The 72,089-nt window shown below is 37.5% G+C and overlaps 1 protein-coding gene across 2 annotated transcripts; it reads left to right on the top strand.

The window, feature by feature from the left end:
• The first annotated feature begins 30,916 nt into the window (after positions 1-30,916).
• On the top strand, positions 30,917-42,533 carry LOC113772322. 2 transcript variants are annotated; one of them, XM_027316915.1, is made up of 8 exons: positions 30,917-31,483; positions 34,603-34,806; positions 35,012-35,497; positions 36,488-36,598; positions 37,737-37,922; positions 40,611-40,841; positions 41,963-42,083; positions 42,170-42,533. In XM_027316915.1, exons 1-8 carry the CDS (start codon positions 31,061-31,063, stop codon positions 42,283-42,285), a joined length of 1,878 nt encoding a protein of 625 aa, XP_027172716.1. In that variant the 5' UTR covers positions 30,917-31,060; the 3' UTR covers positions 42,286-42,533. The 2 variants fall into 2 exon arrangements, with proteins under 2 accessions (XP_027172716.1, XP_027172715.1); XM_027316914.1 differs by having other exon boundaries at positions 35,009-35,497.
• Positions 42,534-72,089: the final 29,556 nt, after the last annotated feature.

Genomic DNA, 72,089 nt, shown 5'->3' with positions numbered 1-72,089 from the left:
TCCGATAATCGTAGTGCCATTGGTACCAAAACCGCAAAATAATGTCAAAAACTATTTTTTTCGGGTTAACGCTTAACTCCATTTCCGGATTTTTCTGGTTTCCTCTAATGCTTATGTATGCTTATGGAACCCTGTTTTGGTGGTATTTGGAATTGGTTTATGACTTGTAACCGAGTCTTATCGTGCTTATTTGAATATCTTAGGGCTTGACTTTCATTTCCGGACTTTTCCCTAGCTTGCATTGTACTTGTACTACTTGGAGCTTACTGAACGGCTATTGAATGAACTTATTTTATGTGTGACTTTGGGACTGGTTGTGGAAAATAATGAAGCCATGACGGCTGGAAAAGTAAGCAAATTTAGGGGAAGTGCTGTCCAATTTTGTAGGCCGTTTGGTTCCTTTAAGTTTGAATTGCCTTTTGGTAGAAATGAAGGGCTTTTGGGTTGTTTGAGCCTAGGTCTTCATGTTACCTTTCGTTCCCAAAAATCATGTTTTGTACCCTTGCATTAATAATTATTTGGCGAGGCATACGACGTGTAGTCGAGTCTCACTTGTGCATTCCGTTTACTCGATTTTGGATATGAAACCGTCAATTGGTTTACTTTGATTATTTTAGGGTTTCTTGGTGATTAAAACTCTCTTTTGGGCAAAAACTTTTGAGGTATCTGTACTGACACCGGTGAGTGTACCACTCCCCCTCACTTGTTGTTTAACTCGGTTTCTGTACATGCAATCTGTGGTATGAATTACTGAACTATCTGGTTATTTTGATTGAGACGAGGGTGTACTTTATCACACTCGATCTCTTGTCTGTTCATATGCCAAATTTTGGTGCGGATCTGAATCTGTTATCTGTTATCTGTATCTGTATCTGTATCTGTTCTGATGTCGTTTGGAAGCTGCTGTCCAACGACCTTTCTGTGACCTCTGAGCTCAACACCTGTGGCCAGTTACTCGAGTCGGGCCGGCAAGGGCCTGGTCGATTAGATAACGAACCACGGCAGTCTGTTTTGGGATCTTTGGGTATTGAGACCCTTGATTCCAGTATACTCGAGTATTACCATTTCTGATCTGATTGGATTTCGGGCCCGGTGGGGGTATGTGAGGTGGAAGGAGTTGAAGAAAGTGGAGTCTACGGTATTGGTTACTTCTGGAACGTTGACGGAGTGTCAACTGTTATTTCGATCAAGTTTCGGTGAAGCAAATGGGAATTTGGCTCCTGAGAGCCACCCGTATCCTTTCTGTCCATGGTGTTTGTTCACTTCTTTATTTGATGCACATATGTGATTAATTGAATATGAAGTTCTATGTTTCTTATTTGCTATTATTTTTGGTACCTCACTGAGCGTAAGCTCACCCCTTTCCCGTTATCTTTGTTTTCCTTACAGGGAACCACTTTTGGGGCTAAGATGTTTTGACGCACGAGTCGAGCTAGTTATATTATATTTTTGTAAAGCTCCTCGATAGTAGAAAACCCTAAATGTATTTTAATCTAATTATCTTCTTTTGTTCCGTAAATTACAAACGTATGTGGATAAAACTATTTACTCTGTTAATGTATCCTATTTGGATTGAAAATGTTTTCCCGAGTCATATGGCCATATCTGTATTCGTTGGGCTCCTGGCTGGGTGGTGATGTGGCAACCACTATTCATTTTGGTGTTGATTTTCGTTTTGCCATTTGGCGCCTTTGAATCGTTTGAGCGCGCTATTACCTCCCTGAACGTTTTCGATTTCTTGTATCGGCTCGACTGAGTCCTGGCGAGAGTTGGGCAGGCGGCCCGCCGAACCCTTTGATTCGCCTTAGGGGGAGGTGGGGCTGTCACAGTTAGACAATCGGTTTGATACTCTATCTTATTCCTTTTGTTTAATAAAATTCTCATTACTTATATATACTTTTATTTCTGATTAACATTGCTCTCTTCTTTAAATTTACTTGGCTGATCACTACTAGAAAAGAAGGTAAATTTTTATTAAAGAAAAAGTGCATAAACTCAATAAAGTATTTTTAATCAACCTAATTCACCCCCCTCTTAGGTTGTCTTTGGGCCTTACAATTGTTATCAGGGCTTGGTCTCCTAGAGATTAAGCTCAAACGGCTTGGAGTAAAGATGAAAACCAATCATGCCATGTTTGTTGAGGGCAATCTGTCACTAGGCTTCCCATGTTTACTGGTTCCAATTATGTTAGTTGGAAAGAAAGAATGATTATCTTTTTGCAATCCATTGATATTGAGCTATAGTTTATTGTGAATGAAGGACCGTATGATGCTAACGTTCTTGATGCAGATACAGGTTTGTTTCGGTCAAAAACAAGAGCTGAGTTGAATGCTCAAGATAGAACCAATCTCGCATTGAATGCCAAAGCCATGAATGTTCTTTATAGTGCCTTAGACTCAAATGAATCAATTAGAGTAAAAGGATGTAAATCTGCCAAAGAAATGTGGGATAAGTTAAGAGAAATTCATGAGGGTAGTGACAACGTGAGAGAACAGAAAAAGTCTTTCTTGGTCACAAAGTATGAATCATTTAAAATAGAACTTCTTGAGGATATTGACAAAATGTATTGCAGGTTCAATGACTTGATCAAAGATCTCGAGGTGTTGGGCAAAGAGTACACCTTGGGAGAGAAAAACAGAAAAATTCTCAATGTATTGGGCAAAGAATGGGAAAGTAAAATGACTGCAATAGAGGAGGCTAAGGATTTGAATTCTGTGCCTATTGAATCTCTCATTAACTCACTAACCTCCTATGAGTTGAAGTTGAAAACTAAAGTGCAGGAGGAAGAGGACGCGAGAGCAAAGAGAAACATAGCTCTAAAGGCAGCTCAAGGTGAAGATGATCCAGCTCTGTTGGATGATGAAGACTCGGATGGTGATGACAATGATCTTACTCTCATCACAAAAAGTTTCAAGAGAATCTTGAATAAAAGGAAGTTTAGAAGGGGAGGACCTAGCAATCAATTCCAGAATCAGTCTCCAATCGCAAGAAACAAAGGAAAACAAGAATTTAACAAGAAATAATTGGACAAATGCTACGAATGTGGACAGCCTGGACACTACGCAAACGAATGCTCCCTGAAGAAAAAGAAAGATGGAAAAGCTGATCGAAAGCCAAGGTTCAACAACTTCCAGATTACATGGAATGAATGTAACTCCGAAGGCGAAGTTGAAGAAGAAGAAGAATCAGTTCAAATGGCCTTCATGGCTATTGGAGATAATGAGGTAACTTCCATACACTCTCAATCTGAAAGTGATGATGAAGATGATGATGATCTTGATTTCTTTGTTGAAAAATTGCATAATGCCTTGAAGGAATCTTATGATAAAAACAAGCAGCTAAAACAGAAAATTATCTTTCTCATTCAAAATAATGCAAGTCTTTTTCAACAAAATAAACAACTAAAGGCTGACAATGAGTGCCTTGTAAGAGCCGGATTTGATGTTCAAAATGAACTTGATAGAAAGACAAGTGTTTGTGAAATGCTGAAGAAAAGACATTATGATCTGAATAAAAGGATGGACAATTTGGATGAGACTTTAAAAGCTAGAAAATAAGATTATCTCAAAAAGAACATGTCAATCACCTTTCTTACTGCTCATGAAAGAACATTAGCACACAACAGAAATGCACATGGTTTTACAACATATAGAAGGAGTGGATTGAGATTTATCAAATCATTACATGTTAAAGACTCTTCCATTATGTGTAGTTTTTGTTGTCAAAGAGGGCATTTGAAAGGAGATTGTTATGTGAAAAGAAATCTGAACAGAGAAATGAGATGCATGTGGTTAGTTAGACACAATTCTAACTATTGTGGACCCAAAAGTTAAAGGGTACCAAACACTCTCTCTTTTCAGGGAAAAGGCTCAAACAAGTCCAAATGGTTCATTGACAGTGGCTGTTCAAGGCATATGACCGGTGATCCTTCTTTGTTCATAAAGCTAAAATCAAAATCAAGTGGAAAGGTGACATTTGGTGATGACGTGAAAGCTAAGACAATTGGAATAGGTGATGTTGGTAAGGATGGTGAAACTTTTGTTCATAATGTACTCTTAGTTGATAACTTAGGTTATAACTTGCTTAGTGTTAGTCAATTATGTGATAAAGATTTGAATGTGTTGTTCAAAAAGCATGAATGCATTGTTCTTGACTCTAAATATAATGTTGTGTTCAAAGGTAAGAGGTTTAACGATATTTATATTGTTGTTCTTGATAAACTTGATTCATCTAGCTTCCAATGTCTTAAAGCCTCAAATGAAGATCCTTGGTTGTGCCATAGGAGACTTTGTCATTTTAAAATGGAATTACTAAAGGAAATCTCGAAAAAGGATCTGGTTAGGGGCTTGCCAAAAATTAGTTTTGAAAAGGACAAAATTTGTGATGCATGTCAATTTGGGAAGCAAACAAAGATTTCTTTTAAACCAAAGAAGTGTGTATCTACTTCTAAACCTTTGGAACTCTTGCATCTTGATTTATTTGGTCCTACTCAAATTACTATCTTGGGAGGTAAGAGATATTGTTTTGTGATTGTTGATGATTATTCTAAATATACTTGGGTGATATTCCTTGCTCATAAAGATGATGCTTTCAAGAATTTCACTTCATTATTTGCTAAAGTGCAAAATCTGCTTGGTTTAAAAATTGTTAGGATTAGAAGTGATAATGGGACGGAATTCAAATTTTGTGGTTTTCCAGAATTTTGTGATCATAATGGCATAACACATGAGTTTTCTATTGCAAGGACTCCACAGCAAAATGGTGTTGTAGAAAGGAAAAATAGGACACCCCAAGAGGCTGCTAGAACTATGTTGAGTGAATGTAATTTGCCAAAATATCTTTGGGCTGAAGCGGTAAACACCGCATGTTATGTGATGAATAGAATCCTATTGAGACCTATTTTGAATAAAACATCTTATGAACTGATTTTTGATAAGAAACCTACGGTTGGATACTTCAAAGTTTTTGGTTGTAAATGTTTTATTTTGAATTTAAAGGAACATCTTGGTAAGTTTGACAAAAAATATGATGAAGGAATATTTTTGGGGTATTGTGTGAACAAAAGAGGATATAGAATCTTTAATAGAAGAACTCTTGTGATAGAAGAAACTATACACATAACATTTGATGAAACTAATGATGATAATTCCAAAAGTTCGAGTGAGGATGATGATGTAGGTGTTCGTGAAGGAATGAAAAAGCTAACAATTGGAGATGAACGAACCTCTAAACCGGAAGCAAAGGAAATGGAGGATGAAGCTCATGAAGATCAAGAAAAGGAAGATGAAGACAAGAATGATGATTCATTCAATGACCTTCCCAAAGCTTGGAAATTTAGCCAAAATCATCCAAGAGAGCTTATAATTGGTGATCCATCCGAGAAGGTAAAGACTCGTTCCTCATCTAAGAAATTGATAGACAATTTTGCTTTAGTCTCTCTTTTTTAACCTAAAAATATCAATGATGCCTTAAAGGATGAAAACTGGATTTTGGCAATGCAAGAGGAACTTAATCAATTTGAGAGAAATAAGGTTTGGACACTTGTTGATAGACCTCAAAATCAACCTATCATTGGCACGAAGTGGATATTTAGAAATAAGTTGGATGATAAAGGTGTAGTTGTAAGAAATAAAACTAGATTAGTTGCTAAAGGATATGCACAAGAAGAGGGAATTGATTTTGATGAAACATTTGCTCCCGTAGCTAGATTAGAATCAATTAGAATGCTTCTTGCTTTTGCTTGCTTCAAAGGTTTCAAATTGTTTCAAATGAATGTTAAAAGTGCCTTCTTAAATGGTTTTATTGATCAAGATGTATATGTGGATCAACCCCCCGATTTTGAAAATACAAAATTTTCAAGTCATGTGTTTAAACTCTCAAAAGCATTATATGGACTAAAACAAGCTCCAAGAGCTTGGTATGAAAGATTGAGTGGTTTCTTGATTGAAAATGGTTTCAAAAGAGATATTGTGGACACCACACTTTTTACTAATCAAGTGTTAAATGATCTTCTTATTGTGTAAATATATGTAGATGATATTATTTTTGGTGCTACTAATGAGTATCTATGCAAGGATTTTTTCACCATTATGCAAAGTGAATTTGAAATGAGTATGATGGGAGAATTAAATTTCTTCCTTGGACTTCAAATACATCAAGCCCTAGAGGGAATTTTTATAAATCAAGCAAAATACACCAAGGAATTGCTGAAAAGATTTGGCATGGAGGACTCAAAGCAAGTTGGAACTCCAATGTGCACTTCTACAAAACTTGACAAAGATGAAGAAGGTAAACATGTGGATGAAAAGCACTATAGAGGTATGATTGGAAGCCTACTCTATTTAATCGCAAGTAGACCCGATATTATGTTTGTTGTTTGCTTGTGTGCTAGATTTCAATTTTGTCCAAAAGAATCACATTTGAACGCTGTTAAAAGGATTTTTAGGTATTTGAAAGGTACATTAGATTATGGTCTTTGGTATGCTAGATCTTGTGAATTTGCTCTATATGGATATTCGGATGCGGATTTTGGTGGTTGTCGTGTGGACAGAAAAAGTACTAGTGGAACTTGTCATTTTCTTGGTAATTGCTTAGTTTCTTGGTTTAGCAAAAAACAAAATGCAATCTCTTTGTCTACAACCGAAGCGGAATATATTGCCGCTAGTGCATGTTGTGCTCAACTTTTATGGATGAAGCATACCTTGAATGATTTTGGATTGTTATATGACTGCATGCCTATATTCTGTGATAATACTAGTGCAATCAATTTGACCAAAAATCCAATTCAGCATTCTAGGACAAAACATATAGATATAAAGCACCACTTTATTCGCGATCTTGTTCAAAAAGGTGAAGTTTGTGTGAATTATGTTTGTTCCAAAGATCAAATTGCTGATATTTTTACAAAAGTTTTGCCATTGGATCAATTCATTCATCTAAGATCAAAATTAGGGATTATCGAAAAATCATCTTAAATTTTTCTTTCAAAGCTTTCGGACGTCCAATAGAAGATGAACGGACGTCCGATAATGTTCTTCAACTGTTTTCCCAGAAAGCACCTGTTCGGACGAAACTGTCGGACGCAAGACTTCGTTCGGCCGTCCGACAGTGCAACGGTACACTTTTTAAAGTAACTTCCCTCCTCATTTGCTTCAGACTCTTCTTCTTCTCTTCTCACTCGGACGAAAACTGTCTTCCCTTGCACTCTCAATTCCTGCTATTCTGAAGCACTTATTCCAAAATTGATTCAACCAAAAACCTTTCCGGATCATTGCGAGTTCATTTTTCTGATTCTTTCACCAAATCTCATCACATTTCGATAGTTCCCAAATTTCCCTCAAAACCCTATTTTCTCCTAGCCATTCTGTTCAATCATTTTCAAGGCTCGTTTATTCCAAAATTCTTGTGTGATTCACTCCCATACTACTGTGTGCATCATTAGCATCATACATCTCACGCATTTCACACAATGGTGAAACTAAGAGGAGGAAAGGTGACTGCCGGACGCAAACACACACTCAGGGATGAAGATGCTGATTCTCCTAGGGCCAAAAGATCATCCAAACGTGTCAAAAAGGGGGCAGTAAAGGCTCAAATTTCACAGCCTTCCGCTCAGCCAGAATCCGGACAAGGAACTTCTTCTCAACCGCCCTCCAAATCAACCACTGTCTCCCCATTCTTTGATGATGCTGCCAAAGAAAAATACTCCTGGATATCCCAAAAAGGTTTCATTCCTCAACGTACCATAAATCCCTCTGAGTTTCGCAAAATAGGTTTAGAGTCCATTCTGCGTCTCTTCGAATTTCAGAAATGGTCACATATCATTTCCATGCCTAACGTTTTTTACCCTGAAATGCTATATCAATTCTTTGCCAATCTTAGGAAAGGCACTGATCACACTGAAATTATGTCCAGGGTAAATGGGGTAGATTTAGTGTTTGATCCTGAGATTGTGAATGCTGTTTTAAATACTGTTATAGAACCAGGATGCAAAAGTAAAATTGCCAATTTCTTTTCTTATGAAGAGCATCCCACTGCTGATAATCACTTTGATAGTGCTAAGATGTTGTCTTATTTTCAAAAGAAGTTTTCTGCCCCTGCTGATGTAAAACTAAATGACCTTGCTCCTATGAATCTCATTGCTTTCTCAATCATTTCAAATTTGCTTGTGTCTACCAATGGTCATAGGACAGATGCCAATAAAATGGAGCTGTATCTGTTTTATTGTTTTCGAGAAAAAATTCGCATTGACTTTGGCTTTGTCATGTGCAAGTTTTTACTTCGCTTTACCACTGATTCTCGTAGAAAACTGTCTTATGGAAAATTTTTCAGAAAATTTTTGAGTTTTACAAAGTACCCATCCTTGGTGTTTGTCCCAAAGAAACGTTTTCTTCTGCCTTTATTAAGGCTTATTTTGAGCGCAAGAATCTTGTCTTTAGGGATAATATGTGGGCTTATAAGGGAGCCATGTCTAATGAACCTAGATCTAAGGCTGCACATGATCCCCTTCACACTTCATCCTCTGTTGCACTGACTTCTATTCATCCGAGGAAGACTGCCACTAAGGCATCTTCTTCTTCAAATTCTGAAGTGGTTGAGCTCCTTCGAGATCTTAAACAACATGTTCTACTTCTTGAACATGGTCTCATGCTTACCATGTCATCTGAGCAACAAGCAGACTTCCTGGATAAAAAGAATCTTCTCTTTCCCCCACCTGTGGTTGAGGAAGTTCCTCATGGCAAAAAGCCACGCTCTAATGATCCAAGTTCATCAGCTCCTACTCGCTCTATGAGTCCTACTCCCATCGACCTCACCTCTACTCCCGTGGCACCTCATGATCCTTCCACATCTGACAAAGGCAAGAAACCAGTTAGTAAAGATGCTGAAGATGATGAAGACACTGAGGAAGAGGATCTCTCTCAGTATCTGCTTACTCGAAGGACGCCTGGATCCACTTAGTTTACCATTTAGGATTACTAGCCATATTAGGATCATTTGCATTCTGTTTGCCTGATTTCTATTTGCTGGATGTTAGATGGTTGCATCGGATTTTTTTTTGTTTTTGTTAGATGGATGTTAGATGGTTGCATCGGATTTTTTTTTGTTTTGTTTCTTTGATTCTGGTGCTTGTAATGTTCAAAACTGGATATGTGGATGTAATGGTTGTGATATTTTGTTAAGAATGTTTAGTTCTTTTTCATACCCTTTGACTTTTGTGATGACAAAAAAGGGGAGAGATACGGAGAGATATGTTGGTAAAATTGGCTGGACAGTTGGTAAAATGTTGGTTGCTGGATGATTGAATAAATTTGTGTAGTAGCCAAGTGAGAGGGAGTTTTTCAATTTTTGTTCTACGATTGACTAAGTAAGGGGGAGCCTATTTGTAATCATGTTCTACGATTGACTAAGTAAGGGGGAGCTTTTGTCAAATGAGAAAGGGGGAGCCTATTTGTAATCATCAAATTTCATTTCAAACCATTGTTTTGTCATCATCAAAAAGGGGGAGAATGTTATTCTTGATTTTGATGATCACAAAGCACTTTGAAATGTTTATCTAATTCTCTTCAAATATAAGTGTTTTGCTTTTTAGAGAATCAGGTACAAAGGTGTCAAGGAAAGAAAATCAATCAAAAGAAGAAGGAAAAACAGGGCACTCATGTCGGACGTTCGAAAGGAAACTGTCGGACGTCCGAAAGAATGAAGAACATCAAGGAGGAAACTCCTTCGGACGCTCGTGAGGAAGCATCGGACGTCCGGGAGGATCGGACGCACTCTTCGGACGCATATCGATCGTGTTGGACGTCCGAAAAATTTCGCAAAGTTTTGATGACTCTCTGGACGACGTTCGGACGCAGATGCTTTCGGACAATAAAATCCCATCGGACGTCCGAACGACAACTTGGTGATTTTCGGACGATGGGATCGGAAGATAATTAAGCTGTCGGACGTCCGACAGCCCCAACGGCTAGCTGACTCTTCATCTGCCTTCTATCCGTTGGAAGCATTAATGAAGCCCATTTTTGGTCCCCTTCAAATACAAATGATTCTGAACGAGAAAGTGACTTTTGCACACTTTGTTTACAAGATCTCAAGAGATATTTTAGCTAGAAAATAGTCTCCTAAGCAAGATTTGTTCTCCAAGTAGTGTGAAGTTCGTGTATGCACTTCTCTTGTGTTTGAAATTTTCAATAGTGTAGCTTTTTTGAGGGTTATCTGAGTGATAGTAAAACTTCCTAATTTGACTAAGTGAGGCTTGGGGCAAGGAGGAAGTGATCCCTCCATTGTACATTGAGTTGATTATTTTTCATCAAAGAGAAGGTGCTCATCTTTGTGATTGGTCTTCAAGTTTAAGGAAAGCTTGGTAGACAATCGGTTTGATACTCTATCTTATTCCTTTTGTTTAATAAAATTCTCATTACTTATATATACTCTTATTTCTGATCAACATTGCTCTCTTCTTTAAATTTACTTGGCTGATCACTACTAGAAAAGAAGGTAAATTTTTATTAAAGAAAAAGTGTATAAACTCAATAAAGTATTTTTAATCAACCTAATTCACCCCCCTCTTAAGTTGTCTTTGGGCCTTACAATATATATATATAAATTTTAAAAAATATAAAATATAAATATAATTATATTAGTAATGCTTGGATAGGTGTGAAGGCAAGTATCTTCCACATTTTCTTTTCTTTCATTCTTTTTTCTTCTAATACCACAACATATTCTAAATAATACTAACGTTTTATGGTGTAAATGATATAATCCTCCTAAGATGTATATCGATTCACTCATTTATTAAAGGGACAATTTAGACCTATAAATCATTCAATAACAAAAAGAAAATAAAGTGGGACATGCATTAAATTTTAAATAACACATGAAAATTTTCTTAAGTTTGTCTAGTAGATTCTCACACATTTAAGTTTAAGAAAAACTTATTAGACATGTACTTATTAAGCTATATAGTATATGTTACGTGTCTAGTAATATTTGCAAATGACATAAATTACGATATGCATGCCATATATTTATTTAATTCATAAACTTTTTCTACACTATTCTAGGAAATTTTCTAAATTCTCAATTTTATAGAGATTCAATTAGGCATTTAATTTAATCATTTATTCGTTATATATAATAAATATCAAAGTAAATAAAACGAAATAAATTTAGGGCATACACATAATTTTCTCGGCTTCTCAAAATTGACACCAAGAGTTTCTAAATAACAAGTCCCAATTCGAAATAAACCATTGGCTAGCCCAAAATTAGGATTTTCTTTCTCTGATGCAGTTCTGTAATTCGGAAATAATTCAGTCAATTCAACTTAGAATTAAGCATGGTTGGTGGCGTTGGAAACTACATGCATAGGGCTACAGTTTCTTAGAAGGAATTATTTTAAAATTCTGCCCACAGCTAGCTCAAATTTAAGCAACAAGTCCCAGCACCTCATTGACTCTCTAGCAGAGTAACAAAACAGAACAGATAACTTTGAAAAACTAGTATGGTTCACTCGAGTTGAATCAGGGGATGCATTTTATACCGTTAGAAAACTGGAAGTGTCTAGTTTCAAATACAGCAAACAGCACTCAATTTCAATATCGGAGCAAAGAGTTATGATTATTCAAAGTTCGCTGCCAGAGCATCTCCGTACACGTTTTCCAGCTTTGAAACCATTTCGAAATTCAACTTTTAACCAACCAAATCAAGTGATTTTTGGTGGAAACTTTCCAAACAACCTATACAACATATCTACGTCAAAATTAAGGTAATTTGACCACCAAAAATCGCACCAAAGGGTGCGGCAAGAACAGGGCAGAACCGGCCCTTCTAGTTTTCAACTTTCCTTTGATCTTCTTTTCACTTTTTCCACTTATATCTACTAGATTAGCACTTAATCAAGACAAATAACATCCAACTCATCAAATCAGATCATCAAGTCCATTATGGGATTTCATAGAGCCCACTCACATGATTTTCAACAATCCAAAGCTACCCACATGAAGTTACAAGCTTCTAAGTGTAATCTAACTTACAAAAGCTAAGATTCAAAAGTTGGATGATTTGCTACCTTCTTGGATGTTGAAGACCAGAATTTCAGCCACTAAAAAGCTCCAAGAAATCGTGGATAAGTTGCTCCTCTCCTAGTCCAAGATGATCTCCAAGTTGTTAGAAGTTGGATGGTGTTTTTGTGAAGAAATTTGGGCAAGAAATGGAGTGAGATGATTAAGAGCTTTGGTCTTCTTCCTCCTATGGAGTTTCGGCCAGCAAGAGAGAGTGAGAGAGAGAGTGAAATTTGATGGTGAAGCTTCTTGAAGAAGCTTGGTGGTTGGTGGCCTTTTTGGCACAAAAGTCAACTCTTACTAGTGCGCGTACGCTCACGTTTCGTGCCCGTTTCCTCTCAGGTTTGTTTCACTTGTGTACTAAATCTCTAATGCACTTCCTTTAACACTATTATTATTCACTCTTAATAGTCTAAAAATAAAGGTCTAAAGTTCCTCGATTAGTCACGCGTGCGAGAACGCGAACTTCCGACTTGTGCGCGATAAATTGCAATTTCTAAGAAATTCTTGTAACGATGATATAACTAACTAATACTAGGGTAAATAATCATAAAAATAACTTTTTTAGAAATAAAACATGAGTCCTCACATGAGTCTAGCATTAATTCGTCAAATCTCTAATTAATTTGTATTAGCGCGTCTTTCGGAAAACTTTCGACGCGCGCACGGTATAAGTTTAAACGTTAACTCACTCACATCTATTCTCTCAATTAACTTTTCTTAATCTACTATTGATCATTCTTAATTCGCCAAGACTAGTGTACTCTCGGATCGAACATAGCCTCGAAAACGTGTACTCCTTATTTCTCGCTAAACGAACCCTAGAAAATTAATTTTACTAACGAGACGTGTTAAAAATATAATTGAGACATTATTCCATGTAAATAAGTTTAAAATGATTGAAATAAATTATTTAGAGAAAACAAGTGAGTAAATAATTAATTAAGCCAGAAAAATAAAATAAAGTATGAAAATTTCGGGTCCTCACAACCTTCCCTCCTTAAAAAGAATTTCGTTCTCGAAATTCATACCTTCCGTAACCTCAGATAATCCTGAACCTTGTTGTGTGATCATTTCATATGTTCTTGCAGATGCCACTGGTCGGTTTCCTCCTCCATTGATTCGTTGAGGGATAGTTCTATTTCCTTGTGATCTAGTTGTTTCTCGTGGATACCGCTTTGGACAGTCGTGAACTTTATGGCTGGTGCTCCCACATCCCATACACTTTCGCTTCTTTAGCCAGCAGTTTTCTTCGGTATGATTTGTCCATCCACAATATCCACAGGTCGGACGAGGCGTTGTGACTTGACTTGCTTGCGAGGTTTTCTTTGATTGTATCTTTCTTACTGAAGCTCTTCGTGACGTAGTCCCTTCTGGCTCCTTTATCATGAGGGGTAAAGGAAGTGACAGTTTTACTCCATCCACTCCTTTTCTAACTTTGGATGGTGGTCCAATTTTTCTTAATCTACTATCGGATGCATCTCTTTTCCTCGCTTGAAAGGCTCTCAGTTGGGATTTTGTGCTTTCCATCCTTTGCACTTTCTCTAGAGCGTCACTAAATGTTTCAATCTGTGCTGCGGCAAGGGCATCTTGGATTTCTAAATTTAATCCTTAGATAAACAGTCTTATTCTCTTCCGTTCCGTAGCCACCAATTCTGGAGCATATGTAGATAATTTCGTGAATCGTGTTTCGTACTCAGCCACACTCAAAGTTGCTTGACGAAGTTTTATAAAATCGTCTTCTCTCTTTTCTTGGACTAGTGGAGGAAGAAATTTCTCATTAAACTCTTGTACAAAGTTTATCCAAGTCCTTGGAGTTTGATCTCTTTTCCACTTGTTTCTTATAACATTCCACCAGGCTCGGGCTGCTCCTTCAAGTTGAAATACAGTAAAAGTGACTTGTCTTTCCTCTGTGTAGTCCAAGGCATCGAATATATTCCTTATATTCTCTAACCAATTCTCAGCCACTTCTGGGTCAGGCCCTTCAAAAAATTTGGGCAGGAAGAATTTCTGAAACCGTTCCAAAACTCGATCCTCCCCTATCTCTCGATTTCCACGTTGGTTTCCTTGTCCAACCCCCTGACCTTGTTGAGCTACTAAGAGCTCTAATACATCCGTCATGCGAGTTAGAACTAATTCCATTTGGTCATCTCCTCCCCCACCTCTTGGCTCATCGTTTTGATCAATATCAGATCCATTACCTTCTCGTTGAGTTCGGGGTTGTCTAGGTTGACGTCCCTTTCGTTATCCTCTAGTTTCCATGTTCACAACTAATCTAGATGCACATACATAACCTTACACTAAGCCATAATTGAACAACACACACATACCGGCAACAACTTTAAAGAAAAATGAAATCACTTGCACAAATAACATTATTACCATACAAGTAAACACAAACTAGAGTTCATTAAATCATAATACAAGTTATAGTCAAGTAAAGTTCATACCAAGTCAAAATCAGTAAACAAAAGTAAACAGGTGATTATCAAAAGTACATTCAGTTCCAAGACACAAACTCTTAAGTTCTACTCCCATCGTCCCACTATAAAAGATCACAAGTAGTGCTTCACTAGATTAAATGGAACTAAGTGATTCCCGGTCCCTAACACGTTTAACTTCATTCCCAACACTCGGATCTTCTGAACTACAATATTTTGCACCTCTTGCTCTTAATTATTGTGCCATCTTGGCCAAACGATTATTGGTTTCCTGTAACTATTCACGTGAAATATCGATTCGTTCTTATTCCCCACAAATGGAGATCTCAAATCCTTAGCATTGCCCTCAACTCTTAAATACTCGGGTACAAGAATCCGAAACAAGGTAATTCACAACTCGAGCCGGCCGGTCCCAAGAATAAATCACCACATTTGAGATTCCTACCCAACATACATATCTAATTTCCCCAAGTATCAAGATATACCTATCACATTCATGATCCATAGTTTCACTCTAGAAGAGCACTTAAGTTTTTACTCATCCACATAGTAAAAACCATAACACTACTTGGCCCAATCTCACCTCACGCAGAGACCACGCGAAGCGGCTCTGATTTTCATCCCTACAAATAGTCACTGAACTTTCAAACCAGTCCCACAGTCCGACATCCTAAACTTATAAGCCTAGGATATACTACAAAGATCTGAAATCTAAACTCTGATACCAACTGTGACGCCCCCACTTCACCCTAAGACGAACCAAAGGGTATCCGCGGGACGCCTGCCCAACTCTCGCCAGGACTCACTACAATCCACTGTTCAAAAGTTTGAAATATTTCAAATAACTTCAACATATAATTAAAGTACTCCAAAATATTGCATGCTTACAATTAGTTAGCTTTCAAGCTTAATACAATCCAAAATCATCATATCAGTCCAGCAACCATCCGCTATAATACAACTTAAGGTTTTCAAAAGAAAACAGTCTAGTACCATTTACGAGCACTCTTGGTCTCGAACCCTGTTAAGGAAAAGAAAAACGTGGAATGAGTTACACAACCCAATGAGGTTCCAAGATACTCTAGCAGTTCTAATAAATTAAGTAATTTGAGCATACTACATGTATGGTTGAAGGTTGCATATTTGGTACATTAACATGAGATAGTTATCATTGTACGAGTAATTTGAGCATAACACAAGTATGGTTCAAGGTTTCACATTGACACATTTACAAGAAAACAGTTTTCATGATACAGAAATAAACACATATTGAAGGATACGGTGTTCCAGTGGAACCATTTCGGTCAACTTCACCTTTTAACTCCTTGTCCCCTCGGTTTGTCTGGCCATCACCTTATCCCTCTAGTGGTAGTACTCGAGTATACCGAAACGGTGGCCCAGGGTTCCAACCTACCCGACCAAACCCAGTTCTGGCTCGAGCAGGTTAGTAATCAAGGGCGGGGCCCAGTTCAGTTTAGAACTTACAACATGCACAAGTAATCAAGTAAATTGGTGTACGGTAAAAATTTATCATTTTGGAAGGTCGAGTGAGATAAAGTATATACTCGCCTTAAAACGGTGGCCAATTTCATATGAGCAATTATCAGTAACACTTAACACTTAAATACGTAAGCAATATGCAGTAATTTCATATGAACATGTAATTTACGATAATCAAGTAATCAAATAGTCAAGTAATCAAATACATTTCACTTAAATGAGAACGAGTGCGGTAAAGTACACACTCGAGTCAAAATGATGGAAAAATCCATAGGAGAAATTATGGATAGCACTTAACAGTTAAACACATAATGACCATGGAGTAAACATGTCATAAAACTATTCAAATCACGTACTCCTATATGGAACACTCACCTATTCAAAACAAGTGAGTAAGTGCTCAAACAAGTGTTTAGGCGTCCGCTTCGAATTCCTCTTGAAGGTCCCCTTGAGCGCCTGAGCAAATAATAATTAAGTTTATTTACAATCATGCATTTACCAAGAAAGGATGCACACTCAATTAGACTAAATCAAAGTCTTAAAAGAGAGTTTCAATTCTCTCAACTCGAGGTTCAAGAGTGAAATTTTAAAGTTCGAAGAGAGTCTAGCATCTTCCATGAAATCGAATTCAAAACGTTCAATCGATATCGAGAAAAGAAGTCAAGTTCCCGAAATTGCATTTTCTAAGTAATCGGCAAATTTCAGCTTTGCACAACAATCTTTGGAAAATCAAATCTGGAGTTTGACACGTCAAAAAATGGAAAACTTTATACCGTTGGAATCTTGGTTCGAAGTACTAAAAGTTCCTAGAAAACACTTTTCCATGATTCAAAATGGAAACACTCAAATTTTGGCTTAAACTTGCTGTTTTGGACTCCCAAGACAGATTCGGGGTTGGTTTTTAGTGAACTTTGGAAATTTTGCAAAATTCACAGAATGTGAACTAGCCTCTAAAATTTGAAACTCAATTAGAGTTACAATCAAGGTTTAAAACACAATAACCAGAACTAAAATTGAAGTTTTGAGCGCCAAGATATAGCAGCTCAAAGTTGGCTAAAAATTCTTCATTGATCAAGAATTTTCAGATTTGAAACATGAACTTTGGGACTTCAGTTGGGCATTGAAATAGACTTGGAATGGTACCAAATTTGGTATGATTATACTACCATATAAGGGATACTCCTCTGTCAAATTTCACTTGAAAATTCACAAGGGAAGGTAGTTAGCTAAACTACTAAAGTTCAAGGGAATCCGAAGACAAATCTGTCTTCAAGCTTCCGTTTTCCGTTTTCAAACATTTGGTCAATGAAATCATCTCAAACATGGTTCATTTATGAAGAAAAGGTCTAAGAAACATCCAACATACATTTTGTAGGTGATTGACACCAAGAGTTTCAAAATAACAAGTCCCAATTCGAAATAAGCCATTGGCTAGCCCAAAATTAGGGTTTTCTTTCTCTGATGCAGTTCTGTAATTCGGCAATAACTCAGTCAATTCAACTTGGAATTAAGCATGGTTGGTGCCCAACACCTCATTGACTCTCTAGCAGAGTAACAAAACAGAACAGGTAACTTTGAAAATCTAGTACGGCTCACTCGAGTCGAATCAGGGGATGCATTTTATACCGTTAGAAAACTGAAAGTATCTAGTTTCAAATGCCACAAACGGCACTCGATTTTGACATCAGAGCAAAGAGTTATGATTATTCAAATTCGCTGCCAGAGCACCTCCGTACAAGTTTTCCAGCTTTGAAACCATTTCGAAAATTCAACTTTTTGCCAACCAAATCAAGTAATTTTTGGTGGAAATTTTCCACACAACCTATACAACATATATATATCAAAATCAAGGCAATTTGACCACAAAAAAATCGCACCAAGGGGTGCGCCAAGAACAGGGCAGAACCGGCCCTTCTAGTTTTCAACTTTCCTTTGATCTTCTTTTCACTTTTTCCACTTATCTCTACTAGATTAACACTTAATCAACACAAATAACATCCAAATCATCAAATCAGATCATCAAGTCCATTGTGGGATTTCATAGAGCCCACTCACATGATTTTCAACAATCCAAAGCTACCCACATGAAGTTACAAACTTCTAAATGTAATCTAACTTACAAAAGCTAAGATTCAAAGGTTGGATGATTTGCTACCTTCTTGGATGTTGAAGACCAGAATTTCAGCCACTAAAAAGCTCCAAGAAACTGTGGATAAGTTGCTCCGCTCCGAGTCTAAGATGATCTCCAAGTTGTTAGAAGTTGGATTGTGTTTTTGTGAAGAAATTTGGGCAAGAAATGGAGTGAGATGATGAAGAGCTTTGGTCTTCTTCCTCCTATAGAGTTTCGGCCAGCAAGAGAGAGTGAGAGAGAGAGAGAGTGAAATCTGATGGTGAAGCTTCTTGAAGAAGCTTGATGGTTGGTGGCCTTTTTGGCACAAAAGTCAACTCTTACTAGTGCGCGTACGCGCGCGTTTCGTTCCCGTTTCCTCTCGGGTTTGTTTCACTTGTGTACTAAACCTCTAATGCACTTCCTTTAACACTATTATTATTCACTCTTAATAGTCTAAAAATAAAGGTATAAAGTTCCTCGATTAGTCACGCGTGCGAGAACGCGAACTTCCGACTTGTGCGCGATAAAGTGCAATTTCTAAGAAATTCTTGTAACGATAATATAACTAACTAATACTAGGGTAAATAATCATGAAAATAAATTTTTTAGAAATAAAACATGAGTCCTCACATGAGTCTAACATTAATTCCTTAAATCTCCAATTAATTTGTACTAGTGCGTCTTTCGAAAAACTTTCGACGCACGCACGGTATAGGCTTAAACTTTAATTCACTCACATCTAATCTCTCAATTAACTTTTTTTAATCTACTATTGATCATTCTTAATTCTCCAAGACTAGTGTACTCTTGGATCGAACATATCCTCAAAAATGTGTACTCCTTATTTCTCGCTAAACGAGCCCTAGAAAATTAATTTTACTAACGAGACATGTTAAAAATATAATTGAGACATTATTCCATGTAAATAAGTTTAAAATGATTGAAATAAATTATTTAGAGAAAACAAATGAGTAAATAATTAATTAAGCCAGAAAAATAAAATAAAGTATGAAAATTTCGGGTCCTCACATGAATGATAAACTAAATTTCAGAAAACACCTTGTGTTTTTTGTGAGTCTCTTGTCCAAGAGCTCTAAACTTGAATACTTGAGAGGATTCGTGAGTTTTCTATTGATTAATCAATTCAAGATCACGTTGAATTGTGGCATTATATTACCCTTCTAATCAATCTCGAGCGGTCCTTAATTGGATTAGAGTCCATCCAATTTTGTCCATAACCTGATTAAGAAAGATCCTTCCGCTGCCTGTGCAATTTGTTTTTTCAAGAGTGGGAGCTTAGAGATTTGGGTATGTATAACTTGTAGAAGGGCATAGTCACGTTTCAAAGGGAGTCATTCCACTTATATCTTGTTCTATGCCTTCCACCCAATTATCCCTCGTTGTTCCATTGTTTATACCCCAATTTCCTAGTTCCCTATACGCTAATTTTCATTTCTTATTTACACATATTGAAGTTGTCCAAAATTTTCCAACTTTGCCTAGCAGAATCCAACCAGATTTCATGCTCATTTTTTGAGTTTGTTGCTATCGAGTTTGAAGATCCAATCCCAGTTGTGGTCCATGAAATCTCATTCTTCCATCCACTTATGAAATCTATTACCAATAGCTTGATGAATCATGTTTCTACATGTGTGCAATGAGTTTTGTTCGTTGGTTCAGTCATGTTCCTAAACATCTTTCGATTGAGCAAGCGACATGCAATGTGGTATATTCTCCTGAAAGTGTTTCCTAGGCTGTTGCATTCTTTCCAATCCGTCGATTTGAGGACAACTCTCTTTCAAAAGGAGGGAAAACCTCATCAGAGATGAAATTCGTATTTCACAAGCCCCAGACCTAGACGAACAATATGTAAGATTGGGCAGCAGAAAACTTAGACCCAATTAATTCTAGTAGTTATGAACTTGTTAATAAAATCTCAACCCATAACTAATCGAATTAAAGATCCAAAGTTGACGGATAAAAGGCACCACAATTCAATATGTTCTTGAATTGATAAGCCCAATTTCTTGAACACTCAAGATAACCTTAAGGTATTCAAAGGAATCACTTCTAAGAAATCAAGAGAAAATTCTCTCACACACAAGTGTTTTTGCTGAAAATTCTTGACTAATTTTATTAATGAACGAGATAAGCCTTTTATAGGCCTTACAAGATTTAAAACCTAATCATACTAGGATAACTAATAAACAACTCAACGTCCTAACTAGACCAGGAATGACATTCGGCCTTACAAATTCACCAAATTTGGCCGTACACTTTGCTAATAAATAACAATCGAAATTAACAACAAAACACTCAAAAACATTATCCACAACCAACGATTAAACACTAGGAATGAGACGGACCAAATTGAAATTGCTCTTCCTTCACCTTCAATCTCCACTTGAACTCGAGTCAATCCTGGGATTGCATCAGAATGACTTAATTCGCCCTTACAATTTCACCAAATCTGCCCGTACACTTTGCTAATAAATAACAATTGAAATTAACAACAAAACACTCAAAAACATTAACCACAACCAATGATTAAACACTTAGAATGAGACGGACCAACTTGAAATTGCTCTTCCTTCAGCTTCGATCTCTACTTGAACTCGAGTTAATGCTAGGATTCCATCAAAATAAATCATAATCCACCTTATCACAATCACAAAAGGTAAAAGATAAACAAAATTCAATTTATTATAATTTAAAATAAAATATTGTATAATCACCCAAAAAATGAGTAAAAGAGAATGTTGGAAAAAAAATTGAAAGAGGAGGAAGTGACTTTCGTTTCTTTTTTCTTTTTTAATTTTTGAGCTCCATTTACTTGATATGTTAATTATATATCAAGTGAGGATTAATATAGATCTTTTACAATTATTAAGGGAGGTAAATGATATTTCTACAACTTCAGATGTACCAAATGATATTAGGAGAAATCTCAAGGGAGGTTTCTGATATTTTATCCCTGTGCTAAACCATAGAAGGGTTATTTTTCATATTAGTGGTATAACAGGCAAATCAAATAATACATTGGTGTTAAATTAGGTGATATTTTTCCCAAATATATTGCTCGCTTCACAATTACTATTCCCAATCAACTTTCTATTTTTCCAACAATTTTTTTATTACACATGTATCGTATTATAAAAAATGCTACAGTAATTATTTCAAATAATAATAATCTCCTATCCAAACATACTCCATAACATGTAGTACTAAAGGCACGCCACTCATTCTTTTGTTTTTTTTTTCTACTCAGGGGGTATTCGGGGTTCGGGTATGTCGTACCTGACTAATTCCTCTGTGGCCTGAGAGGAGAGGCCCCATCCCCTCGAACCGGTAACCACTGAGACTCAATCCCTGGTGTGAGAGAATGGACAACGGGACCTTAGGAGGTTTCCCGTGACCAACCGAGCTACCCAAGAGGGGCTGGCACGCCACTCATTCACATGGCTGATTTTTTATGTTTCCGTCTAAATTTCATGACATTTCAAAGCACAAGGGGTAAATTTACATGTTTTCAAACCATAGCGTGGTAATGTCAGGCTCTCAGCAATAGGATGAAGAAAAAGTTAAGATCAGTAGGCGTGGGAAGGGTTTGAATAAACAAAAGAAGAAATGAGATGGAAAGGCAGAGCAGAGAGGGAGAGAGAGAGAGAGAGAGAGAGAGAGGGAAAGAGGAAGAATTGAGAAAGAATCAATGGTAATATTTGTCTTGTGTCCAAATTCTTTACACTGGCTTCGATTTATACCCCCCCCCAAATGATGAATCAGAATCTTGCTGGTACAGAAATGGAAACGACTAACTAACTAATTCAGCAGACGGTTATAACTAACTTTTAACAATTTTGGCTCCAACGCCAATTTACACTAATGCCCCTCCAACTTCTAGTCCAATTGCAATTGAGTCTCTATTCCTGACAATACCCTCTCCTTAAAGGCAGCCTTGTCCTCAAGGCTGGAAATCTGGAAATTGGCTATTGATAAAGGATTGATCTTCCCATGATGCTTCTTCTTCTCCTAGCTGATGCCACTTGATGAGGTATTGGATGACAGAAGCACCATTCTGCATGATGACCCTCCTTTGTAGAATGGCAGCAAGCTGCAATAAGCATTGATCTTGGTGGTCAAGTTCTGGAAGCGTAGGATTAGTAGCTTGATGTGGCCCCAATTTTGGTTTAAGAAGGGAGACATGGAACACTGGGTGGATTTTGGCTCCTGCTGGTAGTTGGAGCTTGTAAGCCACAGCACTGATCTTCTCTATGATTTGAAAAGGTCCATAAAATTTTGTAGCCAACTTCAAACTCTTCCTAATTGCTATAGATTGTTGGCGATATGGCTGCAGCTTTAGAAAAACCCAATCCCCCACCACAAACTGCCTTTCTGTCCTGTGTTTGTCAGCAAACACCTTCATCCTATTTTGTGCTTGGTGCAGATGCTCCTTAATCCTTTGCAGCATTTGAGCTCTAGTTTGCAGCATATTGGTGGTTGCTGGTATCACAGTGTCATAGTAAGGTCCCATAGGTAGGGACAGTGGCTTATAGCCATAGAGAGCCTCAAATGGGGTAACTCCTAGGCTAGTGTGGTAGGAAGTATTATACCAAAGTTCTGCCAGGCTTAACCAGTGACTCCATTGAGTTGGATTTTCCCCTGTCATACACCTCAAGTAAGCCTCCAGGCACTGATTAAGCCTCTCATTCTAGCCATCTGTCTCAGGATGGTAAGAAGAGCTATAATGTAGCTCAGTTCCAGCCAACTTGAACAGCTCCTGCCAGAATTTACTGGTAAAAATTCTGTCTCTATCTATCACAATAGATTCAGGCAGACCGTGTAGTTATAGATATGGTCCAGGAAAACTTGAGCCACTTGTGCTGCTGAGAAGGGATGTGAAAGGGCTACAAAGTGACCAAATTTTGTCAGTCTGTCTATGACCACCAAAATGGTATCAAGGCCTTTGGAACTAGGTAACTTTTCTATGAAATCCATGGTGATGTGTGACCAAGCCTGAGTTGGTGTAGGAAGAGGCTGCAACAGCCCAGGATAAGGCACATGCTCACTCTTGTTCCTTTGGCACACCTCACATACCTGCACAAACTAAATAATGTCCCTCTTCATCCCAGGCCAATAAAACATGCTTTGCACTCTCTGAGCACAGGCTCTTTGGCCAGAATAACCTCCAATAAGGGACTCATGCATGGTTTTGATTATCTTTTGTTTAATCTCCTGACTATCTCCCACATACAACCTTCCTTTATACCTGAGTACCCCCTGGTTTAGTCTGAAATCATAATTCAGTGGTTCAGGGTCCAGTAGTAGCTGACTCAGTAGGTTTTGGCACTGTTGGTCTGCAAAGTAACTGTCCTGCAGTTCTTGCATCCATACAGGCTGAGCTGTGGTTATTGCCATGAGTTGTTGCTACTCAGATAGGGAGTCAGGGGCAGCTCTTCTAGACAATACATCAGTAATTGTGTTCTCAGAGCCCTTCTTATATTGAATCTCATAATCCAAACCCAGCAACTTGGTTAGCCATTTGTATTGTGCAGTGGTTGTTAATCTCTGTTCTAACAAAAACTTAAGTGACTTATGATCTGTCCTGATAATAAAGTGGTTCCCTACCAGATAGTGTTTCCACTTGGTGACTGCAAAAACCAATGCCATCAGTTCTTTCTCATAAACAGACAATCCCATATTCTTAAGAGAAAATGCTTTACTGACAAAAGTTATGGAATGTCTTTCCTGCAGTAGTACAGCTCCCATGCCCTGACCACTGGCATCAGTTTCCACTACAAAAGGAATGTCAAAGTTAGGGAGCCTTAGCACTGATGCACTACTGATGGCTTTCTTAAGCTGGTCAAAGGCCTTTTGTGCCTCTGTGCTCCAATTGTAGGCATCCTTCTTGAGTACATTGGTTAGTGGTTTGCTGATTGCTCCATATCCCTTAATAAAACGTCTGTAGTACCCTGTGAGTCCCAAAAATCCTCTAAGTTCTTTCACAGACTTAGGGGAAGGCCAGGACAAAATACACTCCACCTTGCTCATGTCCATACGTACCCCTCTATTGGAGACCACATGTCCCAGATACTCCACCTCCTGCTGAGCAAAGGAACACTTAGAGAGCTTGGCATATAGTTGGTGATTCCTGAGCACTTCCAACACCTGTTGCAGGTGTTCCTGATGGAGTTCCAAACTAGTGTTGTAGATCAGTATGTCATTAAAGAACACCAAAACAAACTTCCTCAGAAAAGGCTCAAACACCTGGTTCATCAAGGCTTGAAATGTTGTAGGTGCATTTGTACTGGGGAGGCATAAGGGCTGTTACTTGGCTTAATGATTCCAGAACTCAACATATCAGCTATCTGCCTCTCAATTTCTATTTTCTGCGAGTGGGGGTACCTGTAAGGTTTCATTTTGAATGCCTGTGCTCCAAGTTTGAGAGGAATCTGGTGATCCAAACTCCTATTTGGTGGCAGTTGAGTAGGCTCTTGGAAGACCTCTGGAAACTGGTCCAATAGTGTTGTGATTGATCCTGGTATTCCTTCTGCAGTTACCTTGCCTATCTGTGCAGAGGTAGCACAACACCTCCTCTTGGCTTGCAAAAACCCTCTGATGTTCTTCCTCCTAACCAATTCCATTGTTGCATCACTCACTGCCCCATGCAAGGTGACAACCTCTCCCTGGTGGAACATGGATATTTTAAGCTGGTGAAAGTCAAAAGTGATAGGACTATAGTTACACATCCAGTCTACCCCTAGGATGAGGTCCCAGTCCCCCAATTCCATAATTCTGAGGTCAAAACTGTGAGGACTCGTAAAAACTATTATTTTTTTTAGCCTAATTTGTGGCTTAATAAATTATTTAATTGGATATTTGCCTCGAGGAATATTTTCTAGTCTTATTAGACCTAAATACATGGTAATATAACTTCGTTATATTTTTAAAGTAACTCATTTCATGAATTAATTTCCTGGAGCGCGTTTAGTAAAAACAGTGAATAGTGCTTGAAGATTTTATCCGCTTGAGAGTACAATAAGTTTGGAATATTGGAGACATGTATAATGGACCTAAATTCGGTATTTTAATGTTTAAATACTCAAGTGATAGTTATTAGTACTATCGTTATAAGAATTTCCCGGAGGTTTCGCGTTATAGCGTAAAAAATTGACGGTACGCGTTTTCACACGCGCGACTTTATTTGAGGGACTTTAGACCTTTATTTCGGGACAATTAAGAGTGAATATTATCTACATGAATATAAATACATTGGAGGTTTAGTGCACTAGTGAACCAAACGCGCGAGAAAATCGAGCCCTAATCGCGCCAAACGCACCCTAATGTGAGTTGACTAATGGGTGACTTGAGGCCACAAGTTAATGTCTTCTCTTGGAAGCTAAAATCTGATCACTCTCTCTCTCTCTTGAGCTTCAAACAGCCGGCCAGCTCCCTCCTCTCTCTAACTCATTTGCAACAAAATTTCTGCTCACTAATCTCACTCAAAACCACTCCAAATCATCTCCAAAATTAACCAAACTTGCACCACACCTAGCTTGACACTTGAGGATCATTTTGAGCTGCAAACAAGGGCTGGAAATCACGGTTTTTCTGGGGTAATAGAGGGCCGAAAATTCTGCTGAACATCAACCCAAAGTAAGTGATGATCCACTCTTGAAAACTTGAAGTTTGGAAGCTATCTTACCTTGTTAAGTTCATGCATGCATTTGGTTAGCTTGTGTATGGTGTAAAAATGTGATAGTGGGCTCTTGGAATTCCCACACTTGGGTTATTGTTGCTGATGTGATGATTGATGGTGATTATATTGTTGGTTTAGTGGTTATAATGATGCATTAGTGGTGGGTAATTAGTAGAAACTTCATTGGGTGTAAGAAGCAAAAACTTCCGATTTTGCCCCTGCCATGTTCGGCCATTTCCAGGCCAATTTTTAATGGTTTAATGGCTTGAATTAGATGTTTATAGGATGTATTAGATGTGTGAAAAATTTCATTGGAAAATATTGAGGTTTGATTGAGCAAATGAATTTTTCTTTAGAAACTAGCAATCTGGAAAACTGTTCGCGTATGATTCTGACCAGTGGTAGTATTTTGGCTATAACTCTGTCCTCGGATGTCGAAATCATGTGCCGTTGGTGGCGTTGGAAACTATACATTCCTGGCTTTAATTTGGTATATAATGCACGTTCTGATTCTTTGTGAGCAAGCCGAACCAAATGTTTTAAGTTCGCTGTCCTGTTGCTCTGTTCATCTGGAATGAAGTGTTCAGGCAGCAACTTGATGCCCGATTTTGAACCAGATTGGTGCCGAATTTGGAAATGATTTCTTCTGTGATATTTTACCCCTATGAACGTATTTTCCAACGGCGTAAGCCATGCTCTATTTCGAGTTAAATTGACTGAGTTGTGACTGAAACAAGTGGACTGCTCTGTTTTGGAAAAACCCTAATGTTGGACTGGTTTGGAACAAGATATTGGAGTGAACTTGTTAATTGATGTTCTTGATACTAAACACTTACCAAAGGCATTATGGATGTTTCTTAGGCCTTTATTTCACAAATGAACCATGATTGTATAGTTTGCTTGATTAGACGTTTTGAATTGGGTAATGAAAGTCTCAAGGCAGATTGCCTTATAATTTTCCTGAATTTGGTTGACTAATTAACTATCTTACCGAAAGTATTTTTCCCTGAAATTTGATAGAGTGGTACCTTTCATATGGGAGTAAAATACTGCCAATTTTGGTACCAATCCAAGTTCGTTTCGATACCCAATTAAATTTCTAGTGTTGGAGGTTCAAAACTGGAAATTCTTCTTCAGTCTTGAATCTTCCTCAACTTGGGGCTACTATATCTTGGTGCTCGAAACTCCGTTTCTCAATCCGCTTGTTTTGTTATACTCTTGGATTGCAACACTATTTGATTTCCAAATTTCAAAGGTTAGTTCAAAACAAGTGAATTTTACTGAATTTCCAAAATTGGCCAAAAACCAACCTTGAAACTGTCTTAGTATTCTACAGCAGTAACTTTGATCCAACTTTTGAATACCTTCCATTTCGAATCATGGAAAAGTGTCTTCTAGAAACTTGTAGTACTCGGAATGTAGTTTCCAATGGTATCAAGCTTTCCAATTTTGGACCTACGTAGTGCAAGATACGATTTTTCTAGAATTGACACCCAAAGCTAAAATTTGACAATTTCTTAGAAATGAGATTTTGGAAACTTGCCTTCTTTTCTCGATACCGATTGAACATTTTGAACTCGATTTCATGAAAAATGTTAGTCTCTTTCTTTAGACTTTAAAACTTTACTCTTGAGCCTCGATTATTAATAATTAAGGCCCAATTCATGAATTCCCTTTAGATTGTACAACCTTCTTTGATAAATAGGAGTTCTAAGTGATAGTGTATAATAGTTAATGGTTATTTGCTCAGGCGCTCAAGGGGACCTTCAAGAAGAACTCGAAGTGGACGCCTAGACACTTGTTTGAGTATTACTCTCTTGTTGCTATAGGTGAGTGTTCCATATAGGAATACGTAATTGGAATAAGTCTATGACATGCATAACCCATGATTATTAAGTGTTAAGTGCTATATGTTAAGTATTTACCACACTCATGCATATCTGAATAAGGTATACTTGAATTACTCGACATGAAATACCTGAAATATGTATATTTGAACTATTCGATATGAAATGCTTAAAGAGCATATTTATGTGATTACTTGAAATACTAGATATGAAATGTTTGGAGAGCATATCTACATGATGTGTTTAAATGATTAATTATGCTATGACAGCATAAGTCGGTTGGAGTGAATCTCCTCGACCCTTATGTGGAAAAAGTGAAAATCGGCCAATGGTGGCCTATTAAAATGACATATGTCTGCCAATTAACCGTAATTACCACCGTTTACCGTTTACCGTGTTTACTTACCGTTTTCTAATCCATTCGGCTACTTGCTTACTTGATTATCTGCTTACGTGATCACCAACTTACTTGATCACTTGATTATCATGAATCGCATGTTATATGAAGTTGTCCATCATTGTTAGGCGAGTGTGTACTTTACCTCACTCGACCTACTCAAATGATGAATTTTACCTTTTGCCGAATTACTTGATTACTTGTGCATGTTGTAAGCTCTAAGCTGAACTTGGGCCCTGCCTCGGTTACTGACCTACTCGAGCCAGGACTGGGCTCGGTCGGGTAGGTTGGAACCCTGGACAACCGTTTCGGTATACTCGAGTATTACCACTGGAGGGATAAGGTGATGGCCAGTCAAACCGAGGGGATCCGGAAGTCATAAGGTGCAGATGACCGACAGAGTTCCACTGGAACACCGTATCCTTCAATGTGTGTTTATTTTACATAATGATAACCGTTTTATGAAAACGTGCCATACCTATGATATGCTCAAATTACCTGTACAATGATTATTGCCTCATGATAACATGCCATTGTGTAACCTTGAACCATGCGTATGATATGCCCAACTTATTTGATTTATTTGAACTGTTAGAGTGTCTTGGAACCTCACTGGGCTGTGTAGCTCATACCACGTTGTGGATTTCTTTTACAGGGTTCGAGACCAAGGGTGCTCGTGAGTAGTACTAGATTGTTTTCTTTTGAAGACTTTAAGTTATATTATAACGGATGGCTATAGTACCCCTTTTCCATTGGGTTGTATTTAAGCTTGACAGCTGCATAATTGTAAGTGTGAGATATTCGAAGTACTTTAATTATGTATTGAGGTTACTTAAAGTATTTCGAGCTTTTGAATGATCGATTGTAGTGAGTCCCGGCGAGAGCTGGGCAGGCGTCCCGCGGATACCCTTTGGTTCGCCTTAGGGAGAAGTGGGGGCGTCACAAAAACTGAACCTATAATTCTGGATATTCCATAAGACTTGTGGGCACTGAGCCCCACTGGTCACCAAACTCCCATCTCCCATGGTGACTGTGAATGGTTTAACATGCTCAAATGGAATTTTTAGTGCAGATACAAGTCTGTTGTGGATGTAACTGTCACTGCTCCCAGTATCTACCAAGATTTTTACATTTCTCCCTGCTAATTGCCCTTGCAATAGGATTGTGTTTCGCCTGAGAGAATCTGAGAGTGCATTGAGAGATACCTCTACTGATTCCCCTGGATTTCCAGTCAATTCATCCTGCTCCCCTAATGCATCTTGGAATTCTGTATCCTCCTCTTCTTCACACAACATGAAATTCAAGTGTTTCATCCTACATTGATGTCCAACTCCAAACTTTTCTCCACACTTAAAGCACAAGCCATTGTTCCTTCTATACTGCACTTCCTGTGGGGATAACCTCTTAAATTTAGGTTTCTTAGTCTCTGGTTTTGGTGCGTTGGTCTGAGGTAATTTATAAGTGCTGACTCCACCATTCATAGCTGTAGGATGTCTGTACATTCCATACCTTGGTTCAGCCATTACCTTGTTACCCTCCTTCACTGTCCTCCCTTGCAATTTAAGGGTCTGCTCTTGCAGATGGGCTATCTCTACGACTCCAGAGAGGGTGTTTGGTCTGAGCATTCGCACCATAGGTTTAATTTCTTCCCTGAGGCCACTGGTAAAGTTGGAAATGAAGTATTCTTCACTCAGGTTGGGGTTTTGGATCAGCATCAGTGTCTTCAGTTCTTCAAACTTCTCCTGATAGGCCTCCACTGTACCAGTCTGCTGCAATTTGTTGAATTCCTCCACAATGTCCCTACAACAGGTCCCCTTGAACCTCTGACAAAGCAGTTCCTCAAATTCTCTCCATGACAACCTCTGTTTCTCCAACTTGACTCCCTGAAATCACATATCAGCCTTCCCTTCCAAAAACATCTCCACTACCAGTAGCTTATGGTCTTCCTGGATTCTATGCAACATGAAATATTTGTTGCATTTCCTGATCCACTCACGTGGATTCTCTCCACTGAACATGTGCAATTCAAGCTTAGGAAGGGAGTGGCCAGAGATCTTACCCAAAAATTCACAATCCTTCGCCTCAGTATCTGCTTCCAGATCTAATCTCTGATGACTAGGTGGTGTTGGCAGTAAGGGTGTTCGATCTCTCCCCATCTTAACCTCATCACCTGTACTCTTTTCCTTGATCAGCAACGTCTGCATCATCGAACTGAGTGCTTCGAACTTCTGCTCCATTCCAATCACAATTGAATCCATACGTTGATCTCTTCCTATCATTTCCTCTTTCATTTGCTGCTGAATACTTCTGACATCATCTATTACTTCCTGCAACTTCTGTTCTTGCTTCTTGAGATGATCCTCCAGTGTTTTGAATCGAGTACTTTCTGCCATTTGGATTTCAGGAGCTGGCCAAGGATCGGTCAGCTCTGATACCAATTTGTCAGGCTCTCAGCAATAGAATGAAGAAAAAGTTGAGATCAGTAGGCGTGGGAAGGGTTTGAATGAACAAAAGAAGAAATGAGAGGGAAAGGCAGAGCAGAGAGGGAGAAAGAGAGAGAGAGAGAGAGAGAGAGAGAGAGAGAGAGAGGGAAAGAGGAAGAATTGAGAAAGAATCAATGGTAATATTTGTCTTGTGTCCAAATTCATTACACTGGTTTCGATTTATACCCCCCCAATGATGAATCAGAATCTTGCTGGTACAGAAATGGAAACGATTAACTAACTACTTCAGCAGATGGTTACAACTAACTTTTAATAATTTTGGCTCCAACGCCAATTTACACTAATGCCCCTCCAACTTCTAGTCCAATTGCAATTGAGTCCCTATTCCTGACAGGTAAGTTGAGCGTTCGTTGAGTCACAAACCACAGGAGACTTTTGATATTTAACCCTAAAGTTTAGGACTCAGTTGATAATTCTTAGATACTTTAAGCGAGAAAATATCTCCGGAATTTTAGCATACCTTGAAAGTCCCTCCGCCCGAGAGAGCTGAAAAATTCTCACAAATGGCGTTCACCATTACACACACCAGCCATCTCTTCGCCAACCCTTCATACCATCCTGCAATCCATTTTCCAGAATTGCCCCTCAAACAACGCAAGATTACACGTCATCACTGCTTGCCTCCAAAATCACAACCGTCTGAACATGTACCCTTAACTAACGACCACGACCGCCGGCAGCAGAAGCTTCTCCAAGCCGTGGCTGAGTCGAATGAGGAGCAGCTCCCTGGAGTCAGAACATTCGAGAACGACTCGGCGCGGCTTACCCTCGTTGGCGCTGTTGACTTCCAGCAAGCCGTCACTGCTGCCGCTGCTGATGGCGGCCGAGCAGCCAACGAACACATTATCGCCGGCTTACCAACCATGGTCATAGAGACCGTCTTCCCAGGACGGCCTGATGACTGCAGCACTCTTTCCACTAGGCTGGTGAGCAGCAATATTACATTCTGGCCCATTTTATTATTTGCCATAATTTGTTTGTTTGTATGCCTCAACTGAAAACCTGTATTTGATTTCATAGTATTTGAGAACAATAAATAAACGTTGACAAAGGTTAAAACTCGAAAATTAGCTAAGAATATTGAAATTTGAATTGAGGGGCAATCAAATATATTGAGACTGTTTAAAGTTGATCATGACAAGTATAAAGTGAAGGACAACTTTGGGCCATGACAACTAAAATTGGATGGAGGGGATACATTTTCTGTGTAGATTGGATGGTAAATTTTTTACAGAATTACTACAAAAGTTGGTTTAGATGCCCTTCACAATAAATATCCCAAAATTAAGCCTTTACACTTAGCTAATTAGGCTGCTAAACATGCGGCTTTCACTAGTAGTCCCTTAAATGACTAAGAGCCTTTGGCTAAAAGCTAAGAACTACTCTCATTTTTATTTGCGCCCCCCTAAAAGGTGCTTTTGAATGGTTTTGGCAACATAAATAGAATTTGAGGTAGTCACTTTGGCTTTTAGTTCGACTTATTGTGATTATTATTTGGATTCGTCCTAGAAAACATAATTGTAACTTGTAATGTAGAGTTTACGAAGGGAAGTAAATATGAACATGTGGTACCATGTAATGAACATGCACCGTTTTTTGCTGCATTAGAGTATGCAAATTTCTGTAAATGTACATAGATATATGCATTTAAATGTTGTAGTGCAAATTTCAGAAAATTGTGGGTCCAGCTGGGTGCTATGAGGTTGGGGACCCGGAGAAAGTTAATTTGATGCATTATTTTACATGAATCATCAATGCTTTTGGTGTAATATCTTCTTAAATTTTAGCCAACATAAACATGTTTCTGAGTTATGTAAGGTTATATTTGTAGGAGCTTGTATATATATATATATATATATATATATATATATATATATGTATCAGAGATGTGAGGACAAATATGTGTGCAAATTATCTTCTTGACAATTTATGCAACAAATATATATATAGCTTTAATTGATGTTGTGTCTCCTTTGAGTTACGAGGTACCTAGAGGATTTAACATATTTGGAGAAGATTGTGCTAAATGACACATACTTTGATAATGTTATAGATCAAATGCTAATAGCTATGGACGAGCAATTTATTGTTAATGCCAGCGTGGCATGTGTCTTTAACTATCTTGATGAAGACAATGAGATGCATGATATTTTCTGGTGGTCTTCATTGTCACATAGAGGTTCTTGGCAATCCAATCATGACCATTTCTTTTTTGAAATTCTTATAGAGTAGTTGTGCATTCATTTATTCTGTGAAAGGCACATCACATCTTATGCTGCTCTTCTTTCTGAAGTATAGAGCTTTTATAATCCATCTAGAGCCTTTTTTGGGAGATATGCCCTTCAGAGACTTATTTTGTTTCCCCTTGCTGGTGCTCAGTTTTCTTTGTTCTTATCTGAGGGGAATGGTGGTTGAGATGGAATTTGAACTTTTTATTTGAATTATTTTTATGTTAGAAAAGAATGTTAAATGATGAAAGTAGAGATACAAGTAAAAGGAATACAAACTTAGAGCCCCCTTTCAATCCCTTTGCAAATGTATGACTAACATACTTGCAAATAATCATATGCAGCTGCCGATAATAGAGGAAAGAAAAACTTTAATAAATAGCACGTCTTGGGGGTATGATAGAGATAAATGGCAAAAATCCACTAAGGTTTATAGGAGACGTGGGAAGGATGTGTCGAATGCCCAAGCATTGATTTGGCATGCTTTTGACGACAAGGAACCAACTTGGGAGTTGGTTTGAATTCTATGGAGTTTGTTTTCTAATTTTCACCAGTAGGGGTATTTTAGTAATTTGGATTAGTTGCAGGAATTTTGTGTTTATGGTAATTTTGTGTTTAGTAATTATTTTTGGTAATTAGTATTTTAGTTGTTATGGGGAACAAGAAAGCTTAGCTTTCGAGCTTTCTACTAGAATTCTATTCTAGTTAGGAGTCCTAATTAGGATTGGAATTAGCTTTGTTCTAGTATCTATAAATAACCACTTCTCCACAAAGAGAAGGCAGTTTTTTGGTCATTAATCAAATTTTCCAGCAGACTTGACGTCTTCCTTAGGGCTGTGTGATGCATCCCAACTTTAGGTGTGAGGCCTAAAGATTCCTAGGAGTGATTCCTAGAATTACCAATCAGTTTTCACCTTCTTAAGCATATTCTGCCATCCTATTCCAAGCTGCTATTATAAGTTCGGTGACATTCAATATCTAAGCTTTCCTACAAAGCTGTTGTGCCTACCAAGTTTTTGTGCTGCGTCAGGGTACTTTGAACTTTTAAAATGCTACTATTCCATTCATTACAAATAGACCAAATAATTCTGTCCATGCAACACGTGTATTTCTGCACTGCCAAATTTAAGCTTCATAAAATTTATTGTGGTACTTGGGTAAACCCAACTTTTGCTGAACCTTTACTATAAGAAGCTTCTATGTAATTGTACAAATTGAACAGTACAAAGTTGGAATATGCTTTAGCTATGAGGGGTATGGTTTTGGTTGTATGAGACTGCTAATATGCATCGCTAATATGTATCATTAAGTCACAGAAGAATAAAATGAATCTCTTGCAATAATAGAGTTCTACTTTCCAGTATTTAGATTGATCTGCATTCATGGATAACTTGATAACTTGATAAGCATATCCCGTGTTATGAAAGGATAGCTCAAACATGGTTTTGACGTGGTTCTTGCAATTTGTTGTATATTTTTAGTTGCTTTCTTTTCTGCATCCCTTTTTAGTGTTCTCCCTTCATAAGCATGGAACAAGACATAAGAGTAAACATGGTTTCTCAGTCTCACATCAGTTTAGACACTTCTCCCTTATACAGGTTTCACTTTTCATTGTCCTGTTCCTTTATTTATGATGTTTTCAACCTTTTACCTCCTTTTATGCTCAAACCTTCTCTTTCTAGTCATTAAATGAGACTTAATCTAATATTTGGCATTTCTGTCATCATTATTGAATTATTTGACTTTATTGTTTTCCATACAGATAAACTGAGCATTTTATTTTCATGGAACTTTTGCTGAATCCATCGTTATTGTAGTTTTTACCTGCTAGCAAAGTAAAAGAGAAGGCTAAGAAACTCAAAGCTACCCTTAGTGAAGATATTCTTTCTAGCACTACGTCGGAGAACATACTTGCCATGACATTTAGACAGGTGGTACTGCAACAGCTTTGGAGCTTTGAGCTTGTGGCATTTAGATGTGGAACTGAAAGAAATATCGATGATTTTGGAAATCTGAGAGAGGTCAGATTAACCTTTTTCCTTTCTTTCTTTTTTAATCTTTTTCCTGCTGTGTACAACCGAAAAAGAAATAATTGAGCTACTACTTTGTTCTTTCGAATTAATGCATCTGATATCTGCTTCTTGCATGGGTCTGCTCTCTCTTTGTGTCTGTCCAACAGGTGCCACGTGACACTGATGGACTGAATTCTTACTTTCCTACCAGCAGGTACTTGCAACTTTTACCATCAGCTCTTCAGAAGAACATATTCTTTCTGTGCTTGCTGAAGTTATTTGCTCTTCTGCACTTGAAAGTATTGAAAGTCATACAGTGGGCCAATCATTTGGTAGAGCATCTGCAAAGTTTATTCAATGGTTTCACAAACCTAAAAGATATGTATCCAAAGACTCATCCATTATTCTACATAAGCTACTTGATAACGAGATAGCTGCCAATGCAAAAATTCTGCTGGACAAGTTTAGCTCAAGAAGGGTGAAATCTATGGGAATTAAGTCAAAATATAGTTGGTGGACATTGTCATCGGACCCTGAATTGGAAAAGTTTAATGGCCCTGAATTTACTGCTGGGCTTAATGAACATATACCTTCATATCGGCTGCAAATAGATGCTGGCAAATTCAAAGATGTGAAAATTGAAGGGGGGAATTTGTTCACCACGAATATTTGGGAAATTCTCTTGACTCATTGCCAAATGGTAAACTATTCCTATTTTTGTGGACTTCCAACTATTTTATGTCTATTATACTTGACCAAAAGGGTAAGAAAGGCCAATACTTTGTGGCTGTCATTGCCTCCTATTGTGTTACTAATGGTTCAGTCGAATGGGAAATTTCTAAGGTTTTGCCCCTCACTTGGAAGATACATCTGATTTAACTTGCATATCATTCTAAATGGCAAGTTGGTATGAGTTCATTTTTTATTTTTTATTTTTGCAATGAACAGTGTGAAAGATATCATACACTTCTAACCTTTCCTGAAATCTTAGATGTTGTAGTAGCTGTAATGTCTGTCCTTGCAGTTGTCCAGTTGCATGCCTATGAGGTAGTTTTGGTCTTTCATTTAATGACATTTAGAGTTGCTTGACTGCTTGGTCTTATCCTGAGAGTTGTCTTTTGAGATACAAATTGTCATAATTTTCTTTTTCTTTTCTTTTTTTTGGGGTTTTGTTTGGGGGGAGGGGGGAGGTGCAGATAAAGGCGGGATGGAGTTTGAAATTGAGAGTATCAATTCCTGGTGTAAATGGTTTCTTCTCTCTCTCTCTCTCTATCTCTATCTATCTATCTCTGTATGTGTGTCTGTCTCTCTCTCTTAGCATGGACAATAGAATTTTAACTGATTCTCTGAAATATCACAGTTGGGAATGCTTCTGCCGTTCAGTCTTTTTTTTTTTCCCTGAATATGGAAAAGAAATTCAGCCTTTTTTTTTTCAATATACAGCCATAGACAGAACATGTTGCATATGTTTGCCATTCATTTGAAAAAGATACAACTATTAGTGGAGATTACATAAAGGTAGCACAGGGCTTCTTTGTATGTTTTTGGGTGAGAAGAGTGACATAAGCTTTTACTGGTTTAATCACCTTCACTCTAGATATGCCTTATCACAAAGCTATGTGATTAGTATCATGGTCTACGAGGAACCATGAAATCTAAGGAATTCTTTTTATATTGATTAAATTTGCAGGTTTGTTTGGCAGACATTCTTGATATTTATTATCAAGATGACTTCACTTTGCCAGCTAAACAATTGTCGTGTGATGCAATGATGAACCTTTCCAACTTGTCCAGAAATAAGGTATTTGGTGCTATTCGATTTAATTTTTATTGCTCAAGTCCAAGGCTTGACGGGCAATTAGACGGTGCACTTTACCGTGTAGGGACTGGAAATATGAGCTGAAGTGCTAAGATTTCTTGGCAGTTGACTTGTTCAAGTAGCTCAAAAGACAGTAACTATAGCCAATCAATTCTTCTCATTAGCAACCTCAGTTAGGACCTAATTTGATTTTGCTGTTGCTGAAATGGACATGAAAAACTGCAAGTATAGGCATGCTTGTATTGTTTTTCGCTTATGTACGTAGTTGCTAATTTTGTACTTTTGTGTCTTCATTGGCTGGACAGATGTTAAGGACTAAGGAACGGGGAGGGTAAGAGATTTGTGTATTCAAGGACAACAACCAAGCTGGATTGAAAAAAAAAAGTCAATGAAATCACCTTGGATACAGAGTGACTAAAAAAGAAAATTTGCTTCAGAAACAAATTATCTTTTAGAGATTAATGTATCCTTAAAATGGTGAATATGCATGATCTTCTAAAGTTCAGCATGATAGGATTTTTGTGTTGACTTGAAAATATAACTGATAAATAAGATGTTAAATCAAGCTGCTTTCTGCTTGAGCTACTCAAGTAGGATGGCTTTTTGGAGCTATTGTGATTTATTGTTAGTATCTGCCAGGAAATATTTCATAAGTTAGTAAATTGAAGAACATAAATCTTGGATGACAATATAACTTTAACTAAGCATGAAAGACGCAAGAGGGAGGAAAGTGATTCAGCTGTTATACTTTTTTTTTTTTGGGTGCTATCTCTAGCTCTGTTTGTGCCTCTGCTTGCTGTGAGCTTGCTTCACGTGGTGCTACTGAGGAGTTTGTGGTTATGCACTTGATAAATTAGCAGATTTGGGTGTATTGCTGGGGACTTTTTGCCAGTTATTGTTGGCAATTAATTATCCATAAGCTTAAGCATAAATTCTCATAAGTGATTAATTCTAGTGGCATATATAATTAATATGAATTAAAATTTCAGGCTCTTACTAACATTCTCTTCCTCTCTTCCATTGTCATGCTTTGACTGTTGGATTGGACCGAGGCATAATGAATTTTCATTTATTTTGTGTGTATTGATGATATTGAGCTATCTACCTTTTCTTTTTACAGAGCGGCAGTTCTTTGCTTAAAATTTTGTCAGCCACCCTCGCAGGTGGCCTATTGCTTGTTATGATAAGCATTCTAAGTCAACTTTACCTGCCTAATCTGCCTCGCTGGAGGAAGTACCATAAAGATCACTCAGTTCAGTCATCTTGCATTAGATGTATTGAACCCGAATCTTTGGGGCTTACCCAGGTTTGTGCAAGATGCACTACTATTTCTGCTTTTGTTGCTCTTGTTCTGTCTATTTTACTCTGATTGTTACTGGGTTTTGAGGCATTGGGATTCTGAAGCTTGTGTATCAGCTGAATTCTCTGTGTATAAATTAGTTATTTTTAGGTTACATTTGATTTTGAGTGTCACCATCCAGAAAATATTACTGGTTTATTTTATTGAAATCTGATATGTTTCTTAAGTGCATAAATATATGCATATATGTACATTTGGGTGTGTGTGTGTGCGTGTATGTGTGGAGGGCAAATTGATGCAAATTGATTTCTTGCTAGTTATGCCAGAGTTTGGTTATTCCTCTGGACTAGTAGATTATGATTTTGGCATAATTTTCATTGTTGTGAATTTTAAGTTATTCTGCTCCTTCAACTGCAAATCTCTTGTAGATTCAATAGATACCATTTCTGTAAGCCATGGAGATAATCTAAGAGAGATTTGGAATTAATTTATATGCATTTTGCAATTCTAAACTACTATTCTTGACTGATGTTCTCATGCTATGTCATTTTTTTGTGATAATTTATTAGTTCAATTTTACGCAACAGTTACAAATCAGTCTCGTCTCTGATATTGACAAACATGTGCTTGTTGTTGAGGTTGCCACCCCGGAATGACCGTGATGATAATGATTGCTTAAGTTCATTTACTTTTTAAACATGTTAATTCAAAACATCTTCAATATGTTGAACTGATTTTCATGTGCTGATAAGACTCTGATTACAATCTTGCTTATTGAATCCTTGGTTGATATTGACTGAGGCTTGAGTAGTCTAATTGCAAGAAGAAAAAGTACATCTCTACCTGAATTTTAGAACTTATGTGAAACAAATAAAATTTTCATCTAATTTTGAAGTTTCAGTATTTCTTCCAAATACAGGGAACATCTATTTTGCCAAATTCAAGCATGAAAGGACCAATAGCTGACCTTTGCTGTGCTAGTTCAAATGAAAAACTTAGAAAGAAAAATTGGCAGTTAATGAATAAAGATTTTGTATTTTAATGTATTGGTGTAAGCAAATGAAATTTTCTCCACAATCCTGCAAGAATTTTTTATGCAAGAATTTTGTGCGATTAACTTATTAGACGAACCAAATAAAAATTAATCCTCTTCATCCTTTTTCTTTCCGCTTATCATTATTCACAGCCTACCTCAGGGGATGGATCTCCTGCCTTTTCCAGCATCCACCTCATTCTCAGTTCATCTCATGACAGCATTAGGCTGCTACAATGCATAAAACTTATAAATGGACTGATAGAACCAGCTCTTCTGGTGAGGCCTATGATGAGATATGCCGGTAAAGTATACCATTCTCCACTTAAGGTGTTGGGAGACATATATGGACTACAATTGGAGATCTAATGTGACTTGGTTAGATTATACTGTTTATGTGGTGTGACATACTAGAACTACTCCTTTCCTCCCAAATTGATGTGTTAACCTTTTAGTCCAACCAAAGTCAATTTCCAATTTCCGTAGATGGAAATTTAAATCCAATTCTGTCAATTACTCCACCTCTTCAATTGCATGGTGGGCCCATGTACTTGCAATATCTTAGACTACTTAATGCATAGGCAACTTTGTCTAACTAAGTCTGATCAAACTATGATATTAACATAATGATTTAATAGATTTATAAGGGTCTAAGATGGTGGGAACATTGGGGAAGTGACTATCTTCGATATGAATTTTGCTTGACTCCTTTCATAAAGATTTTGATTATAGCTTTCAAGCTTAAGATGCATTTTGCTTTGCCCCTTTATGAACATTAATTCAGTTTTACACATACTGATTTGCTATTGAGATTCCGTCATATCTGCAAGTAGTTCTGTACATTACATGGACCATCGATCTCAATGCTGGTATAGGGACTTTATTTTAGAAAATCACCTTTATGATTATGTTACAGAGCTTCCTGATGTGTCTTCTTTAAAGTGGTAATCTTGAAATCAGAAGATTAGTGCAAGGTTGATTTTAAACGATTTAATGGTGTCCCTGTAATTTTTATAAAACTTAGGGAGTGGTTAGGATAAACTAGCACTAATTTATGCAGTAAGACTTCGTTTGAAAATTTAACGAGGTTGGGGGAAAAAAAGAAAAAAAGCAAGAAATAAATAAGGAGGGGAATAAAAATGAAGTGCTTATTTGAAACATTTGAAATTTGGAGTGCTCCGGTGAAATTTACCGATTTTTTTTTTCTGGCAACATTGTCGGAAGACAAAAGTGGAAGACAGTGAAGCTGGATTTAAATCAATGCTTTGGTTTATGTTTCATTTTCCTTGTGTTTTTGTATTTCCTATTTATGGTGTTGAATGGCATGTATGCCTATATAAAATTTTCCTTTATGATTATGTCATTACTATTCAGAAAAATATTGCGTTCTGTAATCCATGTGAAAACCTTTGGAAGATAGAACTTGTAGTGCTATGCACGATTGTAGTTAGCATCTGCTTGATTTAGATAAATTAGAGTCTGCCAATTGGCTTTTGACAAGCTTGACTTTTTCAGGAAACTGTATGTGTGATTGCTTGATAAAGTATTTATCAGTTAGATTTTCTTATTAATGTTTAAATTGCTGCGTTTGGCTTTCTGGAACATTGGAATCTGTGGTTCTTGTGTTTTAATTGTTTAATTCAGCATTTCCTTTTTTGTAGTTGGAAGCTTGCTGCATTGCAGTAATCAGAAAACTTAAGGACTCTTTTGGTTGGCCTGGAGAAATAATAACAAAAGCTGGTCATTGTGCATGGACTGGAGAGCTGCCATTGTACCTTAAGAGGATGGTTGAAATTGACTCCAAGACGTCAGATGTTTTATCCACAGTGACATTGCCAGGAGAACGAATTGAAGAGATGAAAGGATCTGTTCAAGATATTGCAAGTTATCAGGTTTTTTGGTTAACTAGATCTTGCATTTTCTTATAAACTTAGCTTCTTCTCAATTTTGGCCATTAATGGTATGGTTATGAGCTGGGAAAAAAATTAAATAAATGAGTAGATTTATGGAGGAGGTATGTGAATGTAACGTTGCACTAGGAAAACCAACAATCTGCGACTTACAAGCTAGAAAAATTTATGGCCAGGCATTTATTTATTTCTCATTTGCATATGTATATTCAACTCCATACTAAGAGCGCAATTTGGGAGTGTGGTTATCTGGATTGAAGTGCTTTTCTTGTAGAAAAGTTCAAAAAAAGTGTTTTGTAACTGCGCATAAAAACTTTTGTGTTAGGTAGTTCAGTTTAGAAATACTATCTGGATGATGGTCAAATTTGGGGCTTCTGGGTTTGAGAAGAACTTCCTGCAAAGCTACCACACTTTGAAGCAGCCTCCAAAGCTCTTTTAATCTGTTCAACCGAATGATGCTTTTTCGCCTTCAAAATGAACTTTTCTCAGACATGAACTATAAGTTAGATTTCCTTACGTGTGCTATGCAAGTAGAAACTTTCTATAATCTTTAACTGCTTTAGTAGTAGAAAGGTAGAAAAACTTTCTTTCAAACTGTATCTATTATGTTTATGGTACCATGAAATGTTTTTTTTTTTTTTACCTCGGTTATATTTGCATATTTTGACTAGATGTGTGCTATACTGAAATGATGGTTAATATCCAAAGCTGCTTGTTAGCTACGTAACTGGCCCCTGACCCCCTTCTCTAGTGGGCCTCTCATCTCATATGAAATTACAGCTCGTGCATAATAGGACTCTTTCGTTCCTTAAGTCTTCATTTACATCAAACTATCAAGGAAGCTTTTAGGATATGCTTTTAGCACAAGTTAACATATAAATATTGACTCTCTAGGATTGCATGCAGTTGCAGGATTTCTACTGCAGCTGTATGGGCTTCCAATATGAGCATGGTAGTTTATTAGTTCTTTTTATTTAAAAAAATTTACTTAATGTTGGAAGGTGTTAGCTATAGTAATCAAGAATTTGTTCATGAGCTTTCTGCAGCTTTGCCATCACTGCACCATTGGTTGCTCTCTCTTACTGACGTCTTTGGTTAAGTAGGTTGTTTTGTCTACTGAAGGGGAAGTTGTTGGATTCCAACCAAGAAGCCGTATGGCTGTCAATCACTGGGCATCAAACCCCTTAACAAAGGAGTTGTATGCCAGAAGAAATCTTTCTCCTGGTAAAGGCTGAAAGTTTGTACTACTCGATATTTTTTATGTTGCCTATTACTAGGTGGCTGTTTATTTTGGCATGTATTTGTTGCAGGCTTTTTAGAACCTGGTTTGAAGATCCATCATCCTAGTGACGTTGTGCTATTGGAGTTACTAATGTCGGCAAATCCTGAGCCACATTTTGCATTGGTTAGGCCAGTAGGCATTTGACGATTGGTTGATGGACAGCAGACCGTATATTTTGCTTGTAGTTTGTTTCGTTGGGATTAAGTTGAGCGGAAAATTTTGGTATATTGATGGTTAGACATTCCCTCATTGGTATTATGGTTTTGCTCTTTTGACCTTGCAATTTCAAGTTTGTCTGGGAAAGTTTTTTTATAACATCTTCATCATTCCTGTTTGAAGAAATTCATCCAAGTAAAACAGGAGGAAGTGGTCTAATCGGTCTTCTTGTGCCACTTTTGCCGCTTTTTTCCTTTCTTTTGACAGTTTTGACTTTACTCCTTTTAATTCGTACCTTAGTTTGACTGGCCCTTCTGAATAATTTCTGAAGTGTATTCAACAAATAAAAGAGAGATGTGGAAAAGTAAAAGGAACCGTATAGAAGCAAGCACATGGCAGTTCACATGTACGGAGGATAAAGGAAAGATTTTCAAAAAAGCAAGTGTTGATGTGTCCATTATAGGCACTGCCGGTTTGAAAATGTCGATGGGCCCAACGACCATGAGGCGTATTGTGGAAGGTGGCAATGTATAGGGGTGCGATGGAATTGATGTAAATAAAATGGGTCTAGGATTAAAACATCGTAAGTATTTTTACGAAGTTACTTGTAAGTATTTTTGCATTGACAAGGAACATTGGCTAATTCAATGAGAGAAGGGGAAAAAAGAAGATAATAAAATGGCAAAGAAATGGGAGAAAGCAAGAAAAATGAGGAAAAAGGAATAGTTTAAAAGAAAGGGAAAAAATTGTTCGATAATAATGGTAGTGTTGTTCAAAGTTCAAACATATAATTCAAGGGAGGAAAAAGCGTATTACTATAGTTTAGGGGGTAAATTGTAACTAGGTATATAGTTAGTCATGATTTTATTGCATTTAACCCCAACAATTAAGTTAGACATAGTGTATTTTGATGCAAAAACTTCAATTATTATGTGCACTAGTTATGATACACCGAATGGGGTGTGGTAATAATAAAAAGTTATGATAAAAAATTAGTTTAAATGTCAGGCGGACAAAGGTACTTGAAAGTAGTTTCACACGAGTGCTTAATAAATAGTTGGTAGTTTGTTTTACTGTAATCAATTTTGTTTCCAAAACTTTTAATAAATGAAAATTAAAGAATAGGAAACACTGGATAGATATGGCTTTGCAAAAACTTTGATATAATTATTGTGTATACGAATTCAAATTCATTTGCTTACTAATGAATTTGAATTTACGTCTAATTGAATTAATTATAAATAGGCAATCGAAATCTATCCATTTAATAGCCACTATTTAATTGGTTTTATTCAGTTACCCATTTGAAACTAATAAAATCGCATATCCATTTGGATTAGCATGGTGAAGAAGAGAGCAATGAAAAGTAGAGAAATGTCAAGGGGAAGTGCTGCATGAACAGAGAATGTAGAAGAAAAGGATAATAATGTTGTGCTTTGCTAACAAATAACAAATAGTAATTCTATTATTATTATATTAAAGGTAAATCCGCCAACTGCACACATAATTTAGGTATTCACGCAAAATCTTAGAAATAGCTTTATTCAGGCAAATATATGCTCCAACTGCACAAAAATGGCCCATTACACCAAAATTATTTCTATTATTAAACAAATTCAACTCACATACATGTATAAGTGATATTTATGAAATAAACAATTAAGGAATATTATTACACTCCCATTTTTTCGCTTCACTCCCCCATGTAAAGTAATTTTTTTTAATGTTAGTAAACTTCGTTGGACTTAATTTGTAATATAAACCTTAGAGTCTTTTGGAGTTTTGTATAGTTTTGCAAACGTTAGGGAAGGCTGTATGAATATGGCAGAAACCTATAGGAGGTTTCTACAATTATGTCTAATTTTATAATTAGCCAAAACAAAAGGCAAGCAAATGTATGTACTATTTTACTTCAAGTAATAGTAAGTTTAATTCAAGTAATAGTAAGTTTTTAGACATAAATAGTAATTCTTGCTAATAACATGGTAAATTTGATTAATAATCAAGATTTACTGATTTATGGGACACATGTACTATTTTACTTTAAAACTTATCTCAAACTGGTATTAGGAAGTTTATTTGAAATAACGATAAGTTGTTTTATCAATGATTAAAATTTAGTACCTTAGTTAGTAAGTACTTATAATATACTCGTATAATACATGATTATAGGTATAATTTAAAATTTTTTTGTACTTATATATTTTAAAATACTATGAAAAATAGTATGAACTAAACTTACTCTCCAAAAAGTAAATTTCGGATATAGAGTAGTAATTTATTTTTAAAAAAAATTAAGTTCCATATTTATTTCAATTTACGCGTGAAGATACATCGATCGGTGCTCTCTGGATGCGTCCAAACTCCAGTGAATGTCTTTAAACTAAATTTTAATTAAAGTAGTATCCAAAATAAAAAAAATACTACTCGTATAAAAACACATGAATATAATTTCGCTAATAGCAATTGAATTTGAAGTTTAAAAATATGTATAATTAGTAATTTAGTTTAAAAATATAATTAGTATGAAGAGTATAATTGGCATAAAGAAGTGTATTCAATAAGTCAATATCGTAAACCTCCCCTGAGGTTTCTTTTCATTTCGCCTTACACCTCTAAAGTTTTAAAAATATCACTCACCTACCTTACTTTTGTTGTTTGTGTAGCAAGATTTTTAAATATCCTAGCTACCCTTTTGCTCGCTAGATAGAAATATTTGTAAACTACTTTGTTCATTTGAAAAAAACTATCATCATTTACATGGTATTTCTTTTGTATTACTACTACATCATAATGCTATACAATCATGGATAAAACTGTAAATTTGAAAAGTAAAAATGATATTTGAAAAAAAATACACTTGCATAGTCATACCTAATTTGATCACAATCACAAAAACTACAAGAAAAACAAAATTCTATTTATTATAATTTAGAAATACATTATTGCATAGTTATCCATTATTCCAGGTTCAAGTGCATAGCAGTTTGCGTTGACATTTGCAAGTCTAATTGTATATATGAATTTACCATATATATATAGACATACATATGTATATATATAGTTATATATTTTGAAAATGTATGTATGTATGTATACACATTGTAAAAAAAAGTAAGAAATTTAGAGAAAGAAAGAAAGATTTAAAATTTAAATATGAGGGTAATATTTGAGAATTCTTCACTTTTGCTATTGACATATTAAACTGCTATCACGAAACATGAAATTATACTCAGGGTAGTCCAATGATATTTCGGATAACGTCATCCGAGGTTCTACGAAGTTATCCCATTCACAATATATTTATATAAAGATATACATATCCATATATCTATATATATGTATAAATGTATATTTTTAAAATGTATGTATGTATACACATTTTAAAAAAAGTAGGAAATTTAGATGTAAATTAAAAAAATTTAAAATTTAAATATGAGGATATTATTAGAGAATTTTTCACCATTGATATTGGCATATTAAACTACTGTCTCGAGAAGCGGAATTATACTCAGTGGAGTCCAATGATATTTCAAAAATATCACTCATCCAAGCTTGTACAAAGTTATCCCATTCACAAAAATATATATATAGACATACATGCCAGGATATATATAAATATATTGTGACGCCCCGAAAAAAAATGAGTTTGAGAACCCGGAAATTTTCTAATTTTCTAGGGTTTATTTTTTTAAACGCCCGCCTTTTCTACATTTTCTTGATTAGAAAAATTCCCCAGATAAAGTTATGAGCAAAGATAGTTTTAAAATGATTTTTCTAGTATCGGTTAGTTTTTGAGAAATTAAAAGCGTATTTTGGACGTGGGACCCACAAGTGCGGTAAATGCATTATATTTTTGACAACTTGTTGGAATTTTGTATTAAGTGATATTATTTTACAATGTGTTAAGATATTTGTATTGGAGAGACAAAAAGATAAGATTAAAACCCTAAAGGACCATTTGTCACAAAACCATTGGACCTTGACTTTTGACCAAGACTTTTCTAACTTTACTAAAACCAATTTGGACCCAATTTCTCTCATTTTTAGCTTGTCTTGGACGAAATTTTGAGAGAAAAAGAGAGAGAAAATCCATCATCTTGCACTTCAATTTCTTGTCCAAATCTTGAGTTCCAACCGATTAAATTGCAAATCACTCCATAAAACTTGCTAGCTAAGGAAGATTGAAGCTCTTGGTGGAGTTGTTTTGGAAGAAAAATCCCTAAGTCATCACCTTTCTTGATATTTGAAGGTATCATGTCTAGCCATCCTTTCTTTGTTCTTGATTATGCTAAATTAGAGACTTGTGATGGCTAAAGAGATGGTTTGATGGATTATATTTTGAGTTGTGGTTGGATGGATGAACTTTTATTATTTTTGGGGATTTTTCTGTTTTAATATGAGTATGATTATGTGGTTATGTATGATGATTGGAAATGATGTTTAATGATTCTAGAAGGTGGAAAAAGTGGAAGATTGCAAGTAAATTCTGTTTTGGAAGAAATCTGGAAAATTAGGGTTCTTGGTTCTTCATTCTGTCCGAAATTTTAGGTCCTAGATAGAGGCCGAATTGGCCTTTGCTTAAAACATGAAAGTTGTAGGGAATGACATTTTAAAGGTGCCTACAAAATTTCAGGTCAATCGGAGTAGCGTAGAGTGACAAAAGTCGAAATTACTATTGCTGTTCTGGTTTACCCGAAATTGGGATTTGCGACTGTAATTGGTTTTTTGGCTGGAATTGCTTCCGAATTGGTTGTTTAGACCTTCTGATGAAATGTATCCCTGTTTCTTAGCTTTCATCTGGTTTTGGAATTTCTGGATTTGGACTTGTAGAGCCTGAGTTATGATGTTTCCGCTAGAATGCGTTTTGGTGAATCTGTTTTACGTTGTTGATGTAGTATCTTGCATTTTTGACCTGTTTGTACTCAAAACTGGGTTGAGTGACCTTCTGGAATATTGTACCCCTATCTCTTAGCTTCGAAACGGTGGGTCTTGTACCTTCATCCGACAATCGTAGTACCTTTGGTGCCATTACCGTAAAATGACGTCAAAACTATTTTTCTGATTTTGAGCTAAACTTTCATTTCCGGACTTTTCCCTAGCTTGACTTGTACTAGTACTACTTGGAGCTTGCTGAATGGCTATTGGATGAACTTGTTGTTGTGTGTGTACCTTTGGGACTGGCTGAGGATATAATGAAGCCATGATGGCTGGAAAAGTAAGCAAATTCAGGGGAAGTGCTGTCCGAACTTTGAAAGGACTTGATTGCATTGAGTTTGTGATCTAAGACTTGGGTTTGAGCAAGGCAATGTTATATGATGGATGATTTCTGAGCCATTGAGGTGAGTGACCTCAAACTATTTCTAAAGTTATTTATGAACTGTTTCCTGCATTATTTACTTTTGAACTGTTTCCAAAGTTACTTTTGAACTGTTTTCTTGTCTTATTTACTTTTGAACTGGTTCCAAAGTTACTTTTGAACTGTTTTCTTGTCTTATTTACTTTTGAACTGTTTCCAAAGTTACTTTTGAACTGTTTTCTTGCATATCATGCGTGCTTACATGTGAGTGTTCCTTGTTTGCTATATTTCCTTGACTTATTGGCTTGTTATTATTGATTGATAATGTGTTAAGTGCTTTCAATGATTGTTAAAACAAGTTTTCTAGGCGAGTGTGTACTTTATCGCACTCGACCTAAATAAATATGAAATTTTCAATGATTAATGATTAATGATTAAATGCTAGTTGCGCATGAATGTAAGCCGTTTGGCTGAACTGGCCACTGCCCTTCGTTACCGATCGACTCGAGCCAGAAGCGGACTCGGTCGGGCGATATGGTGACCCTGGGTGAATTTGGTATACTCGAGTATTACCTTGTAGTCCGGCTACGTCCGGATGGGTGGAGTCCGGCTACGTCCGGATGGGTGGAGACCGGCCAACGTCCGGAAAAAAAAAAGATGAACGAATAAAAAGATGAACGAGGGATTATTTATAAAAAAATGAACGTATTCTTTTCATGAATGTTACTATCGCTTTCCATTGTACATGTTTCTTGAATTATTGATACTCCATATTTAATGTTTTGTAAATGCTGTAATCGTTTCTGGACTTATCATGTGATTTATGACATATGACATCATTGAAAAGAAATATTGTTAAACCGATTGGATTACTGATTTTCTGGTTACTCGCTGAGCTTCTAGCTCACCCCAAAAATATTTTATTCCCCTCCACAGGGCTCAAGGCGAAGGCAGGACTTGTTGTGCTTGTTCATGTGAATGGATGGCCTTTATGTTGTACAATTTGGATTTGGAATCATTTTATGTATAGTTGGGAATTGTTTCCGCTGCAATTGTGACATGTAATTATTGGAGACTTGGATGTATATTTGTGGACCATGTGATGTATATTTGAGATTTATATTGCAATTCATTTGAGGACCGTAGTGAACGACTGAGTCCCGGCGAGAGCCGGGCAGGCGGCCCGCCGAACCCTCTGGTTCGCCTTAGGGGGAGGTGGGGCCGTCACATATATATTTTTGAAGCATCTATTTCGGCCACCAACTCCAAAACGAATACCCTTTTCGCAGTAATTCTTGTCCGATTTCGCGAACCTTCGTTTTATATGCGTACAGTGTTTAGCTTCTCCGTCAAGCTTGGCGCCTTTTCAATTCCCTTAGTTTCGCTCGCGACCCTCTGCCTTTGGCAGTTGATTATTTTAGGCACTCCACCTTTCCCATTGACGCTTTCAAATCCCCCTAACTTTTCGTATAGTCCTTCCACTCAACTTCAACACCCAACGGCTCTTCAAGTTCCAGGTCACAAAATACCGTTACACGTGCCCATCCAAGACACATTTGCTATCATCTATGGCCACAATCGCTTAGTCCTTCTTTTCCCCTACCTTTCCTTTGAGGACCCGTAAAATTTCCTTATTTTCTATTAGTTTATTTTATTTCTTCGCATGCATTTTCTTCACTATACTATACTATATTAATTGCCAAAGATTTTTATAAGTGAATATAGTTTTTAAATCAATTTTTCTGGTATAAGTTAGTTCATGTTACTTTTGAAATGTATTATGGACGTGGGACCCGCTAGTGCGGTAAATGCAATAAAATTTTGTCAATTAGGTGAAGTTTTGCATCAAGGGATATTATTTTATGAGGTGTTAAGGGATAATTAGAGGTTAGTTAGATAGTTTAACCATTGGAAGACAAGAGGATGAGACTAAAACCCTAGGACGCCATTTGTCACGAAACCATTGCAAGTTGGACTTTGACCAACCTTTCTTCACCTTTACTAAAAATCAAATTTTGACCAAAAATCTCTTCATTTTCTTGTCTTGCTTGGCCGAAACTTTGAGGGAGAGAAAGGGAGAGAAACTTCATCTTGCACTTCAATTTCCAAGCTCAATCTTGAGTTTCAACCAACCAAAGTGCAAACTACTCCATAAAAGTTGCTTACTAAGGAGGATTTAAGGTCTTGGTGGAGTTATTTTGGAGGAAGAAGTACTAAGCTACCATTTTTCTTGAGGTTACAAGGTAATTTTTCCTAGAAATCCCTCTTTACTTCTAATACTAGCATACTTGTGGTTTAGGTTTGCAAAATAGGTAGTTTTATGAGAAATATGATGGCTTGAAGTGGTGTTATGCAAATTTTCAGTTTTATTGTTGAATTTTCTGCCCATATATGATGCTTTATGATTGGCCACGGTTTGATAACTTTACCATGTGTAATATTGAGGTTTTATGTGGTAGTTTAACTTGATTAAAGGAATTTCCAGCTTATGTGCCTAAATTTCAGCTTTAGGGTTTCTAATTTGAGCATGACTAGGGTTAGTTTTGGAGCTACCAATTGGTTGTATTTGAAGGGTATTGTGACCCTAATTAAGTGTGTTTAATAGCTTATGAATTGTATATGCAATTGGGGCTGTTTTGGATGAACTCTAATGTTGTTTGTAGGATGGAAAAAGTAAGAAAATTTAAGGGGAAGTGCTGTCCAATTTTTAGGGCTACTTGATTCCTTTAAGTTTGGGTTGATTTTGCCTCGAAATGAAGGGTTTTGGGGTTGTTTATGTTTTAGAACCAACCGTTACCTTTTTCACCCCGAAGCCACAATTTTGTATCCTTGCATTCGTAGTCCTTTTGGATAGGCTTACTGTGACAGCCCCACCTCCCCCTAAGGCGAACCAACATGTTCGGCGGACCGCCTGCCCAGCTCTCGCCGGGACTCAGTCGATCACTTCCATCCTCGAGCAAAAACCAGATCCAGCCCATACGAAAAATATAGCAATGATCCAAAAACTTAAACGAAAATATACATTACGATCTCAAAAAGAAGTACAACCGTCGAATATACAAAGGTTCCAAATCCACCATACAACCAGCTCGTGCCAAGCACTAGGGCGAGAACTATTACAAGAAAAAAAATCAAAAGCTAGACCAGCTAGTCTATACAGAGCTCTCATCCTTGCTCGCCTTCCCCTGTTAAGGAAAACAAAACTAAAGGGATGAGCTAAAAGCTCAGTGAGGTTCCAAACACATAAGCAACAATCCAACCCATACCTTAATATAGAAATCAAGAATTCAAGTAACATGTACAATGGAAAGCACTAATAACACATACATTAAAAGGATACGGGCTCACAAGGAGCCAAATGTTCCCGCGTTCGCTCGTTCTCCTGACATTTCCTCCTTCCTTCAATCTTTTGAAAATGCATTTTTTTTCTTTTGTAAATAAAACCCGCGCTCGTTTGGTCATTCATTTCATTCACCCCCTCCTGGACATTGTCCAGGCTCCACCAACCTCCACCAACCTACAAAGGTAATACTAGAGTATACCAAAACGTTCACCCAGGTCACCATATCGCCCGACCGAGTTCGCTTCTGGCTCGAGTCGATCGGTAACAAGGGGCAGTGGCCAGTTCAGCCAAAAGGCTTACATTCATGCACAAGTAACATTTCAATCATTGAAAATTTCACAATCATTTAGGCTGAGTGCGATAAAGTACACACTCGCCTAGAAAACTCGTTTTGATAATCATTAAAAGCACTTAACACGTTATCAAACAAAAACACAAGTCATGAAGTCAAGAAAAATATAGCAAACAAGGAACACTCACCTAGTTATGCAAAAATAACGTCCAAAATACGCCACCGGGTATTACCCTCAGTCACCAATGAAAACCTAAGATTTAACGAGAAAGAATATAGCACAACCAATTAGGTGAAATCGAAGGAACCCAATAAAGAATGAGTAAAACGCATAAAAAATGACTTTAAAGCGAAACGGGGCATTTGGACTGATGGTCGGAAATATCTAGGGTTTCATAAACCAAACGCAAAACTAAACTAAAAAGGGTTATAAAATTTTGCGGCAAAAAGCACTTGGACCAAAGACAAGTCGGAATCCAACTAGCCTTCAAGTAAAATTTCGGCAGCAAATCCCTTGTTTTACCTATTTTCCAGCCATTAATGGCTTCATATTTCCTCAAATCAGTCCCAACATCTCACACAAATAATTTCATCTCCAAAAGCCGTTCACTAGGCTTAAAGTCATTCAAGTACAAGTCATAAACCAAGGCCAAATACTACCGAAAGAGAGTTCCATAAGCATACATAAGCATTAGAGGAAACCAGAAAAATCCGGAAAAGATTTAGATTTAACCTTGAAAAAAACAGTTTTTGACATCATTTTGCGGTAATGGCACCAAAGGCACAACGAGTATCGGATGAAGGTGTAAGACCCACTGTTTCGAAGCTAAGAGATAGGGCTACAATGTTCCAGAAGGCAACTCTGTCCAGTTTCGAGTGTAACAAGGTCAAAAATGCAAGATACTACACCAGAACCGGAAAAACAGATTCACAAAACGCACTCTGGTGTAAACATCATAAAACAGGCTACCGAAGTCCAAATCCAGAAATTCCAAAGCCATTTGAAAGATAAGGAACAGGGATACATTTCATCAGAAGACCTAAACAACCAATTCGGAAGCATTCTCAACCAAAATAACCCATTACAGGCGCACTTCTCAATTTCGGGTAAAACCAGAACATCAATAGTAATTTCGACTTTTCTCATTCTACACTACTCCGATTGACCTGAAATTTTGCAGGCACCTCTAAAATATCATTCCTACAACTTTTATGTTTTAAGCCAAGGCCAATTAGGCCTCTAACTAGGAGCTATAAAACCGGGCAGAATGTACCTTAATCAAACCCTAATTTTTCCAATTTTCTTCCAAAACAGAAATTGATTGTAATTACCCACTTTTTCCACCTCCTAGAGTCCTTACATACCATTTCTAATCATCATAGATAGCCACACAATCAAGTTCATATTAAAACAGAAAAATCCCCAATAATTAGAAAACTTCATCAATTCAACCAAAAATCAAGATTTAATCCATAAAATTGCATCTCATACCACCACTAATCATGATTTAAGCATCATTAGAGGAAGGAAAGTGGTTCTTCACAACTCACCTTAGAAACAAGAGAGAGAGAGCAATAGGTCCTCTTAGCTTTCCAAATAACTCCACAAATCAACTCACTAACACTAATTGAAGAGGTTTTATGGAGAAATTGCAAGTTTCAATGGTTGGTTGGATGGATTTGAGCTAAATGGAAGCAAACCTTGAAGAGTTTCTTTCTTTCTTTTGGAGAGAGAGAGCCGGCCACAATGAAGAGCAAAATGGAGAAATTTTGGTTATTTTTTGATTTAATTAGTCAATTGGTAAGACCATGAATAGTGGTCTTAAAGGTAAACCCACTCAAATGGTGACACTTGTCACCTTTTATTAAATACTTACCTAACTTGTCTCTCTTATACCAATCCACTTAGCCTCCTCTAATTATCTCTTAACACCCGGTAAATTAATTCCAGTATCCAAAACTTAACCTAATTGGCCAAATTTTTTCGAACTTTTCGCACTAGTGGGTCCCACGTCCGGTATATGCTCTTAATTTTTTAAAATCTATTCGATACTAGAAAAATCATCTAAAAACTATATCTGCTCCTTAAAAAGATCTAGAAATTTTTCCTACTCACGAAAATGCAGAAAACAAGCCATGAAAATAATAAAACCTAGAAAATGAAAAAATTACGGGTTCTCACACTTGCGACTCGTAGTCAAGTCTCTATTGTGCATTTCGTTTTCTGGGTATGTGGATGTGGGAACCATAATTGTTTTACCTTGGTTATTCTTAGAACGTATTGGTGATCAAAGGCATACTTTGGAAGGAAACTTTTGAAGTTATCCCTGCTTGAACTGATGAGTGTACCACTCGCATGACTTGTTGCTTACTTGATTACTTGTACCTCAATTCGTGACTTGAATGACTGTAATATCTGTTTATTCTGGATGAGACGAGGTGTACTTTATCACACTCGTCTCTCTTGCTTATTTGACTGTTTACTGTATAAACTTGAATCTGTTACCTGTGCCTGATATGATGTCATTTGGAGGCTTGTATCCAACGATCTTCCTGTTAAATCTGAGCTCAACCTCATGGGTAGTTAATTGAATCGAGCCAGTAAGGGGCTTGGTGGAGGAAAATTGACAAACCATGGGGGCCTGTTTCTTTGGAATCTTTGATTATTGGAGACTCTCAATTCCTAGTATACTCGAGTATTACCACTCCTGTTCCTGTTGCGGCGTTCGGCCCGGTAAGGGGTATGTTTGGTGGACGGAGTTTGGTGTAAAGTGGTGCTCTGCTGGACTGGATACTTTACTTGAAAGTTGACGGAGTGTCAACTACTACCTGATCAAGCTCTAGTAAAGCAGTGGGAATTCGGCTCTTGAGAGCCATCTGTATCCTTCCCATTTGAGATGTTTATTCATTTCCTTATTTGGTGTGTATATTTGACTGATTAAAAGTAAAGCTCCATGATTCTTGACTGCTTGTACTTTTGGTATCTCATTGGGCAAAAGCTCATCCCCCTTACCTTTGTTTTCCTTATAGGGGTCAATATTTTGGGAACTATGATTTTGAAGATAAGAGTTGAGCTAGTTATAGACATTTTGTTCACGCTCCTTTGTAACCGAAACCCTAACTGTATTTTGTATAAGTGTGGATATTATGGCTTGTACTTCAAGTAATTTGTTGAAGACTTCAATGTATATATAAGTGTGTTTTATCATGTATCTTAAGTGTATTTGTTTGAGTTTGTACTTCCCTTTGGCTTTGGTGAATTTTTCCGGACCCCGTTGGGAAATCGAGCATGAGTGAAGCTTGTACAGAAAAAAAAAAAGTTTTGGCGGGAAAATTCTTCAAGGAATCCGGCCGTATATCCGGTCAAATCTTGGCCGGATTGGTAGGGCAATTGGAAAAAAAATGTTGGACGGCCACTGCCTTGAATCCGGCCGGATATCCGGCCAGAAAGTGGCCGGATTGTGACGTGGCCGCAGTGCAGTCAGTTTCCGGTGGTTCATTCTCTCGTTGTTCTATCGCGCATTATATAGGGTTTACGAGTGTTTTGACTCTGTAGTCCTAACGAGAGTTGGGTAGGCAATTCTCTAACCTTTGGGGTACACTCTAGGGGAAGGTGGGGCTGTCACATTTCCACACTTTTTTTTTTTTACCAATAAACATACTGCAGCAACATCCTTAAAGAAGACTGGTTATGAGGATATGTGATTTTCACGTGGCATTTACTTCTTGTGATGTAGCTTTTAAACTTATTTGTGTTGGTTGAATGCAAAACTACTTTCTTTTGATGGAAGGGTGTTTCAACATGCAATCATTGACGAGTATAAATGCCATTGCAAGACACGGTTTTAACTCAATGCCGAAGGTGTGTCGGGTTATTAATTTTTCAAATTCAATGTTATTGTAACATACTTAAAAAATGTCCCAATACACTATAAATGTATCTCAAATATATCTAACAAAAATCATAAAAAAAGCCTAAAAACAAAAAATCATAACCCCTTTCTTCCTTTGGCCCCTCCCATCTTCCTTGGTAGGGGTGGGTAAAATTATCTGCTAACTTGAAAACTCTTATATCTGATCTGATCCGAAAATTAAGATACTCGATTTGTATTATTTGATTGGATCAAAAGAGAGTCGGATACCTGCTACTATGTGAAGCAGGTTAGGGTAATATTAATTAAAAACTTGTAGGTACCCGACCCGATCCGCCCCGTATACACACACACACACACACACATATATATATATATTTATTTATGTACATACTATAAAATAATAATTTAGAGTTAAATAAGTAATTTCATTAAACAAATTGCGTTACAAATATGAGAGACTGTAGTTTATTTACAAGATTCATTTGTAGAGGTCATGATTTTATGTTTTATAAAAAAGAATTTAATTAATGTGGAACATATATTTAAAAAATGTGCTACTTATTTTACACTTTTATTGATTTTGAATTCTTTTAATTTTTTTCTTTTGTCCTGTATTCTCTTCTCATGCTTGTTTCCTGATAGGAGACTTCTTTTGAGAAAAAAAATCTTTATTAAATCTTAGATAAATGTATAAAATATAAAATTAAATTAGTATAAATCAAGTTTTTTAAAAAAATTAAATAATAAGTGGGGCGGATGGGTATCCGTTGACTCGACTCTATCGAGTACCCGTTGATATGTGAGGCGAGTAAGGGTCAGAAAATGGTTGATCCACAAGGTGCGGGTCGGATCAGCCAAATGATGGATGGAACGGGTACTCGACCCGTGCCCACCCCTACTCCCTGGGTTACTACACTTCCCTCGTCATACTCTCTCTCCTACCTCCTCTTCCTTGCCCCCACCACCACCTCTCTCTCTTTCCCCCCCCCCCCCAACACAAAAACAACAACCCCCAAACCCCAAACCCCAAGCTCCTCTTCCCCTTCCATTCTTTCCCCCTTCCCCCACTTCCCTCACCCTTCTCGCAAAAACGAAGGAGGGGGTAGTGGTTGAAAGATGGCGTGGCGAGAGGTTGAGAGGGCATGAAGAAGGATTATCTTTAAATAAAAAAAAATATTTCAAAATAATTAAAAATTTTAAATGCATCCAAAAACATTTCATACTAGACTAGTTTTTCAAAATATGATGTTGCAATAATTTAAAAAAAAAATACTCCAAAAGTATCAAATCCATGCGGATCCAAAATTTGTTTCCCGTTAATTTCAACAATTCATTACATGTGCATTTTATGTGTGCATTAAACTTAGTGCTTATGACATTTTTGCTTTTCAACATGTTCTTTCATACGAGACACGGTGGTGATCAGTATGCATAGCCACGTTGAGCTAAAGGGATGCAACTGCATCTCCTCAATTTTTTAGAAACTCTAAAATATGATAGTATTACCTTCAAACCCACATCTGCTCCCTGCTCCCTGCTCCCTGCAACACCAGTCCCCCCTCGCGCGCGGGGGCATCCTTAAAGTGTTGAATTTTTTTTTTCAATTGTTATCACTATTTGTACAATGTTGAACTTTGAACTAAAATATATTACATGGTGCTATTTTTTCCTTTCTATTAAATATAATTTACCTTTTTTTGTTAGCAAATATTATTTATTTAATATTTAACATTTCTTGCATAGCCATTTCATATGAATTACAGGTCATCTAAATATTCATTTGATAATTCAATTGTGTAAAAATTATTTGCTTACTGAATATGTTAATTAGAGTATATATCTTGCATTCTCATGCATAATTTTATACCATTGGATGACCTCAAACTGTAGCATTAGTTTACTATATCCAATATTTAGTTGTTCTAGAAATCTACAAGCCAACACCTTATAAGTCTAGATTAATATTATTGTACCCAAAGATCCTGGCTCCACTGGTGGTGTTAATTGCGATGTATTGTTTGTTATCTAATATTCTGATCTCATTTTAAAGGAAACTCATAATTTATCTAAAATAAAGCAACGATCTTACCAGATTACGGTTAAAATAACTATTGTGGATTATCTTAAGGACGCCTGGAGCGCCATCTACTTCGCACTCCGGCCTCATATGACAGTCTATTGTGTTGTAAGCAGAATATTTTATTCTTTCCTATTGACTTTTTTTCTTGGAACAATAAAAGCCAAACAGAATTCCTTTTCACTCTGTTTCGTGAGAAAGACCAAACAGAAAACTTCAAGCTAAAAATATCGGATCAAAATGGCTTCAGATTCCATGATGCTGCTTCAAGCTAAGCTTAGAGAACAGATGTGTCTTCTCCATCTGGCATCAATTGAAATAATACTTTGACAACAATTTCAAAGCTTCTTTTCCAAGTCATCTTCTGTTTAAAGTCTATCTTTTGTTTGCCAGCTTCGTATTACATAAGCTTGAAATCAATGAATGGTGTTTATTATTAAATTAACGATTCTGAATGCTAACTAATCTAATGATTTTTTTGCTTGACCTCTGACAAGGAGAAATTTCTAGGTGCCCTTCGCGAATCTTACTTGTCAAATTGAAGGACAATCAGATGTTGTGTTCTGGAGAAAAAAGAAAGTTTCACCTGTTTGGGACCTCATTTGTTAGTCTTAATATTAGTAGGATCAATTCTGATGGTTATGTCTTCAATTACCGTTTCAGAATGAGGGCATTTCAATTTTCACTATCCTTATTCTACATTTAGCTCTTCTTTATGAAAGTGTGTATACCCTAAAGATAATCAACTTTGGAATTTAATACGCACTTGAACTATTTATATTATTATAAATGACGTCTTATCATAATGATTATTTATATATTTATATATAAGTATGATAAAATCTTAGAGTAAACCTGATCAATGAAATCATAAGAGTTATGATGATAAGGTTTATTTGATTACACATAAGGTTTATTCTTAAATATCTCTAGTCAAAGTATTAACAAAAAGGGGCATTGTGTACTATACCTCTTCTATATGAGAAATAGTAGACCTGATCTATTATAGTGTGTGAGACACCTAAATTAGTATACGGGTGCTTAATAAGATAATCAAATTCACTACATTGATCCGCATAGAGATTCCATTAAGTGCCAAAGGATTAATTTCTAAGTGACATTTGTGTAACTGATCCTTAGACTTAAGATTATCACAAGATCTTGAGCATAAACGGTTATACTTTGTTTGTTATATGATTGCTCCTATAACATGGAATTCTCGTATTATTAGCAAATGGGTATATGTTTGAAGTATGGAAATGTAGTGAATAACTTATAAAAATCTATCACCTCTTATGGAAGAGGAGTTATCTCTTGTCTGACAACTTGTAGAAGAAAAATTCGAAATTCTTAGCGCTAAGTGGAAGAGTATTAGAAAGTGTTTCCAAGCACTTCTTTATTGGAATTATATTTTGGTACAAGAAATGAACATTAATCACGTAATAGAATAGGCACAATTCATTCCAAAATTAATGTGAGATAAGTGTGATTAAAGGATATTAATTACACAGTAAATGTGACGACCTCACCTCCCCCTAGGGCGTATCCAAGGGTTTGGCGGACCGCCTGCTCAACTCTCACCAGGACTCACTCACTAATGTTCTTGAAATAATCGTTCAAGCCTCCAAATTAACATAAAAGTTCCATTTCCAACTAACAAGTCAAACTTAATTTACAATCCAAGAGTAAAATATATGATTACATTTCTAAAGATTCCAAATACATCTCATCTACAAAAGTACAAGTACGAGAGATTATATACACTAGTTCACGGCTACTTGCTCCAGCCTCCACCCCTGTAAGGAAAACAAACTAATGGGATGAGTTAAAAGCTCAGTGAGGTTCCCAAACAAGCAAACAAGCACGGGAACATTTACACTTAGCATTTTGCACACTTGGCACAGTAATAAGCAGTCATTTAAGAATCAATCATTCATTCATTGAAAGGATACATGCTCATTTGAAGCCATTCATTCAAGTCATTCACTCATTCGCTCGCCAACCATTTTCCTTATCCCTCTAACATTAGAAAACATTTGTAAGTGAAAACTCCTTTAGTGTTCATGTCATTCATTCATTGATTTCATTGCATTGAATTCACTGGCCAGTTCTCCATCGGACTTTTTGGTAATACTCGAGTATACCAAACATTGTCCCAGGGTCACCAGCCGCCCGACTGAGTCGGCTTTTGGCTCGAGTCGACTGGCGACAAAGGGCAAGAGCCCAGTTCAGCCAAAAGGCTTACATTCATGCACAAGTAGCATTCAATCATTGAAAATTCATTTTTGGGTGGGTTGAGTGCGATAAAGTACACACTCGCCCATCGAAAATTCATTTAGCAATCATTGGAAAGCATTTAACATTTAGACAACATTTACAACATTCCACATAGTCATTTAAAGCATACACATGCAAGGAACAGTCACCTTTTAAAGTAGACCAAAGCTAAACGTTCGACTCCGGGTCATGCTTGTTCCCACTGTTAAACCCTAAAAGTAACCAAGACAAGATGTCATGGTCTGATTATGCAAAACTTAGGTTAATAAGGTGCTCACTTTAGCCTTAATCATGAGTCATATGCCTATCTAAAATCGGCCCCTCAAAACACAAAACTCAAAGATAAACTTGAAAGCCAATCGAAGAATGTCCAAATGCATTCTAGGGTTATGAAGTACACTTGTTTAAGGCCACAAAACCAAAACCATCCAAAATCACACCAATTAAAGTTTAAGACCTAGAAAAGTTTTCTCAAAATTTTCCAAGTTCCACTCAATTCATTTGACAAAATTTTCCAGCTTTGGCGACATTCTTTGAAAAAGTATAATTTGAGTTCCGTAGGTCAAAAAATCACAAAACTTATGCCATTGGAAAATAGACTCAAAGTGCTAATAGACTTTAGAAGACATCTTCATGAAATTAAACTCATAGATTAGTCAAATTTTCAGTTCAAAATCACTGCTGTCTCATGTGCAAAACAGAACAGTCATGGTTTTTCAAGAAAATTTGTAAATTTGCTGGTATGTATAGGAGTTGAACCAACCCCTGATTTTTACACGGTTAAAATATCTATGAGTCTAGATTCAAATGCAACAAACGGAACCCAATTTTGATTTTTCTACACCAAGATATAACAGATTTCCCATGACTGCTCAAAGTCTCCTACGGGAAAAATTTTCAGCAGCACTTCCCCTTATTTTCCCTAATTTCTAACCATTTTCAGTGCTTCATTCTCACCACAAAACAACCCCAAATCAAGTTCACAAGGTATAGGATACATAGAGTACTTATTTTAGCCACAAAACTAGCTATAATCAACATATACCTAAGCTGGAAAATTTTCTACCAAGGCTGGAATTTTGCAACTAAGGCTGGAAATTCTTATTTGGAAACTAAAAAGTCATATTAAAGCTATACATCTTCATACAAGCCCATATCAAGTCTAGATACCATCATATCATGGCTGAAAATATAATACAAAGCTGGAAATTAGCAACACAAGCTGGAAATGGCAGCCTACAACACAAAACCTACTATAATCAAGCTATAGCTGTGACGACTCGAAACTTTGCTCATATTTTCTTATAATTCCCTTTTATTTTGAATAAACTATTTTATAATTCCTTTACTACTACTTTACTTCCTCATTAGTTGTAATACGTAAGAGAATTGAGAGTTTTACCTTTATTAGTGAATCATAAGTTAAAACGCAAGTACGAGAGAGTTAAGGAAAATAAGCTTGAACCGACGTGCACCATTTGTTACCGGTTGAGTACACTGCTTGAACAATATTTTCTTACCTTAATCTCCTTGATTTTATTTCGTTCAATTCTCCCTAATTTGACCCTTAGACCAGCCGAAATTCTTGACTTAAAAACAAAAGGAAAAGAAACAAAACAAGAGGAAAATTGGTGTTGACAAGTGTTGCAATCCAAGAGAAGTTTGACCAAGAAACTTTCTTCCTTCTTATCTTTCCTCTAGCTACCATTTTTCTTCATTTTATTCATGTCTTGGCCGAACTTGAGAGAGGAAAAACAATAGAGGAAAGCTTGAAGTTCCATCTTGATTCTTGCCTTGTTTGAGTGAAGATCAACAAGAACAACAAAACTAAACCGATTAAACTAGCACCAAGGAGCTAAGGAAGCTTGTTGTGGAGTTGTTTGGAGAGAAATAGCTTGGTTCATCACTTTCTTCAAGTGTTTTCGAAGGTATAAGTCTAAAACTTCCTTTTTCTTTCTTGTTTTAGCAAAATATGGGATAGATGCCTTGAATCTTGAATTATGTTGGATGATACTCTAGTTTTGGTGAAGATTAGCGAATTTCAGCTAGGGTTTGTGATTTTTCAGCTTTGATTTATGATGTTTATCTCTAATATGTTGGTATTGAGCTTGGGAATGGAATTTATGAGATGATTAGTGGCTTGGTTGTGATATTTGGCCTTAAAAGATGAAATTTCCAGCTTTGATGAGTAGTTTTAGGGTTGATATGCAAATTCCAGCATTTGGTAGTGATTCTGCCCTGTTTTTGGAACCAAATTTAACTGCATATTCGTCCATGATAAATGCAAATCAGTTCTTGATCAAAACATGAAAGTTGTAGGGGTTTGAGTTAGCTTTCTATCCAGAAAATTTCAGCTCAACCGGAGCACTGTATCTTGTGAAATGACTAAAATACCCTTGACTGCCCAAATGCCCCGTTTAACCGACAGCTTTCTGTTTTCTCTGAGATTTCAATTTTTGACCTTGAAAATGCGGGAACTGGGTGTTGATGTCTTCATAGGAAATGTAGGTCTCTGTCTTAGCTTCAAAATACCATAAAATTTTCCCCAATCTAATAAGTGTAGTTTCAGTTGTGGCCAAAACGCCGAAGGATGACAAACCTGCCACTTAGACATTCTTCATTAAAACTGGTTTCCAGCTTTGATGTTGATGGTTGCATTGCTAGAATTGACTTGTACTTGGATGATATTGAGCCTAGTTGAAGAGGTATTTTGTTAAGCTTGCTTATGTGTTGAATTTGGGCTGAATTGAGAAACAAAAATGAAGCCATAAGTGGTTGGAAAATAGCGAAATACAAAGGGCATGCTGCCCAAATTTTCACTCGAGGGTTAGGCATATGTACTCGCGACTTGAGCGAAGATTTGAGGTCGAATCAGACTTGAATCGTCTATAGTATTCGAGTTTTCTTTAGTAGAGGTATATAAGCTGAAATGTTGCCGGAACTCGTACCCTTGAAAAAGTGAAAGTAGTGACCCTTTAAAAATACGATTTTCTCGATCTTTTATACCAAGTGCGATTTCAAAAGTATAAACCACTTCCTTATCAAAACTAAACGAGCGAGCATGAATTTTCTAGAGTTTGATAAGTAACTTGAATACTATTTAAATGAGTTTCATTTACTTGATCTTCTTGAAGCGAAACTCCTATGTTTTGAACCCTAGTTGATTTTAAACTCTTGAATAATATTTTATGCCAGATTTGGATTCCATCCAAGGAGTTGCACCTGAGCGTGACCTTGAAAAGCACTAGACATTTGGTGAGTGCTTCCAAGTGCATGTTTGTACTTAATACTTGCTTTTACATGTTTTATTAATGTGTTTGGATAATATTTGACTTGTTTGGACGGACAAGGGTGAACTTTATCGCACTTGTCCTAAACGTGACTTGTTGCTATGCCTTGATGGCACTTGACTTGATATTCTTGTCTGATATACTTGTCTATGCGTGAGCACTCTCTAGAATTCCAAAAACCCTGTGGCGAGTTATTCGAGTCGAGTCGGTAAGGGCCTGGTTGATTAGATAATGAACCCAGGGTCTCTTGTTTTGTCTTGTGGAGTGATACCTCCTCGACTAATCGGTATACTCTAGTATTACCACGCTTGTTTCTTGTGGTGTTCGGGCCCAGTAAAGGGGTTGAAAGGCAGACGGATTGGCGTCAAGCGGGGCTCTACTGGACTGGTTACTCTACTTGAAAGTTGACGGAGAGTCAACTACTATTTGATCAAGCTATGGCAGAGCTATTTTGAAATAGCGGCGGTATCCTTTCACTTGACATGTTAAATAACCAGTGCTTGGCTTTACAAAACTTTATTACTCATTTTCTTGACTTCATGTGCTCACTATTTTGATACATGTGATTTTAAATCATGGTCAACTTGCTATTTGGGTCTGCATGAAGTTTTGGAGCCTCACTGAGCTTTAGCTCATTTTATGAGATTTGCTTTCTTTACAGGGGATACGAGCAAGGGCGTGGGGACTGGTACAAGCTAGTAAAGTCTAGTTTTTGAATTTTTGCGATTGTACTCGCGCTAGTGCTTGACTAGGGTTGGATGTATTTGGATTTTGGAATATTTTGACATATTTGGGCATGTATGAGCCTTGGAGCTGGATTTAAGTATTAATGTATATTTTAAGCTTGGAAATTTTTGTTTTATTTCCTTTCTATGGTTGTAAGTTATTTTCTTTAAATAAGTGAGTGAGTCCTGACGAGAGTTGGGCAGGCGGTCCGCTAAACCCTAGGGTATGCCCTAGAGGGAGGTGGGGTCGTCACAGTAGCTCCATCCAAATGCAAGATTAAAGAGATAAAGTAATTCTCAACCAAGAATACCTTCAATCCTCAAGGTGAACAACAAGCTGCAGCTTTCTTTCTCAAGTAACTCCACCAAAAGCTTTCCTCCAAGCTCAACTCAAGATTAATCGGTATGGATTAGAGTTGGTGTTTGGATTTCTCATAGATTGAGAAAGAAATCAAGGCTAGAAAATGGAAGTTTTTCTCTCTTTTCTTACTCTCTTAAGTTCGGCCATAAGGAGGAGAAATGAAGGAATTTTTTTGTGAAATAAAAGATAAAGAAGGAAGAAAGGTCTTGGTCAAAGGTGGTGTTGATTGCCAACACTTGGCATCCACCCAATTTTTCTTTCTTTTCCTTTTCTGTTCCTCTCTTTTTTGGTCAATAATTTCGGCCAACCCTAGGGAAAATTAGGGAATGAAACATAAAAGAAAAATAAGAAAATTAGGGGAAGAAAGTCTTGGTCGAGTGGTGTTTTCGACCGGTAACAAACGGGGCAAGTCAGTTCAAACCTATTTCTTTGTCTCTTGTTTGTCTCTAATTCCCATGATATCTAGGGTTTCTCCACTTAATTCTTAACACCTCATGTCACATAATTCTTGGTGCACAAAACTTCTTATTTTTCAAATTTGTTACTCATATCTTACGAGCTAGTCACACTATCTTAATGTACTACGACACTTATCATGCACTAAAATATAAGAGGGAAATTATAAAAATCTTGACTCAACTAATGAAATCATCATAAAATTTAGGGCTAGTAAATAGTTAAATAGTCAAGTAAAGAAATATAGAAGGAAATAGAAATTAATTTTTCAAAAAATGAGAGGAAATTCTAAAGAAATTTTCGGGTCCTCACAGTAAATGTTCGCTAAAAGGTGAAGTCATCCACTTAACTTTTCTCATTACTTGGGTGGTCATCATACATTGCTAGATGTCAATCTTGATATATAAGAATGAGTTGATTGATTGGTGGAATCAATGATAAATTAAAAGGAGTTTTCATTTATCTAGTTCTTATTAATTTAGAATTATAACTCATGCTTATTGTCTCAACGTATATGAGAAACTAATAGGTTACACACATTAAGAACTTCTTTAACTGACTTAAATAAATTTCAAGTAGGGATTTGATGGACAAGTTTTTACAACTTATAGTTTAATTTTGAAACAAATTAAACTTGAGAGACTTATAGTGTAAATAAGTTTAAGTTTTCTAAATACAAGTATTGTATTAGAATAAGAAAGTTGAATCTTTCTGGAAATTGGTTTTAGGTTTTCATAAGGATCTAGATTTGTCTATAAATACTCACTAATTTTGCTAGCAAGACTAATCGATATAGAAATTGCATCATGAGATTTTTGAAAAAATCTTAAGAGAAAAAAATACCCAAAATTTGTCCAAAAAATAAGGAAAAAATCACATCTCTTATTTCTCTCATTGGGGCAAGTTTTTCTTGGTGAAAAACTAGGGTTTTTTTGACCAATTTATGGGAGGTGTTTTGGCAATAGTTAGTATTAATCTAATTTAAACTAATTCGACATAAGAGGTTTGTGTGGATCATCGTTAGAGACTGAACATTTGTATGACTACATGAGTCACCTTACTATCCTCTGCATCAGATTTCCACCGATTCAAGAAGATCTCTATGGGTTGAGATATTATTCTTGACTAACTTTATGTCTCATGGATTTAATCGAAAGTCGATCTACTAAAGGAACCAAAATTTTTAAAATTTTTACTGTTCTTGTCTCTATGATTCCTTGCACTTTATCCCTTCAATCTTGAAGTTTACTAAAGTTATTCTAGTATTAGTTGCATTCTCCTTTATGAAACAAATTTTTGTGAAATACTTTGATTCAATTAGCTACTAATGGGTCATTTTCCTCAATTTGGCACAAAGTTTAACAAAATTTGATCTGTTTTAATTGAAATAATGGGGCAAATGTTTGTACACAAGTGTTGAATTTATTCAAGAAAAGGAGCACTATGACTTATCCTTCCAAGGTTTTGAAATTTCATGCATTTTAATCTATAGCAGTTTTCTGCCCATCATGGCAGCTATCCCTTGGCTGCCGTGGAAGTGTAAATCTTTTGTAGAGGTATTAGTTGGGGCTACTCAGGTGGAGGAGGCAAATATACCTGACCTAGGAGTACTATCGAAACATAAAGGGGAACCAGCGCTGAGGCTTTCCAGGAAGGACATGGTAGTTTTAGCCGAGCCATACCGTAATGCTTTGGTAGGAAGATTTACGCATAGCAAGCCTCCTATGGAGGTGATTCGGAATTTCTTTGTGACGCTCGGTCTCAAGGGTCATTGTTCAGTAGGTTTAATGGATTACAACCGTATTCTCATTCGGCCAACTACGGAGGAGGACTACACTAGGTTGTTCGTGTGGCGCACCTGGTGGATTCAGCGCGCTCCGATGGTGATCTTGAAGTGGACACTTGATTTCAAGACGCATCAGGAATCGACAATTGTTCCGATTTGGGTGTCTTTTCCAGCATTGCCGCTACCTCTATGTAATAAGAAGTATATTGGTAAACTAGCATCGCTGTTGGGAAGATCTTTGAGGGTGGATTCTGCAATGCTGGAGCTCAAAAGGCCTTCTGTTACGCAGGTTTTGATTGAGATGGACATTGCACATCAGCCTTCCAAACGTATCTGGCTTGGGGATGATCAGGAGGGGATTTTGGCAATCTATCGAATATAAGTAGTGGCCTAAATTCTGTTCATATTGTGAGCTCACTTGGACAATGAGTGGTTTCAGAAAAATCTAGAATTGAAATTAGTGACTGATGGTGCGCTAGTAAACAAGAAGCAAGCAATGGCAAGACAGATTTTTCTACCTACAAACGGGACAAAAAGAAGGATGTTTTGCTTGAGGAGAGTGCACGGGTTAATGAATCTATTGTGGATTTGTTGGTTTATCACTAGGTGACTGATGGTGCTGTGGTGTCGGGTGAGAATGCGCAGCATGGTATTGGAGCAGATAGAACAAAGCAGTACGAGGATTCGGGTCAGCCATTGAATGCATCAGTAGAGCGGGTGATGGACATAGGTGCAGCAAGTAAACAGACCTTGCAAGGTGAAGGAACAGGGGATGGTCTAGTGACTGTGGAGGCGGTGGCGACTCAGAATGGTCCCAACGGTGAACGTCGAAAGTTGGTTCGCAGTAGGTCGACCTCAGCAATGAGCGAGAAGGTAGTACGCATGGGCGAAGAGACAGGAGCTGAGGCAGGAATTGGCGCTGATGATCAATATGCTGCGGCTAACTCTTTCAAGGCTTTGGAGTGTATAGCGGACATGGAGGAGCATAAGCTTGGGGTGGTCTCGATGCGGACTGCTGCTAAGAAAGGTTCTGGATGATGGGGTTCGATTGGGAACTTGGCTGAGGTCGTGGTGTCGGTGCAGGGTTTAAAGGAGTTTCAACAAATAATTGATCACCGAATGCAGAGATGTCAATTGCGGGACGTCGAGGTGAATCGTGCTGCGTTTGTTGGAGACACTCCAGCAGAGCATTCCTTAGATGAACCCCAAGTTCAGTCAGTTACTAAAAAGAGAGCTGGGCGTCCATCTAAATAGTCACAAAAACAGGTTATTGCCCAAACTCAAACTCAATACTCTTTGAGATCTTATGATAAATCCCATTAATGCAATAGTTTGGAACATTAGTAGAGGTGGCAATATGGATAAATGGTTCATAATTGGTTTTGACTTAATGGATGGTGGATGAAATTTATACAATCCATTTAGATCCATTTAATAAATGGATCTAAATGGATGGATCTAAATGGATTAAATAAAAACCAATTATCCATTTATAATCCATTTAAATATTTTTGTTACTTTTTTTTTGTATTACCATTTCTTGTAAATTCAAGTCACAAAATACCACGGATGTAAATTCAAGCAAAATGAACCTTCATTTCTCTAAAAAACTATCTGAAATTATTATTATTATTATTATATATATATGTATATATATATTACATATTACAGAGTAGCCATATATTGCAAACTAGCACAAACAATAGAAGTCCTGCATAGACCGTATGTAGGGTATCTACAAAAATACCAACACTAGCTTTTATTCGTACTCACACAACACTTGCAATGTCTACTACTAAAGCCACGGATGACTTTTGAGCTCAACATCTAGTAATCAGGTGCATGGGTGTACCAAGCAGGGCATGTTCCCTTTGTCCTGACCTCTTCAAAGCCAATCGAAATCCCAAGTACTGTGGAGTTTAGAAGAAGAAACAAAGGAATGATTCATTAGTTCAGCAGTAAACCCCAACATTCAGTTTCAGGGTTGGTTACCATTCACGGGGACGGCTTTTTCACACCCCAATTGCAATTTTAGGATGGCTCCTTTTTTAGTCATTTCCTTTCCCTCTCTTTTATTTGGTTTTTAAGTAAATGGATATATATGGTTTTTGTGAATAATCCATATAAATCCATTTAATCTAATGATTTTACTTTGATCAACCATTTAAAACCAATACTATAAATGGATAATCCATTATCCATTTAATTATGGATTATATGGATGGATAAATGGATCTCAATCCAAATTGCCACTTCTAAACATTAGAGGTGTATCTCATAGAGATACACTTCGTTATTTAAATAAATTATGTATGGTTAATGCTGTCCGGCTTTTAGTTTTACTTGAGCCAATGTCGGATGTGGCCCAATTAGAAGTGGTTCGACGCTTGTTACGGTTTGATAAGGCATTGGTGTTTCTACAAGGAAAAATATGGGCTTTTTGGTATGATGACCTCACTATCGGGTGATGGCGGAGCAGCTAATTCATATGAACATAATTTTTAGGTCTAGGATGTATATTCAATTTTCAGTAGTTTATGCACGATGTACTAGGGTAGGTCGACAGGAGCTGTGATCCACAATGGAGGTACTGGCCAACGACATTTAGGCTCCGTGGCTGGTGGCAGGTGATTTTAGTGTAGTTTCCAGCTCTGAGGAACGGATTGGCGGTTCTTCGACAAATGGGAGAGATATGGAGGAATTTAATACAGCAATTTTCAAATGTGGCCTCTTAGGCGTCCATTTGATGGATCACTATTCACATGGATGAATGGAAAGGTTTGGCAGCGGTTGGATAGAGTATTGATATATAATGCATGGGCAGAGGTATATGAGTATTCCCATGTTTCACATTTGGCCAGAGGGCGGTTGGATCATGCTCTGTTGTTAATCAAGTGCCGAAATGAAGGGCAGCGTAAATCCTCATTTAAGTTCTTGAATGTCTGGCGTAAACATCCTAGCTTCTTGGAAGTGGTTCAAGAAGGTTGGGCGGTGCAGGTGATAGGCGAGGGTTTGGTTAGATTTTGCAAGAAGTTGAAGAAGGTTAAGGAATGTTTACAACGCTAGAATGGATAAAGTGTTCGGTAATATTTTTACGAAAGTGAAGGAGGTTAAGGAGCTAATGAGGCAAAAGAGGAACAATATGACACTGCGCGTGATGCATCATCTAGAAGTTGCCTAGAAGAGGCGAAGGCTGTCTACGCGAGGCATCTAGCAAATGAGAGTGAGTTTTGACGACAAAAAGCAGTGATTAAGTGGTTGCAAACCAGGGATGTGAACATGGCTTATTTCTATTCATGGTATTGGTAGCGGAGAAATTTGAATTATATAGCTAGAATTAAAGATGCTGAGGGCAATTGGTTAGAGGCCATCAAAGATATTAAGAGATCGACGGTTGAATTTTTTTCAACTCTTTTCTCGTTTGAATGGGAGGGTCGGCAATTACTAAAGTTACCCTTCCCGTTGCCACAGGTATCTGAGGCTGATAATGTGGCTTTATCGGCCCTGCCTGACATGGAGGAGCTTAAAACCGTGGTTTTCGTGTTGAGTGCTGATAGTGCACCCAGACCAGATGGTTTTGGAGCTAGTTTTTACCAGTCACGTTAGGACATCATTAAGAATGATTTGTTAGAGGTAGTGCACGCCTTTTTCCAAGGGATACATCTTCCAAGGGGCTGTACAAGCACTTCGATTATGCTAGAGCCAAAGATCGATGGGGCAAATAATGGAAGGATTTTAGACCGATAAGCTTATGCAATGTTAACTCTAAAATTCTCACAATAGGTTGGGGAGTTTGTTGCCTCACTTGATCTCACCCTAGGAAGTAGGTTTTGTCCTAGGGAGAGGTATAACAGAGAATATCATGATCGCTCAGGAACTGACCCAGGATTTGGATAGAAGATTACGACATCCTAATATCATGCTAAAGCTAGATATGGAGAAGGCATACGATCGGGTGGAGTGGTTGTTCCTTTTGTTTATGCTTTGTAGCTTTGGTTTTCAATGGCAAGTAGTTGATCTCTTTTTCTGTGTGGTGTCAAGTAATTGGTTTTCGATCTTGGTAAATGGGGAGTTGTCAGGTTTTTTCAAATCATCAAGGGAGTGAGACAGGGGGATCCATTTTCACCAGGCTTGTTCGTCCTTGTTAATGAATATCTTGGTCATGGTCTACAGCATTCTCTTGTGCTCGAGGCGAAATGATTTTTTGCATCTGCAGGCATTAAGGTACCTGAAGAAGCGCTGAGCTTCCCCGGACCGAACTGACCTGACGAGCTCGGCGTGCCGATGAGGAGAGCGTGTCCCAAGCCTGCAAAACGAACAAGAGGTTGATCTGACAGGGAGGCCCCGAGGTCGTCCCCGAGGGCACTCCGACGATCAAGTTAGTTTTCTGGTGAGTGGGATTCACGGGAAGTAACACGGTCTGGAGTAATTGGCGTATAGTGAGCGTACCTTGTGCAGTTGATGTGTGTTACCATTTATACCTACTTGGGAGTCCGACCTCCGTACGTTTCGGGCCCTGCCCAGAATAGTCTCAATCCCGCTCTGAGGGGGATCCTCCCCGCCCTCTACGGGATCGTTCCCTGGAGCTCCTCGGAGCCCTAGCAGCGGAGGGCCGCGGGACGATTCCCATGGGCCCGGGGTCTAAGCCCAATCAGGCCTCCCTGGGTTGCCACGTGTATAGGCCCAGGACGGGGCCTCTGCACTAGCCCCCTAGATTAGGTGGGGCTTCCGGGCAGACCTAATCTATACCCCTGCCACGTGGGAGCCCAGCGTCGCACTGCTCTGCCGCGGTCACCTCCGGTACATTGCTGTCATTGGAAAGCTGCGCCCGAATCCCTTTAGTTGTCGCGTCTCTTCGGTTTCCGTACCGCTCTTAAATGCGTTCACATGGGACGGTTCAAATTCAAGCAGCCGTTTTCCCCCCATTTTGCTCCCTATAAATAGGGATTCCCAGATTTTCTCAGACTCTATTTGCCATTTTCCTTTCTTCACGTATTCTTGCCATTCTCCCTTCTTCACATATTTTTTCCTACTCCCAAAAGTTCTCGCGGCAAGACTTCCGGCCATCAGTACCCAGATTCCGGCGGTTCCTTCGTCCTTTTCCACTCCGATCATCAGTAAGTTCTTTTTTCCCCCTCCTTTGCATTTTCTTTCTTCCTCTGCCACCTTCTGCATTTTATGTCGGATCGTTCCGGCGTTACTTCCACCGCATCCCAAACTCCGGCCCGTCGTAGAGCCCCCAGAATCTTTATTTCCTCCTCGTCTTCGTTCTCATCTTCATCTTCATCTTCTCCTCCTCCTCTCTCTTCTTCCTCTGCCTCTAATCCCAACTTCCTCATTCCTGACCTGTTCGAGCCCATTGACATCATGAGCTCTCCTTCTGCCCGACTCCTGAAGGAGGTGGCTGAGCTCGATGCCCTCATCGAGCAGCAAGCCACTTCTATCCCCTCCCCCGAGTCTCCACATGACTCCCCTGGCAGAGCCCAGGGGGGAGCTGGGGAGGACAGGGATTCCTCCGAGGGGACCCCTGCTTCCGAGCAGGGGGATGATTCTGAGTTCAACTACGGTCACCCCGACCGGCAGGAGGTCACCCTCTCACCCGAGATAGTGGTCGAGCTGGCCGGGTCTTTTTTCATCCCTTCGGCCTTCGAGCCGCGGGCCGCCGGACCCAACGATCGAGCCTGCCGACCTCCCCCTGGCTTTGTAGCCATTTACAGGGAGCAGCTGCTCGCTGGGCTTCGGCTCCCCATTCCTCCAGCCCTGGCGGAGATCCTGAGCTACTGGGGGCTCCGGATCACCCAGGTCCACCCCAACTCGATCAGGATCATCATTGGATTCCTGATCTAATGCCAGATTTGTTCCATCCCCTACTCACTTTCCCTCTTCCGGGCCTCTTACAACCTCAAGCTCTCCCTCCCTGGGTGGTACTACATCTCCCGCCGAGGGGCTAGCCAAGTTCGGGGGGAAAAGGGCACCCAGGATCTACTCTATGGGGTCCCCTCTTCCATAAA

The sequence above is a fragment of the Coffea eugenioides genome, chromosome 5 (genome assembly GCF_003713205.1).
Source record: "Coffea eugenioides isolate CCC68of chromosome 5, Ceug_1.0, whole genome shotgun sequence".
In the NCBI taxonomy this organism is placed as follows: domain Eukaryota; kingdom Viridiplantae; phylum Streptophyta; class Magnoliopsida; order Gentianales; family Rubiaceae; genus Coffea; species Coffea eugenioides.
The sequence above is the reverse complement of the archived record's forward strand: the minus strand, read 5'-3'. Positions and strand labels throughout refer to the sequence as shown.

Coding starts and splice junctions, on each gene's coding strand:
- LOC113772322 (XM_027316914.1), top strand. CDS start 31,061: ATGGCGTTCACCATTACACACACCAGCCATCTCTTCGCCAACCCTTCA. Junction 31,484..34,602: donor GCACTCTTTCCACTAGGCTG/GTGAGCAGCAAT, acceptor TCGTTATTGTAG/TTTTTACCTGCTAGCAAAGT. Junction 37,923..40,610: donor AATCTTTGGGGCTTACCCAG/GTTTGTGCAAGA, acceptor CCTTTTTTGTAG/TTGGAAGCTTGCTGCATTGC.